At 39.7% G+C, this 60,274-nt stretch overlaps 2 protein-coding genes and 2 pseudogenes across 2 annotated transcripts; all 4 read left to right on the forward strand.

The window, feature by feature from the left end:
• Nucleotides 1–8,007: 8,007 nt before the first annotated feature.
• Nucleotides 8,008–21,781, forward strand: LOC104427565 (alpha-glucosidase). The gene is given in 5 exon segments (XM_018864896.2): nt 8,008–8,311; nt 18,116–18,831; nt 19,268–19,498; nt 19,608–20,251; nt 20,655–21,781. Coding segments are annotated over 5 exon segments (2,856 nt in total). The 5' UTR covers nt 8,008–8,075; the 3' UTR covers nt 21,684–21,781.
• Nucleotides 21,782–25,459: 3,678 nt separating this feature from the next.
• On the forward strand, nt 25,460–26,209 carry LOC120293816. Its single transcript, XM_039313573.1, has one exon. It carries the CDS (start codon nt 25,460–25,462, stop codon nt 26,207–26,209), a length of 750 nt encoding a protein of 249 aa, XP_039169507.1.
• Nucleotides 26,210–35,142: 8,933 nt separating this feature from the next.
• Nucleotides 35,143–46,251, forward strand: LOC104428963 (annotated as a pseudogene).
• Nucleotides 46,252–54,213: 7,962 nt separating this feature from the next.
• LOC104430081 lies at nt 54,214–58,560 on the forward strand (annotated as a pseudogene).
• Nucleotides 58,561–60,274: the final 1,714 nt, after the last annotated feature.

The following is a 60,274-nucleotide window of genomic DNA, read 5'->3' on the forward strand; positions in this document are numbered from 1 at the left end:
AATGAATTCAAATGTTATTTTTGTTTATTGAGAATTTTTGGAGATTAAAAAAAATAGTAATTGTATTTATTAAAAAAATAATTATACTATTTTTTTTATTATTCCGAATTTTTATTTGTGTCTTTTCAAGATAACCTTTGGAAAAGATACTCGTTCAGTTTGCAACTTTTCCCGAAGGGTTGCAATTGTTCTTTTTTCAACTTCTTCTGAATAGACGCCTTTGTTCATTTGGGCAATTTACGAAAGGATACATTTGTTTGCTTTGCAACCTTTCATGAAGAGTTGCCTACATTTTAAGACTATATATATACATGTTAATTTTCATAAGAACAAGTGTGTGATCATTTTATTATTTCGAGCCTTCTTTTTGAAAAGACTACAGCCATCATTTCAATTGGTTCCTAGAAAGACATTGGAGAAATACTAAGATTACTATCTAGTATTCTCATTTGAGACTTTATTGTATCATAAAGGAAATTTGCTGGTAACCATTAGCAACTTTGTGGGGTAATAAATTCTTAAAGAAAGTGATATTACGCCTCAAAGTCCGACTTGAGTGCTCTAAAGATCCTACTTCATTGTTCTACCAAATTCAAAACTATCAACAATTTTTGAGGAAACTCTCCTCATCACACGACAAACAATCGGTATAGAATAGAATGGAGGATATCTACTTGCTTTGGTTCCTAGTTCATTGTGATGATGGCTTGGTGGAATGAAGACGAGGCCGACGGTGGTCACAGTTCAGCTAAGGTGCACCCGATGGTTGGTTAGGACAGCTGCAATTTCTTCGGTCTTCTGCGTTTGGAGTCGGAACGACGAGCTGCTGGCCTTAAGTTCTTGGTGGTGGTGCAGCTGAGTGATTGTGGAGGAATGGGAGGGAATTCTTTGGGCGGTGAAGACAGAAAATGAGTAACAGCACCCCTCTCTCTCTCTCTCTCTCTCTTTCCTCCACCGCCACTCTAGTCTTCAATTTGGGCAGCTTTTGTTGACTTTGCTGCCTCATTTCGTGCCAGCTGGAAGCAGTAGCCACGAGGAAAATTCTAAAGTCTTTATCGGAAATTTCAAGAGTCTTTAGAGGGAGCAGACAGCTGGCCAAGCTGTTGATTTTGTGCGGTGGAAGTGACGGTGACAATAACGAAGGGGCGGCTTTCTCTCTTATGTTGCTTTTGATTCATGCCATGACCAAGGATTCGGTGAGTTTGCTAACCGCTTGAGCTAGTTGTCAAGCGGTCCTCGCGGTTGCCGGTGGTAATGCCAATCAGAGAGCGCTGTGACATGATGGAACCGGAGGTCAGAGTTGTTAATGATGAGGAGTGGCGGCGGTTGAGTGATGTAGATGCGTCCTTGGATGAGGTGAAAATGATGTCGCTCAGTGATGACATGGTGAGGATGTGAATGGCGTAGTCCAAGGACAAGCTTGTTAATGTGGTGTGGGCCATGAGGTATCTAGGGCTCGCTATTTTGTCGAGCGAAAAAATCTGAATATCACATTGGATTCTAGGTGGAACTACAAACCGAGGACTTGATGCCTGAAACCTAGAACAAGTCTTTGTATTTCTCACGTTCTATGTCTTCGCATGATCCTACGACATTTCGTAATATCCAATGATGAGTATGTAATTTGAAGCACTAGTCTAAACTTTCATTTCCTGCAATATCCATAATTGAGACTTATATTTTGTTAATATTTCATAATCTTTGTGCATCTAAATATGAGTTATGATCAATTAATTGTAGCAATGATAGTCATTAGAGGTGATGATTTACTACAATTGTTAATTAAGAATGCATGTGGAACTTGGATAGATCCTGATACCAATCTTATATCCTGTAATAGGATAAGTTCTAGGTTTCTTGACATGTAGGGTACATTCCAAGTTCCAAAAATTAAAAAACCTATTTCAATGAGTATGTTCTAGATTTGAGGTGGAATTTAGATGGGACTTGAAAGTGGTCACCCCTAATGCAGGGTAATTCAATGGAAAATTTTCCTAGAAAATCTAGAAATATTCCTACATTTGATGGATTTCTAAAGTTAGTGGTAAATTTCTAATGCCGTTGATAAAAGAAAGTATGCCCCACACCATCGGAAATTTACAAATTTTCCAATGACATTTAATTAAGTCCTCTAAAAGTTTACAACGTGGCAAGCAAATTGCAAATACTATAATAGATTTAGTAGCATTGTAATAAGTCCATAACTTACCAACTTCTTTGGATTGTTACAAGTGTATTTAGTAAAACATCAAACAAATAAAAAATTGCCGACACCCTAATAAATTTGTAAGTTGCCAACTCCTTTTAAATTATAAGGAGTTTACGAACATCGTAATAAATTGCTAAATTACCAATTTCTTTGCAATTTTATTAATACACCTATGTATTAGGAACTTACCAAAATTCTATTAAATTAGTAAGTTATTAACTTCTTTGGAATTTTACAACTTAGTAAAATACCAATAATGGGATAATTCACCATCATTTTGATCAAATTACTAAGTTATCAACTTGTTTCAAATTTTACAAGTGTGGTTAGTCATATCCCAACCCTATAATGAATAACCAACATGCCAATAAATTAGTAAGTTACCAATTTGTTTCACATTCATGTATTATTAGTAAACTACCAAAACTATAAGGAATTTACCAACATTCTAATAAATTAATAATGCTACTAAATTCGGTTAAATTTTACGAGCTTAATTAGTAAATATCATCCCTAGAAGAAATTATTCAAAATCGTTAATAAGGTTGATAATTTATTTGAAATTTGACAATGATGGTTACTGTTTTACCATGAAGAATTTAACAACGTGCAAAATAACTAGTATGGTACAACTTTACAAGTGTGGTTGGTAATCGAAAAAACATTATGATGAATTTACTAATGTTTAATAGGTAATTGATGAACCGTTTTCAGCATGTAAATTTTTATTTGCTGAATTTCGTCACCGGTGCAACTTCTTACAAGTGTCTTGAATGTACCAACTTACGTAACCAATTTATTTGAAACTGCACTAGTGAGGTTAATTACTTACAAAGAATAAAATGAACTGTTTTTAAATATGTATTCTGGTTATTCATGAATTATGCATTCTACAAAAGAATTAGTTGCAATAACTATGTTCTATAAGATATAGTTATATTTATAATAACGTATGGCATTGCGAAAATTCTCTTTTGAAGGTTGATTAATCTATGATTGTAAGAAGAGTCATTTTTTTTTCCATAATGTACACTTCTGCTATACACACTCCATGTGTGTACAAAGTTAAGTGGACATGACCAACAAAATGTCAGTTTCGATGGCAAAGGAATTTGCTCCTCTTTTTATGGTCTTGCTTCAAGCCTTGATTAGAGTACTCCAAGAATAAAATCCTGAATGTACCAGGCTGATGTGAAGGAGTCCTCTCTTTAGATCGCTCGGGGTGGTGGACTAGTTGAGATATACAAAAGCTCGCCCAAACACTATCTAATTACTAAATAAATAAATAAATAAAGTTGAATAGACATGTATAAAGATTTAAAAAAAAAAAAGGAATTAAGTTTGGAGTTAGCTCAAGAAAGAAAGTGGGAAAATTATTTGTTACATATATCTAAATTTTAGAAAGAATAAGAAGTGAGATAAAATGATGTTTTTTTATAAACGCACAAGAAGCCGGATATTGTAAAAATCTTAATTCTATATGTCACTAGTGCAAGGCTTTTCTTTCTAATTTGACAACCTATGAATAAATCTTTTCTAAAGGGAGAAAATCCGGATTGGCCTAGCTAGTTCCGACCTATTTTTGGGTTGGGATTGGTCCAGGCCCACTAAAATTTTGTTAATGATCAAGTTGATCTGGCTAGTAGACTTCAAAAGTCTCATTCCAAATAGTCTTACAGTGGCGAGAATATAAAAGATAAATATAATTTTCTGAGACTTAAGAAGGGAAATCATATAAATTCGACGGGACATTGGTAATATATTAAGTATACTTGTATACATTTGAAGTTCATAATCTATTGACTTCCTCAAGCAATGTCAAGAAAGCACTTTTTCACATCGGCTTGGTTTACTTAAGATCACCCATAAAGTGCTCTCAACAATACTTGAACTTGAGACCGAAAGGAGAGGGGTAAACTCCCTTGTCATCTAACTCAACACTTTGTGTTGATCATGTCTATTCATATGTACAACATTAATTTTCTATACGAGCTGTAGTACTTTAAATGTGTGCCCCTTCTCGAAACCTAAATTTGTGTCGATGAGTCAAACATGAATTCTTAAATAACCAATAATACAATGAAAAGGCTGCAGCCCATTTGACCATTAAAATAGGTTGAGGCTCACTACTCAGCTCAATCCAATTCGCAAGCGCAAGCCCAATACGTCAGCTTACGATTTGCCGTCGGCGACCTCGAGGGGCAGCGATCGGCAATTTCAATCCAACAGCTCTCGGGATAGATTGAAGCTCGAAGAACAGATGGAGTAGTTGTAGGGCCTGAAGAACTAATCAATGGCGGTCGGCAACAGCGACAAAACGAAACTAGCTTGATGACGATGGAAATCCATCAACCAAGAGCCACACCCACCAATGCTTTTTAGATCCGTCATCTTCCAGTCGCGCATCTGTCTTGCTGTTGCTCCGTGATCGCGATTTCATCATCAGAATATATGCCGTTAGAACTTAGCTTAATCCTCGGTTGTGACTTCTCGAACATTTTGGCTACCTATATTTTATGATATATATCATAAGTGTAGGAGTGCCGGATATACATGAGTTCATCCTAAGTTTGTTGGACGGGATTATACACATGCCGGTGTTGCTTGATGTGAGAGGGAATATGATGTCAATGCGTGTTAGATCTAGTCGAAATGAGCTTGATTTCACATCAATTTGATCTTAAATTGATTATACACATCCGCCGCAGCCGGCGGATGAAAATTGAAGCTCCTCTTCTCTCTCTCTCCTCTCCCCCCAAAAAAAAAAAAAAAAAGTGGAGAAGCAGAGACCATTGCCATCTTCTGACTCTCTTTGCGTTGTTGATCTTCTTGTACCTGCTATCGTCTCCGTCGGCCGTTCGCGCGTCCACTGGAGAAGCTGAGGGGACGCCTGGCGTTGTTGGGTATGGATACACGGTCGGGTCTGTGGCTATCGATCTGTCGGGAACGGCATTGACCACCAAGCTCCGCCTTATCAACATGAGAAAATATTGGGTGGTCCGAGACCGCCACGTCAGCGTGGTCCCGAGCCACTCACGCGGCGCCACGTGTGAGGGAGGGAACCAAAGGACCTGCCCTTGTCCCATCTCTCTGATGCTCTCTCTCCTCTTTCTCTTCTCTGCCTCCCTCCCCTCACACATGGCGTCGCGTGAGTGGTCTAGGACCACGCTGACGTAGCGGTCCCAGACCACTCAATATTTTCTCTATCAACACAACTTCCGTTTGCGACCCTGACGTTGGGAATCTGCGCCTTGTTGCGAGGTCAGAGTAGAACCTCACTCTTGTTATGATATTTTTGCTAGATTCATTTTTACAATCGACATATATGCAAAAATAAAAAATAAAAAATAAAACATGAAATCGAATATTGCAAAATTTTTAATAATTAAACAACGAAAACAATTATTAGTGATAATACATGGTAAAAATTCATAATATAAATATACAGTAAAAAAAAAAAAAAGGCAGAAAAATATTCCCTCGAATTTTCTTGAGAAGGTTACTGTTGGAAAGAAAATAATTAAATTTCAATATGGTTAATATCAGGAAAGACCATAAATTAATACATCTATGACAAGTTTATCATAAATTAATTTTTTAATAAATCATAAACCGATATATTATTAACAAAGTAACCCTTCATTAATTTTGTTAAATTTTATTATCAAATTACTGAATTAAATGACACGTGATAGTTAACGAGTGTAGCAGTTTAGATTTTTACCCTCTGTTTGTCATAGATGATTAATCCAATTTAACATAAATTAATAGAATACAAGTTTGTCACAAATGTATTAGTGTTGATTTTTTATGGTCAAAATTTAATTTTCTGTAAATTCATCACAAGTGTTTTAGTTTGGTGTTGTACGTGATTTGTCACAGATATTTCGATTTGGAATATTTCATAACAATAACCCTTTCAATATTGAGACATATGCAAGATTAATACAAATGTAAGTTTATATATTATGTTTGCAAGATAAATAATAATTATGGATATTTTAATAGCTAATTTTGGCTTACGTCATCATGGTTCTCCTTCTAGCTTCTAGCGAGCGGACGTTTGCAAGTCCAAATCACAAACGCCGACAACCGACGTTGGGAAGTCCCCGACAACCTCATCCCTCGCCTATCTCCCTCCCCTCCCGCTGAATCCCAACTCCTGACTCTGACACCGTCGACGGACGGCATGACATCCATGTAAAGCGGCCACTGATGGTGCCTTGAGACCTTGTCTAGAGAGGGCTACCCTTGCCTAGGGCGAGGTGAACCTCGTCCGTGGCCAGCAAGGGTAGCAACCCCCACTTAGTGGTTGGTGAGGGTCGTCAGGTCCATAATAGAAAGGAAATAAATAAATAAATAAATAACAATTTAAAATTAAAATTGTCTTTAGGAGAAAAATGCCATTGATCGGCCAAAATATTAGTTTGGAGGTCAAACCCTTATTTGAAATTGTCATGACAACTGCTGGTTCTTATTTGACACGAGATTTATTACAAGCTCTAAATTTTGAAAATGTTGGCATTTCAAACTCTTATTTTGAATTTTCCCAAAGATTAAAGTTTCATTCATTTCGCGAAAACGAATGATTTGGAAAATATTTTCCAAAAAATAATTGTTTATAGTACTTGATATTATCAATGAAAAATATTTTCATTACCGATAATAATTTACATTTAAGTGTTTTTGTAGATGATAAAAATATATTTCGTTGATTCTTTTTGTAGATGATACAAGCAATTATTTTTAGGAAAAATGTTTTTTAAATCATTCATCTTCTACGAAAAATCCCGAACAGGTGACATGGAGTCAGTTCACAAAAAAAATGCGATCTTATTGAAAGGGTCCTTAAATTTTAAATGCGGAAAAATGCAGCCTAGAATAAGAATGCAAAACCATGCGATATAAATATTTATGGTTAGTGTCAAATTATATCATTGTGTAAGATTAGATCTTTAACTTTCATGAAGCGCACGAGAGATCTTTGGGCAAAAATTTTTAGTGTGAATACAGATCAGCCGCATTGGTGATCGTTTGTCTAATCATGGGACTAGAGAAGGCTCGTCCCTTCACATTTTTACAAAACCTGACTAGAGATAAAAAGGTCTCTAGCATTTTTCATTATATTATTGTGATAAATAACAAATCACGTTACGTGAATCTTACGTAAGACTTATCGTGTTAGATGTCAAGACAAAAGAGCATTAAGCTTCCACGTGATTTCTCCTCCAGTCATTTATTTAATCCTCCAGTCATTTTTCTAATTGAATCTTGATTGAATTAATATAATTACTCTCAACATGTGAAAATTTTGCTGAAATTATGGTAACAACAAGTTTCATAACGCATGACCTATAATGTATACCTATGTACGAGTCATGTGCGACATTGCAAAACTCGAAATAGGGTGAATTGCAATACCCTTCTCTCTCTCTCTCTCTCTCTCTCTCCCCCCCTCCCCCAAAAAAAAAAAAAAAAAAAAGAATAAAGACTAAGAAGCAAACTAAACTTCGTAAATCATCATTTAGCGAACGTGATGAAAAAGCGACATTTCAGTTGGTTTTGCTCATCGATGACGCTCGCCCCTCTCCCGACCCACATGATACGCGAAGACGGGACGACCTGCGCACGTTCCGTGTCCTCCTCGATTAGTAAACGAGCGCGGGCACGAGTTTCCTCCACAAAAAAGGAAAAAAAAAATTAAAGAGGCAAAGAAATGAAAGCGACGAGCATCTCAGAAGCGCACGATCCGCCCCGCGAGATTGGAAATATCTTGTCTATCTTCGTTTGAAGTCCGCTGTGGCAGGCGGACGAAACTGAAGATCGCTCCACATCCTCTCTCCCTCTCTCTCTCTAACCAAAAAACATGGCGAGAAGCAGAGACCGTCCTCGTCTTCCGTCTCTCTTCCCGCTGATCCTGTGCCTGTTGTCGTGCCCGTCGGACGGAGGAGGCAGGGGGACGCCCGGCGTTGTCGGGCATGGATACACAGTCGAGTCCGTGGCCATCGATCCGCCGGGAACGACGCTGACCGTCGAGCTCCGCCTCATCAACAGGACCTCAGTCTACGGGCCTGACGTTGAGAATCTCCGTCTCGTTGCCAGGTCAGAGCAAAAAAAAAAAAAACCTGAAAAAAGCATAAAAAAAATCGAAATTGTCGATTCAATATGCTATATAAGTTTACTGTTTGGTGAATCGATTTTTATTTATTTATTAATTTATTAGAAGTATTATTATTTTTGGGAAATGAGAGCAAGACGGTACTGTTACTCATATGAAAGTAACCGTCTTTTGTACACCACATATTTTCCCAAGAAAACCGGGTGACTTGTTTACCCGGTTCCTTCGGAAAATCATTAATCCCACTGGGTGGGTTTGCTAGCCACCGAGTGGGATTTATCCTATTAGAAAAGAAACTCATTGACATTATTTGCTTGGTTTCTTGAAAAAATCGTGAATATCACTTCGTGACGATTTTTAAAATAAGAAAGAGAAAATAAATAAACTGAAACAATAATAAGGGAATGGAAAAGACACTAAAGAGAAACATCATTGACAAACAATAATTCTAATTCAATGTAAAAATAATGATTGAAACCGATTTATTACAAGGAAAATAAATGTATAATTTGTATTAGCAACATAACCAACGTAAAACATTTTTCACACCTGCAATCGCGCAAGTAAAATAAGTCCATGGAGCATTGCAAGCTAAGTGAAATAAGTCATAACCTTTGATGATACAAGTGACTTCAATTCACAATAGCTTATATATAATTAGTGAGATTTAAATAAGTGACTTTTCATCTGTGAGACAGAAATTCCTCGATACCTCAAATACATTAACGTTGGAAAAAGAGACTAATTTGTATTTTACGAGTAAATGAAATAATTTTTGTTGGTATGTATGTTAATATATTAACTTTTTAGGATTTTTTGCAGCTTTCCTTGAATAGAATATTTTGCTAAATTTACTTTTCGATGGTCACGCTGCACATTCCTCTACTTTCCAGTCACAAATTACCCATGAAAGAACACTTGTGGTCTAGAATTCACCGTCTTCCCCTAGGAATGACGGTACTGTTGGCTAAGCAGTGTCCAAAGTTGAGAGACGTTTTTAAAAAAAAAAATAAAAGATAGAAGGATGATTTTGATTCTCGGATAAAAATAAAGGAATGATGGTTATATTATCCCTTAAGTAAAACAAAAAACAAAAACCTTCATTTCATCGTATGTATTGTTTTTTATCCAGTTTCCTTGTTGAATTAATCAAGGTTAGCAAATATAATAATGTATTCTTTAGATTTCAACCGGTTACCCATTTCTTTGAAATGGAAATTGTGGCCTACAATCCACTGTCATTATCTTGGATGACAGTGGCTGTTAGACTAGTGACACAGCCTAAGGACGAGCATGATTCAAGACCGTCCAGAATGATAGGGCCTATCTCACACAAGGGCCAACCCACAAACTACCCATGAACGACCCGTGATCAATACACAAGTCGACCCATGAGTAATACGAGCCAGCCCATGCGTAACATAGGACAAGCCCACTAGCCATTCAGTTTCGTATGTTAGGCATTGTGTTAGGCGATCCCTTGAGTTTCCCATGGACTGACCCTGCTGAACCATGGCAGATGCCCCTTGAGCTTCCCCATGCCTTAGGGCCTCTTGAGCTACATGTAGCCTTGTAATGATTGTACATTTTTTAATACGACCGTTGGATTGGGAGGGGATCAATAGCTGAGATCAAACCTGCTCATGTATAAATAGGGGACCCTCCCCCTTCAGGTGTACACTCTCTTGTTCATGAGCAATACATTCGTGCTTCACTCCATTTTTCGTGCTTGTGAGCTGAGTGTGTGCAAGGTTGATTTGGGATCGTAATCCTAAGGCCGCACGGGTGTGTGATCATTTGGAATCGACCAATCCATGACAAGTGGTATCAGAGCCTTCGTTCCAAGCGCAATGGCCGATCCTCATGATGATGCCCTGATCATTCAAGGCAATGACTGAGAGGATCGTGGACGACCAGTTGAGAAGACCACATGGTCAAAGAAAAACCGTGATGTCTCAAGCTCGAGGGATCCAAAGGGTGATTTAGAGAATCGAATGACGGTCCTAGAGGAGACTGTCACGGAAGCCTAGCGATAGCAGATGACCTGAACCAGACCGTCAAAGGAGCGGAAGCCGGTAGAACGGACTTCTTGGCCGAAGTGCAAGAACTCAAGGCCGGCATGGGAGAGCTCCCTGTCAAGGTGCCAGGGTCCCTCACGCACGAGCTACAGTAGCGGGATGAGACCTAGGAGGCCGCGATGGCAGCCATGCACACAGAAATGGCCGAGTTGGAAGGCAAGCTCGTTGAGGTTGAGGCTGCATGCGTGAATGGGGTGGTCACCGTGCATGCAAATCCACGAATCGAAGCACCCAAGCCAAAAGAGTTCAAAGGATCACGGGTGGCCAAGCACGTGGATAACTTCCTGTGGTACATGAAACAATACTTCCAAGCCATGGGAAACAACAACGACGCATCTCAAGTAAACACCGCATCAATGTATTTAGTTGATAACGCTTTGTTGTGGTGGCGTCGTCGATCGTATGATAGGTGTGGCGACCCTATCAAAACATAGGCTCGATTCGTCGAGGAATATCGATGGAACTATTATCCCGCATACGCGGAGGAGGAAGCTTGCAATGAACTCAAGCGCCTATAGCAAAAGGGTGGAGTTTGCAACTATGTGAAACGATTCTCAGAGCTGCTGCTCCAAATTTTGTCCATGAGCGAGATGGAGGCGTACCACCAGTTCATGAGTTGACTCAAGCCATGAGTAAAGTAAGAGTTAATGAGATGCCATGCGATGGATCTCGTGACGGCGTCATCCGTGGCCAAGTCCCTTGTGGAGTAAAAGTTGTCATCCATGAGAAAACCCGACTCTTGTCCGAAGGACAAAGCTAACGGTGGGGGAGAACAAGGAGATTCAATCGACCGAATGGAGGCAAAACCACTAGCCACTACCCCTAAGACCCAATCGGAATCGAGTGGATGGGGACAACGAAAGGTACACACGTACAAATGTTTCTTTTGTGATGGTCCTCATATAGCCCGTGATTGTCCCAAAAGGGGTAAGTAGGCCTATTTGTTAAAAACAATTTATGTTCCCCAGAACAAAATATTCTATTCTTTTGTTTCGAGGAATGAAAAATAATATAAACGCGTTTGGTAAAACTTTTATTCCTAGGAACAATTTTTTTTTTTTTTTTTTTTTGTTATTGGGAATAGATTTGGAAAAAAAAAAAGTAGAAAAAAATAACTTCTTATTCCCGGAACAATTTCTAGAATCAATTTTTCTCTCTCTTCTTTTTCTTCTTTTTTTCTTCTTCTTCTTCCATTGGCCGGTCGCCAGCCTTGGCCATAGCTGGTGTCGGTGACCGCGGACAAAGGCCGGCGACCTTGCCGGAGTTTCGCCGGTCCCTAAACATGACGAGCCTTAGCCAGGCTTGCCATGGCTGTGCGAGGCTTAGCCTAGCCTCGAGTGGGCGGCTGAGTTAGGCGAGGTCAAGCTTGCCCAGCCACTGGCGAGGCTTGCCCTGGCCGGTGGTTGGGCAAGTTCGGCCTCGCTAGATCCGGGCCAGGTTGACCTCGCCTAGCTCAGGTGAGGCTGAGCCTCGTGCGGCCATGGCAAGGTTTGGCCTCCCTAGCTGGTGTGAGGCCAGGCCAGGGCGAGGCCAACCTCGCGTCGCCTGGGAGAGTTCGAGCCTCGCCAATGGCCTGGCGAGGCTCACTTGGCCACCGGTGAGGCTTGCCTAGCCACCAGCAAAGCTTGGCCTTGCCTAGATCTGGCGAGGCCGAGGCTCGTTGAGGCCAAGTTGGCCTCCGGCAAGCTCGTCAGGCCTTGCCTTGGCTCGGCGAGGCTCCGGCAAGTACGCTAGACATCACCTAGCCAATCGCCGGCTATGGCGGTGGCCAACGACCGGCCAAAGAGAAAAAGAAAAATTAAAAAATTAAAAGAAATAAAAATATTAGAATTTTACCAAATGTATTTCTATCCCGGGAATAAAAATTTTGGTAAGTTACAAAACGCGTTCTTTTGCTCAGAAATTGTTCCCGAAAACAAAAACAGAAAAAATCATTTATCATCAAAAATTGTTCTCATAACAAGTTGGTTACCAAACGCACCCGTAGCAACCCTATGTAAAGAGGATGAATCGCGAGAGGAGGCACGATTGGATTTGCTATGTATTCTTGGCTTGATCAAGACGAAGAAGGCGAAGGACCCCAAAGGTATGATGTTCGTGGATGTAAAGATCAGAGGTACCACAATGGGTGCGCTTGTGAATACTGGGGCATCCAACCTCTTCATATCCCAAGAGGCCATAATGAAGCTGAATCTTTCGATCGAGAAGGGGAGAGATGGTTGGCTCAAAATAATGAACTTTAAGAAAGTCTTGACTAGTAGTGTGGCTAGGGATGTAGAGCTTCACCTTGGTTCATGGACCAGCAAGGAAGACATTGAGATAATCTATGATTTCATGCTTGGTCTTGGATTCCTCGATAGGATCAATGCGAGCGTGATGCCTTTTGTAGTTGTATATACATCCTAGACAAGTGGTGCCAGTGCATGGTCCCGATCTACCGCGAGTTGGTGCACGATAGGAAGATGCTATCGGCCATGTAGTTGTTGAAGGGAGTAAAGAAGGGTGAGGTGACCTTCTTGGCAGCATTGAAGGAGGAGGGCATGAAAGAAAGGGATATACCGAAGGAGGTGACCCAAGTCCTTAATGCCTTCCAAGATTTGATGTCACCCGAGCTGCCTAAGAAGTTGCCCCTCAAAGGGAAGTAAATCATTGGGTCGAACTCGTGCCCAATGCTCGACCTCCGGCCATGGCAACCTATTGCACGGCCTCGGCTAAGTTGGAGGAATTGCAAAAACAACTTAAAGAGTTGCTCAACACGGGATATATTCAACTGTCTAAGGCTCCTTTTGATGCCCTGATCTTGTTCCAAAAGAAGCATGACGGGTCTCTTCGCATGTGCATAGATCACCAGGCACTAAAGAAGTTCACTATCAAGAACGAGTACCCAATCCTCCTCATTGCAGACATGTTCGATCAGCTCGGGGAAGCACGATGGTTCTCCAAGCTTGACCTTCAATCAGGGTACTATCAAGTTCAGATCGCCGAAGGGGATGAGCCAAAAACCGCATGCGTGACCCATTACAGATTGTACAAGTTCCTCATCGTGTCTTTCGGCTTGACAAACACGTCGGCCACGTTCTGCACCCTCATGAATAAGGTACTCTATTTGTTCCTTGATTTGTTCGTTGTGGTTTACCTTGATGACATTGTTGTGTATAATTGGACGCTCGAGGAATATGTTGAGCATTTGAGATAAGTTTGCCAGGTCCTGTGCGAAAATGACTTGTACGTGAAGCGCGAGAAATGCGCTCTTGCATAGTCAGGGGTGGACGAGTGCGGATGGGTGTGGTCAAGATCCGTGCCATTGAATGGGAGCCGCCAGACCAAGGTGGCAGAACTAAGATCCTTCCTTGGCCTCACAAATTATTATCGACACTTCATCTGAGGATACTCAAGCCTCATCATGCCACTCACGGACATGTTGAAGAAAGAAAGGCCATGGGAGTGAACGGATTAGTGTCAAAAGGTGTTTGATCGGTTAAAGCAGGCCATGATTGAAGAGCCGATGCTCGTGCTGCCTGACCATGCCAAGCTATACGAGGTAGAAGCCGATGCCTATGATTTTGCTATTGGTGGTGTGCTTTTGTAGGATGGGCACCTAATTGCCTTCGAATCTCAAAAGTTGAACGATACCGAATGGCGATACACGGTCCAAGAGAAAGAGATGATTGCGATGGTGCACCGCTTTTGTACATTGAGGCACTACCTCTTGGGATCTCAATTCATCGTAAAGACCAATAATGTGGCCACAAGCTACTTTCAAACACAAAAGAAGCTAAGTCTAAAGCAAGCTTGATGGCAAGATTTCTTGGCCAAGTTCAACTATGTGCTAGAATATAAGCCCGGAAAGTCCAATTCCATGGCCGATGCCTTGAGTCAAAAGTTGGAGCTAGCCAGCATGATGAGTTGACCCAACTGCTTGTGGATTGATCGTATCAAGGAAGGGCTCAAGCACAATTGAACAGCCCAAGCTCTCCTTCAATACGCATGAGCGAGCAAGCGATTTTGGTGAGAGGATGACCTCCTTTACACCAGAGATGACGACTATATGTGCCGTTCCACGGGAAACTCCAGAACGAAGTGTTGTATGAGTGCCACGATACCAAATGGGCAGATCATCCGAGAATCCACTACACCATGGTACTCGTCGAAGATCAATACTATTAGTCACACATGCGAAATGACATTGAAGCCTATGTGTGGACATGTCTTGTGTGCCAACAAGACAAGATAGAATAATGGTCGTCGACAGAGCTCCTTGAGCTGTTGCCTATCCCAGAATGTCCATGGAAGAGTGTCTCCATGGACTTCATAATGAACCTGCCAAAATCCGAAGGATGTTGGACCCTCATGGTCAACATGAATCATTTCTCCAAATACGCGATGTTCGTGCCAATCGCAAGGGATTGCCCAACTAAGGAAGCAGCCAAGCTATTCCTCAAGCATGTCGTCAAATATTGGGGTGTACTGCGCATGATCGTAAGTGATCGCAATACTCGATTCACCGAGTAGTTATGGACCAAGCTTTTCAAGTTGCTGGGGTTGAACCTCAACTTCTCCACGAGCTTGCATCCTTAAACCAATGGTCAGACAAAGAGGGTGAATGCGCTCCTAGAAATCTACCTTCAACACTACGTGAGCAACACACAAATGAACTGGGCATGACTAATTAACGTGGCCCAATTCTCATACAACTTGCAGCAAAGTGAGTCCGCGAATTAGAGCCCTTTCGAGATCGTGACCAGGCAACAACTGCTCACACCAAGCGCGATCACCACGGGGTATCAAGGAACTAGTCCCTTTGCATACAAGTTCACAAAATAATGGGGTGAACATGTGGACTTGGTGCGAGCATGCCTACATAGGGCCGCTAAATGCGTGAAGAAGTGGGCTAATGAGAAGTGACGGCATGTGGAGTTCCAGGTTTGAGACCAAGTGTTGGCCAAGCTACACTTGGTCCTTCAATATCGAGATGTGCACAAAGGGAAAATCCGTCACTATAAAGGTCCCTTTTGAGTGCTATAGCAGATTGGGAAGGTTGCTTACCAGCTGGACTTACCGGCCAAACTCAAGGTACACCTCTTGTTCCACGTGAGTATGCTCAAACCTTTCCATGCAGATGAGAAGGACTTGGACCGATGTGTATCACACCCGGTGCTAAAACCTCATATGATCGGGAGGTCAAATGCATCATGGCCAACCAAGTCATTTGAAAGAGGTATTGTGCCCCAAGAAAGGAATACTCGGGTCGATGGAAGGGTCTTCTAGAGAGTGAAGCGAGCTAGGAACCCTCCAAGGATTTGTGGGAGTTCAAGAAACACATTGACACATTCCATGCCACAAACGCGATGAGGGCGTCGCCCGAATAGGTGGGAGAGATTGACATGGCCTAAGGATGAGCATGATCCAAAACCATCTTGAATGATAGAGCCATGTTCACATAAGGGCCAACCCACAAGCTACCTATGAATGACCCATGATCAATATACAAGTCGACCCATGAGTAATACGTGTCGGGCCATGCACAACACAGGACAAGCCCCCTGGCCATTCAGTTGCGTGTGTCAAACATTGTGTTAGGCAACCCTTTGAGTTTCCTATGGACTAACCCTGCTGAACCATGGCAGACGCCCCTTAGGCTTCCCCACGTCTTAGGGCCTTTTGAGCTGCACGTAGCATTGTAATGATTGTACATATTTGAATACGACCGTTGGATTGGGAGGGGATCAACGACTGAGATCAAACCAGCTCATGTATAAATAGGGGACCCTCCCCCTTCAGATGTACAATCTTGTTCACAAGCAATACATTCGTGCTTCACTCCATACTTCGTTCTTATGAGCTGAGTGTGTGCAAGGCTAACTTGGGATCGTAATCCTAAAGCCGCATGGGTGTGTGATTATTCGGAATCAACCGACCAGTGACACTAGCATCTCCCATTTTTTTCCCAGACCAAATTAATCACGATTTATTTGAAACCTTATAATTAAATTGTCAATGTGAAACTTTATCCATGTTATATGATATTTATCTAAGTGCGAGTTCATTCCGTGAAAAAATGATTGATTTGAAATATATTTTCCAAAAAATAATCACTTATATTGTTTTAAAAAAAATTAGTAAACAAAAAAGTATTTTCATCATCAGCAAAATTTTTTTCCAAACTATTTTCATGGATGATATTTTTTCATTTATTAATTTTTGTAAATGATATAAGCGATCATTTTTCTAAAAATATTTTCCAAATCATTTATTTTTTTGCAAAATGAACGCATCCTACCTCTCAAGAAATGTAACTCAAATGGCGGATTCTTTCAGGAAAAAAAAAATAAGAAGAAGGAAAAAGCTAACATGGAGGAAAGCATGCTTGTAATGGTGGTAGAAGTGATCACAAGTCGAGTCGGGCCTAACGCATGGTCGAAGGCCATGCCTGTTGTGTCACCTAAACCAGTTCATAACCTAAGATTTTAAGCTCAACCTCAACTAAAGTTAGGGACTTCAAAATGGGTCATTTGTTAATTTCTAAGCTTGTCTATCTCATATGAAGGAGTGAATCAATCAATGGAAGAACTGGAGTTTAACCCCTTTTTCGTTTCCAGGCATACAAGTCACTTCTTGAAAGGATCCTTACTTTGTATTACTTCTATTTCTTTTTTCTTTTTAATTTTCATTTCATTCAGAAATTATTATTTTTTTCTTATTTTCAGTTTTAATTAATATATAAATTGAATAATGAATCCATAAAATATTTATTTTATTTTATAGAATTCAAAATAGATTTATTTATAGAATGGTGATTCGAATGAATGATTTAAGAATAAAAATGATGAATTCAAAAGTTTTATGGAATTTTGAAAGACAAAAAGATCTTTCAAGTCTTGTCAGACCATTCTATTATATCGACGATTTCAAAAAACTATTTCATACTATACCATGAGCATAATATAGTATGATGGCGGTTGGGCAAGTGTGCCCCCATCATCTAGTGGTTCGGGACATCTTTATTTCAAGGAGGCAGAGGGGATCCGAGATCTAGCATGGGTGGCCTCCTCTAAGGCAAGAGTCGCCTCACCCAACCCTCTCTAGGCATCCCCGATGGCCTACCATCGCTTATGGCTAGCCATTGACAAAGAAGAAAGAAAAAACTAGCAAAAGGAAAATGAAAAAGAAAAGAAAAAATGATCTTGACCTACTGGAAAGTCAAGCCATTCTTTAAAATTAATATAATCATTTTAGATCCTTATTTTTAAAAAAATCATTTCAAACCATTATTTAAGAAAATAAAAGCACTTCAGTTATTCTTTTGAAATTTTCCCTATCAATAATGAAACAAACAAAACAATTATTAGTAAAAGTACACAATAAAAATTCATAGTGTAAATATATGTAAAGAAGAGAAAAATATTTCGAAATTCGAATTTTTCTATTGCTAGAAATAAAATAAAAAATCAAACTTCAATATTGAAACACGTGTGAGATTAAATTAAAATGTTAGTTTATATATTATCCATGTACACGATATTCTTAAGATAAATAATTAAGGATATTTGGAGAAGAATTAAAAAAACAATTGAGAATTATTTAAATGGCATAGACATAATAGTATGGATGTAGACATATATTTTATAGATTAATTTTTAACATAATTATTTTGCGTTACCCATGCAATATATATAATTTTGGCTGACGTCATCATGGTTCCCCTTCCAGCTTCCAAGCGAGCGGACGTCTTCAAGTCGGAATCACAGACGCCGACAACCACCGATGGGAAGTCCCCGACGACCTCATCCCTCGCCGATCTCCCTCCCCTCCCCACCACTCTCTCCCCACTCCGCCACCGTCGCTCTGCTTCTCCCAATGCAGCCTCTCCGCCGCCTCCTCCGACCTCGTCTTTGTCCTCCGCAACACCACCCCCTTCTCATTCTCCATCTTCCGCCGCTCCTCCGGCGATGTCCTCTTTGACACCTCTCCCTCCGACCCCTCCACCTTCCTCGTCTTCAAGGACCAGTACCTCCAGCTCTCCTCCTCCCTCCCTCCCGGCCGCTCCTCCCTCTACGGTATCGGAGAGCACACGAAGCCGTCGCTCCGGCTCCAGCCCAACCAAACTCTTACTCTCTGGAACGCCGACATCCTCAGCTTGACCCCTGATGTCAACCTGTAAGGGTCGCATCCGTTTTACATGGACGTCAGGTCGTCCGTGGGTGGCAGTGGCGGAAGCAGAGGAGTTGGGGCGGGCACGAGCCACGGCGTTCTGTTGCTGAACAGCAATGGCATGGACGTCGTGTACACTGGCGATAGGATCACTTACAAGGTGATCGATGGTGTGTTGGATTTGTATTTCTTCCCCGGGCCATCACTAGAGGCGGTCATAGAGCAGTACACCGAGCTTATTGGCCGGCCGGCCCCAATGCCACACTGGTCCTTCGGTATGCTGGTTTTGATGAGTTGCTTTCAATTGTTGTTGCATACATTTTGATGAATTTGATTCCAACATTGTTCATCGACTTCTGTAGCTTATTTTGCAATCCCTGTGAGATTTCGAGCATGATTGTGTAGTGTTAGATAGGATTCTGAGATTTCGTGGAGATGACACTAGTCAGACTGTGCACGTTATGCTCAGTAGGGAACAATCTTACCGAAATTGCATGTTATTTTCCTTTGAAAACCACTGTTTCCCAACATCCAGGTGATCCTACCACAATGTTCACTGATGTTCAAGAAACACAGTCGCTTTCCTGGTATACAGCTAGATGTAGATCAATTGTAAAGTTTGATTCACAGTAGATGGTTATATCTGCACATTTTACTTGACAAGTATGGAATGTAGTTCTACTGATAAAGTATCTTTTATTTACGTTGTAGGATTTCATCAATGCCGGTGGGGTTACAAGAATATCGCAGACTTAGAGGGCGTGGTAGCTGGTTATGCAAAAGCTCATATTCCACTGGAAGTTATGTGGACTGACATCGATTACATGGATGCATACAAGGACTTCACTCTTGACCCCATCAATTTTCCAGTGGAAAAGATGAAAGAATTTGTCAGCAGCCTTCACAAGATCGGTCAAAAATATGTCATCATACTCGATCCAGGTACACTAGTGCAGAAATGCTTGTGCTTGAAACTTGATCTTTTAATTTCTTTCTAAATTGCCATCATAATACTACTTTCCTTTTCTTTTGAATGCGTGATCTTTCCCAGGCATTAGCGTGAACGAGACATATGGGACCTACATCAGGGGGATGCAAGCCGACATCTTCATCAAACGTGAGGGAGTGCCATATTTAGGTGTTGTTTGGCCGGGGCCAGTGTACTTCCCTGACTTCCTTCACCCATCTAGTGAGATTTACTGGGGTGGTGAGATAAAGAAGTTTCATGATGTCCTTCCTTTTGATGGCCTATGGATTGACATGAATGAGTTGTCCAACTTCATAACTTCTCCGCTTCTTCCTTCCACTCTTGACAATCCTCCCTACAAAATCGACAATTCAGGAGTTCATCGACCAATCAACAACAATACTACTCCTGCGACATCATATCATTTTGGCAATATTTCAGATTACAATGCTCATAACCTCTATGGACTCCTGGAGGCCAGAGCAACAAACAAAGCCTTAGTCAATGTTACTGGTAAAAGGCCATTCATTCTCTCGAGATCAACTTTTGTGAGCTCGGGTAGGCACACTGCACACTGCACTGGGGACAATGCCGCCACATGGGATGACTTGGCTTACTCAATTCCTGCAATTTTAAATTCTGGACTCTTTGGAATTCCAATGGTAGGAGCTGATATATGTGGTTTCATATTAAACACGACCGAAGAGCTCTGCAACCGATGGATTCAGGTAAAAGCTTTTGTGCCTAATCTTAATTTGTATTAACTGAAGGGCTCTGCGACCGAGTAGCTTTGAGCTTTTTCCAAATCTATATTCAGGGATAGCAAGCAATTGATGAATTTTCTTCTTTTTCTTTTTGTTTTTCTTTCTTTTCTTTTCTTTTTTTTTTTTTGGAGAGGGGGAGGGGGATGGTGGATTTTACCTCCTTTTGAAGACATAACATAAACTACACAAATGTTCTTTGCGGTGTGGGGAAGTTCGGGTATCTTTTGTGCTTAGATTTCATGCTATGTTATATATGTCAATTTTCTACTGGTCAGAAGAATATAAAGTAGAGACTGAATAGAGGTGTAAATCATGTTTTTCTATCATACATATTTACGCATTTATTTTGGAACTTTTACTGATGCAGCTTGGGGCCTTTTATCCCTTTGCAAGAGACCACTCTGACAAGATTACTATTCGTCAAGAGCTCTATCTCTGGGAATCGGTCGCCACATCCGCCCGGAAGGTGCTTGGTCTTCGTTATCGCTTGCTCCCATACTTGTATACCTTGATGTATGAGGCAAATAGGAAGGGAATGCCCATTGTCCGACCCCTATTTTTCTCATTCCTTGAGGATACGATGACTTACGATATCAACTCCCAGTTCTTAATTGGTAAGGGTCTGATGGTGACTCCTGTACTTAAATCAGGCGCCCAAACTGTGGATGCTTATTTTCCAAGTGGAAATTGGTTTGATCTCTTCAATTACTCAAATTCAGTGAGTACAGCTTCAGGAATGAATGTGATGCTCGATGCACCGCCTGATCATCCTCATCTTCATGTAAGGGAAGGTAATATATTGGCCCTACAAGGAGAGGCCATGACTACAAAAGCTGCTCGGAGAACGCCATTTGAGCTCTTAGTTTTGGTTGATGGGAATGGTAATAGCGCAGGACAATTGTTCTTGGACGACGGAGAGGAAGTTGAAATGGGAGGGGAAGGAAATAAGTGGACTTTGGTGAAGTTTGATTGTGAGAAAACAGGAAATGATGTTGTTGTTAAATCAGAAGTTATTAATGGGGAATTTGCTCTGATTGAGAAGTGGGTAATTGATAAGGTGACAATTCTAGGATTGAGAGAAGGAACTAGAATGACGAGACTGACGGGGCATGAGTTATCCAATGATGTAGAAGCGACGTCCAAACAGAAAACAAAGAAAACAGTGGGAAAATCGAGTAATGGTCAAGAGTTTGTGATTGTTGAAGTCTCAGGATTGTCACTTCCGTTGGGAAAGACATTCAAGTTGGAAGTGAAATTGCGCCAGTCAGGTGTAGTAGAGGAAAGCAGCATGCCTCCAATAAGTTTGTGTGTTTCTAAGAGGAAAAAGCACACCAGTATCAAGCCACTTCATTTCCATCATTGGCTCTTTGTTTTCCCTATATTGTGCTGCTTCTAAATTGGTTAAGATCCATAGAAGAAAATTTCTTCTTATAATTTGTTAAGAGAGAAAATGACACGAATGATCCTTAAATTTATGTTTGATGTGCAATGTCATCCTTAAAGTTTTAATTTGTTAGATATAGGTTCATGGCCTCATGATCGGCCTTAGCTTTTCACACATTTCAACCACCTAAATCTCCTAATTGACTAAGGTTCATTGATTAATGGTTAATGATGATTGGCTTGCATTCACATAATGATGGTCAATATCAACTAACTTTTAGATTCTGTTCTAATCATTCCACAATAGGCTACCTGTTGAGCATGCACCGGACCTATTAATTTATCTAGCAAACACATGCATAAGCATCAAATTAGGTATGCATTCAGGTCATTTGACCTTGATTCACAATCAATCACAAAAGGAAGTGAATCATGAAGGGGTCACTTATTCAGGTTTATCCTAAATTCAGATTAATTATGTCTTGACTCAGTTAACATACCAAACGAGGTCCTGTTGAAATGATTCGGGCATCAATAGAAAGCTGAGGGTGTGCAGTTCAAAGTACATGAAGACCACTTGACCCAATTCTGATCCAGAAAACCCGAAATTGAGCAAAATGACCCAGCAGTCCACATTTGACTCGGCTTTTATCCGTAAGAAAATTCAGGAAAAATATCTGAAAATTTCGAAATCCCTCCAAATTTTACAGGTAGGTAGCTCTAAATGTCCTTTACAACATTCTTATTTTGAGCTTTCACAAAAAGACCACGGACTCGTGTTAGTTTTCAAATTAAGCGCAGGGACTCATTTGCAAAACATTTTGAAAAAAGAACTGTCTTATTTCGGGATTTTGCTCCAAAAGACATTCTAGAAATACAATCAAAGTCTGAAATTTTCCTACTTACTAAGTAAGACCCTAATGAACAACTTTTGGGTCTTAAGCTTTTGTAAAAGAAAAGACCTCAAATACCTCAAAATTGCAAAACTCGTTTATCCTAGAAACAGTTTTTCCAAATCTGAGTGCGGAATTTAACTGGCACATTGATCAGATCTTTGGCTGACCAAACGAGACGAATATAATATCAATGAAAAGCTGAAGATTCTGGCTATGACTTTCACGAAGAAATTTTTTCCAAATTATGAATGTAGAAAATCAGAAAAATCAGGGAACATGAAAATGGAATCACTTAACATAGGTCAATTTTTAGATTCTAGCCTCAGATTTCGTGACCTATTTGACATAGCAAACGATCTTCAATGTGTAGACATGAAACTCATTAGCTCAATCTATCAAATTAAACAGGTTGGGGTTTTTCTCTCATTTCCCTTGAAGTCGCCGCCGCCTCTTTGCAATGTTGTCCCTCTGAGAGAGAGAGACACTCCCTCTCTCTCTCCCCCCTCTCTCCCTGTTCCCTCTTTTAAAGCTCTTTGTCTTTCTTTTCTCTCCCAATCTGTTTTGGGTGTTTGTATGTGTAAACAAATTTCTGCAGCTGATCTTGTACGAACGTAGAGACTAGTTCCGCCATTCGTTCAATCAACAGCCATCGAGAGGATATTCATAATGTGGCTCTATAACTAGAGTGTCAAAACCAAATCGCAAAATGAAACAAAATTGAAACCAATCCAAACCGAACCAAATTTCCATGCATTTTTGGTTGGTTCGGGTTTTGATTCGGATAATAAAAATAACCATTTTTTTTTTTTTTTAGGTTGGGTAATTTCGATTTGGTTAACTAAGGGTGCGTTTGGTAACGATTCTGTTCCCCTAACAAATTCGATCGAAATGATTATTTTTTATTCTGTTCTAGGGAACTAATTTTAAGTAAAAAAAAAATACGTTTGGTAACCGTACAAAAACTGATTTTGGAATAGAATTGCGTTTGGTACTGTGTTAATTGATTATGTTCCAAATCAATTTCTTTTAATTTTTAAATAATTTTTATAATTTTTTCCTTTTTTTCTTTTTTTTTTCCTTTTTTTTTTTTTTTTTTTCCTTTTCTTATTCTTCTTCAAGCCGGTCGCCAAACCGGCAATCGGCCGACGAGAGTCGGCGACCTCACCAGAGCGTCACCCTCGGCGAGGTTGGCCCTTGTTGGCCGAGCCTCACTAGTGGCCAAGCCAACCTCGCGAGGGTTGGGCGAGGTCTACCTAGCCACCGGCGGGGCTGGGCGTCGCGAGGCTAGGTGAGCCTCCCGGGCTAGGCGGGCCTCGCCCTAGCACGGCGAGCCTCCGACGAGCTCACCGGACTGGTTGCCGGCGACCAGCGGCGGCGAGCAATGGCAAGCGGTGGCGGGCGTGGTCGCGGGATGGCGGTCGATGAAGAAGAAGAAAAGAGAAGAATAAGAGTTTTGATTCTCAATTTTGATTCTAGAACAAAATCACATTTTTTTTTTCTTCTTGATTCTACTCCCAATCTATTCTCGGAAACAAAAATTTTACCAAACACAATTCTCGGCTCAAACCGATTCTCGGGAACAAAAAATCATAATTTGGCCCTGTTTAGATGATTACCAAACATGGCCTAAAGCAAACTGAAAATTGATCTATTTAATAGTACAATTCACACTCTTCCTCTCCTTTTCCACTAAATATCTTTCTAATATTTCCAAAGAGAAAACTGAAAACTGATCAGATCCTAACTGAACCAAGTCTTCAATTTGAGTTACTTTTGGTTCGAGATGCAGTTCGATTCAAATTTTATGCACATGCAAATAGTTTGGTTCGGTTTTCCAGAATATTCGAATAGAATTGAACCATTTAACCCCATCTATAAACTCTCTAAGACTAGGCCACTCTTCTCTCCTAATTTAGATTTAGGTCAAGTTTTGGGGGTTTTACTCTCTCGAACTAGATTTGGATATAGATCTAAGAGTCGCTTACATATTTGATTTGTGTTCTTTTAACATTTTGATGCCAGTGTCTCGTCATGACGATGGCGATAAGGACGTTGAACCTAGACACACACTGCAAGCCATTGCAAATGGAGTAGGAGATCTCGATATATGCTCATCACTGAACCTGGTGATTAGTCACCAAACATTTACAATAGCATATATATTCTTGAGGGATGAGAGTGTGCTTCCAATGCATACTGTGCCTTGTTATTTGTTTTCTGGCTTTTACTTTATTCTACAATTATTTGAGATCTACTAGGCTTGCAAACCTCATATGTACTTCTCAAGTGTTATTCCAATATATAAATGACGTCTTTCTTTCAAAACACAAAAAATCTTCAATTTTGAGATACGACCTATCAAATCAAAGCTTAGAAAGTCAGGATCATTTCTCTAGTTAGTCATTTTTCCATATTTTGAAGTCTACCTGATCAATTCTATAAGTTTTTCCAACAATAGAGATTCCTCTCTACCGTCTGAGTAGCATCCTCCTACCGTTTGGGTAGGTCTCAAATCTGCAGCTTTGAAACCCTACCTCCCCTTAATCCTTCAATCATCTTCTCTTCCGTCCCAGTACCATCAATTCAGAATACATTGTTGGTGAAAATCCCTAACCCCATCCCTCTTCTTTCTCGAACACAATAGAACCCTAAAATCCATCATCTCACCATCACCCCCGTGGCGAGTTCACTATCCCAATCTTTAGCGAATACCATTTCCAATTCGCCTCACCCACTATCTTCATTCATCTGGCGCCGACACCCTTCTGTCTTCACTTGCAGAACTAGAGCTCCCTTCAACCACATTCAGCTTCTTTCCCCATCTTAGTTGGTTCCAAAAGAATTAGGCCAGCTCACTCTCACTGTTCCCGTTATTGCTTCTAAAGACAGGAAGATGGCAAATCAGCATGACGAAGAGTGGAGGTTGGCGGCTCTTTGCAAAAGTCTGGGCAATCTATGGTCCGAGGAAAATGTGTTGCATATTCCAGGTGAAATTTCTGAAGAAAATCTGCTAGCATGCCGGAAAACGTTGTATGGAAAGTTCTTTAATAAGCCTAATGTGAACTTTAATGCATTTATCAGTACGATGAAAAAAGTTTGGCGGAATGAAAATTTTACTTGTGCTGTGATAGAGCCTGGATATTTCTCCTTTTCTTTCCAATCGGAGGCTGAAAAACAGCGAATATTAGATTCTGGGCTGTGGTCATTTTCAAGTAATTTATTAGTTCTAAAGCAGTGCGACCCCGACACCCCTAATATTTGTTATGAATTTAACCACTATGATTTCCGGGTGAATCTCTTTGGCCTGCCTTTTGGGAGAGTTACATATGAAGTTGTTAAGGAAATTGCATCAAAAATTGGAGATGTAGTGGAGGTTAAATTAGAAGCAAAAGGGAACAGTAATTACAAGGTTGGCAGGGCTAGAGTTAAGTTGAATTTAGAAAACCCTCTCAAAATTGGAGTTCTTGTGAATCTTCATAACAAAAGTTTGTGGGTAGAGTTCAAGTACGAAAGGCTTTTGCACTATTGTTATTCATGTGGAAGAATTGGGCATTATGCTACTTTCTGCAAAGAAATACCATATGAGGAGTCAGGGCTAACAGAGAACTTACCAGGTCGATTTGGACATTGGCTAAGAGCATAAGCGCAGGAGCTTAGTCCTTATGGGAAAATATTTTATGGAAAACAAAAGTTACAACCAGAAGGAGAGGAGAGTGTGCCCGAAACCCCCATTTCATCGATCCCTGAAACAGAACAACAGCAACATGATCAACCTATGCGAAAAACCCAACAACTTGGCGAGCTGGATAATGCAGAAAATTCACGCTCTAAGGAATGCAACCATACCTATCCTTCTCAAGCACTAGTAATCTTGGAAGAGAAGGGCCCTAAAAAACGAAGAAGCAGCTGCCTTGATGAGGAATCTATCATGGTGCTATATGGGGAACAGCTGAAAGAGTTTGAAGCAGAAATGGTCGACAATTTTGCAAGGAAAGGACTAAACAGAGATAAATCTAAAAGTGCCAAACTTTCATCCTAAAAAAAAAAAAAAAGGAAAACGATTCTGCCCTTATGGTGCTCAAACATCTAAGACAGCAGTGGTTGATACCACTCAGCTAGTGGAAACCCCCATTCGTGTGGCAAACAAATCTGATCAATGGGCTTTGGTGGCTAGCCCTAATAAGCCACCGACTCATCCATGAAGATTTTAAGCTGGAATTGTCAAGGGTTGGGCACTCCCATGACAATTCAAGCTTTGAGAGTCCTAGTGACTCAGGAAATGCTCAATATTATCTTTCTTATGGAAACTAAAAATCAGGAGCAAAAGGTGTTAAGATTATGGTGGAGACTTAATTTTTAGCACAGTTTCTTAGTGAATCCAGAAGGTACAGCAGGGGGTTTAACAATTTTTTGGGATGACTAGGTACTCCTTTCCATTGATTCTTGTACGGAAAATGTTATATTCACTCAATGCCAACTACAAGCAAACAACCAGCGAATGCACATCACATTTATACATGCTCCGAATGAATTTTAGGAGAGAATTATGTTATGGGAGAATATTCATAGAGAAAGTCTACGCTATCATTTACCTTGGTTGTGTATGGGCGATTTTAACGAAATCCTATATCACTAGGAAAAAGTGGGAAAGAAAAGAGCAGAAACTTACCGGTTTACGGTATTCAGAGACTTCCTGCATCAATGCTCTCTGCTGGATTTGGAATGTAAGGGGTGTGCTTTTACCTGGACAAATAATAGAGAATGAGAAAATCTGGTCAAGAATTGTCTAGACAGAGTGTTATGCAGTTCAGAATGGCATATTACCTATCCCACTGTAGAATGCATAGCCTTATTAGCCGTTGGTTCTAATCACACCCCAATCATTCTTTCGATAAGCCCACCGAAAAAAAAAGGAAGGGGAAGAGCTTTAAATACAAAGCCTTCTAGTCGGAGGAGGAGGAATGTGTGAATCTTGTTAGGGGCACCTGGGCATAATCTGCCTTCCAACATCTTAATGTGGTGGAGAAATTGCAGATTGTGTCAAAAAAGTTGTTAAAATGGAGTCATAACAGATTTACCAATGCTAAAAAGAGGATTATTTGGCTGAATAGTGAACTGCAACATTTAAGGAACAGCACAAGAGTACCTCAAGAATGCAAGGCAGCAAAGGAGTTAATAAAAGAGATTGACCAGTTGTGGAGACAAGAAGAAATGTACTGGGGAATGCGGTCAAGAATTAATTGGTTAAAATGAGGGGATAAAAACACCAAATTCTTCCATGCCACAACCATTCAAAGGAGAATCAGAAACCAGATTTCATTGCTGAAAAATACATAAGATGTTTGGGTGCATGAGGAACAACAGTTAAAAGAGATGACGGGTACATATTTTAAAAAGCTATATGAGTCGTCGGGCCTCGAGATTTTCAGCCCCTTCTACAACAAATTCTAGCTTCGGTGGATGCGAGAATGAATCAACGCCTGGTAGAATCTGTTAGTATGGAGGAGATCATGACAGCTATGCAACAATTAGAAGCCAATAAAGAACCTGGACCAGATGGCATGCATGGACTTTTTTTCATAAAGCATTGGCCAGATATTTGTCGGGACATATTTACAGAAATACAAAATTTCTTCACTACTAGTTACCTTAATCCTGACATGAACAGAACACTTATAACCCTTATTCCCAAAATCCCAAATCCAAAAAAGTTAGAACAGTTCCGCCCCATCAGCCTTTGTAATTTTATTTATAAAATCATCTCAAAAGTGCTGACTAACACATTAAAACCTTTGCTACCACACCTCATTGCAGAATAACAGAGTGTTTTTGTGGGGGGAAAGCAAATACAAGACAATATATTGATTGTACGGGAGGTTCTCCACAGATTACGAACTTGGGAGAGGAAAAAGAAGTTTCAAGCAATCTTAAAGTTAGATATGTATAAGGTGTATGATTGGATTAAATTGGATTTCCTTAGAGCGTGCTTAACTAAAATGGGATTCTACGAACAATGGGCACAATGGGTGATGCTGTGTGTTTCAATAGTTACATTCAGTGTAAATTTTAATGGGGAGTTCCTACCTTCTTTCAAGCCAACAAGAGGGATTCAACAAGGTGACCCATTATCCCCATATCTTTTTATATTAGTGGCCAATGTTCTATCTTCCATGATGAAAAAAGCAATAGATGATGGCACACTTAGAGGAATTAAGATGAACAACAGCTGCCCTACTCTCTCACATTTGTTATTTGCGGATGACTCTATTTTCTTCGTCAATGGCACAACCTTAGAATGTCAAAATCTGGCGGCTATCCTACATTAATATTGCTTCACTTCTGGTCAAGCCATTAATCTCAATAAATCTGGCATATATTTCAGCAAATTCTGCCCTACTACTTTGAGGAGGAACATGGCCACTGAATTGAGAGTCCTAGAGATTGAGAAAATGGGGAAATACTTAGGAATTCCCTCGGATTGGGGCACCTCGAAGAAAGAAATGTTCGCTTGGATCCTAGTGAGAGTTAACAAGAAGCTAGAAAGCTGGAAGGAAAGTTTGTTATCAAAAGCAGGGAAGGAGATTTTAATAAAATCAGTGGTATAGGCTATCCCTCAATATGCCATGTCCATCTTCAAGATCCCAATTTCTATTAGCAAAGCTATTGAGATGAGGATCGCTAATTTCAGGTGGAAAACGAATAGTAGACATGCTGGAATACATTGGAATAAATGGGAATCCTTGAAACTCATAAAGGAATAGGGGGGCCTAGGCTTTAAAGATCTAATAGCTTTCAATACAGCTGTACTGGGAAAACAAGCGTGGCGCATCTCACAAAATCCTCAGTCCCTACTGAGTAAAGTAATGAAGGGTTTGTATTATCCACAAGGTGAATTCTGGAAAGCTGAAAAAGGCTCTCGTCCTTCATGGGGTTGGCAAAGTATAACTCGGGGAAGAGATTCTATCATTCCACGTATTATGTACTTAGATGGGAATGGAAAAGAACTCTCAATAAGAGAGGATACATGGTTAAAGAATGGCCCTATGGGTGGCCCAACAACTAGAAATGAACCAATTCAAGTGGTAGATCTAATAGAACAAGGGACTGGAAAGTGGAATGAAGAGAAGGTGGAGTCGATGTTTGATGAAAGAACCGTGAGGGAAATACTCGCTACCCCTATTGGTTTGACTAATTCAAAAGACAAGCTGGTCTGGATGAACACTAAATTTGGTACTTATTCAGTGAAAAGTGGCTATTTTACAACAAGAGAGAACCCATCTAGTACATGCACTACAGCAGCAACCTCATCGCATCAAACAAATCCAGCTCTCTAGAAATACATTTGGCATTCTCAAATCCTACCCAAAATCAAACTATTTCTCTGGCAAGCATGTCACAATGCGCTACCTACAAGGGAGAATTTATATAGGAGGAAGATAGTACGTGATCCCTTATGCTCCATTTGCAATAAGGAAGCTGAAACCACTGAACATATCCTACTACTTTGCCCATGGACAGCTCAAATATGGAGAGCCGCACCCCTGAAATTACAATATCTAGATTTGGGTTAACACGGTTTGATGACTAGCTATATAAGCTTAAAACCAATCCCACACATACCAAGTTTGACCAAGTTGCTGCTATTCTCTGGAGTATCTGGAAGGACCAGAACCAGCACATCTTCAGCCACCGTCCCCTGTACCTGCAGCACACATTATTCCAAGCGTATGCTTTGTTTGACAACCTCATATTTTCAAGCCATCTACAAGCAATTGAATAGAAGAATGAAACTACACATGCTAGATGGCAACCTCCTCCTTCTAACACGCTAAAAATCAACATAGATGCATCTTTCACCCAACACAGCGAAGTGGAAGCGGCGATCAAAGAAGAACTGCGACTGGGCAAAAGCAGAGCAGTAATCGCGTGTATTCGTAGGGATTCTAGAGGCTATCTTGTTGATGGCTTCGCGAAAATCGTGGACGCTTCTTCGGCTACACAGGCGGAAGCTCTTGCTCTCCTCGAAACCCTAGATCTTCTTTCCAACCAAGCGAAACTCCCTCTGTAAGTACATTCTAACTGCCTCCCACTCGTGCAAGCCATAAGGTCTTCAACAGAACTGAACTGGCAAGTGAAGCCTCTTCTGGACCAGGCCCAAGACAAGCTGAAGAAGTTCTAGAATATTTCCTTGGCCCATTGCAACAGAAACGCAAACCGGTCAGCAGATTGGCTTGTAAAAGCATGTCGTTTAAATTATCTTCCCTATAATTGGTTGTCTAATCCCCCGCCCGGTCTACTAGACTTATTATGGACCGATGCTTTTGATGTATTTCCTCAAAAATTGGCTAAGTAAATCTATAGTAATCACATTTCAGATTAAAAAAAAAAAAAAAAAGTCTACCTGATCAATTTAGTCAATTAAGCCCATTGACTCACTAAACTTTGAATTTCTAGAACACAATATCATGTAACAACCTATCATCAAACAATCACTTACCAATTTCTACACATGATTCTCAGAACATGCATCATTCTAAGTCTATATTCAACATGTCAGCAACATTATTAGCCATTATTAACTCAACATATGCAATTGGCCATAAACATCCATCCTCCATCATCATAAAACTAAGTTCAATAGAGACTAACCTTGTTATTGGACTTTGCAATGCTCGATCGAGCTGATTGGTCGTTGTATCCCCTCAATAAATTTCACGAATCAGCCAATAATAGTCCGGCCACTCTATGAATCAATGAAGTAAAGGATAGTAGGAGAAATAAACTCAATGAAATTAACTAAGCAATTAAATGAAATCAATTGATTAAAGAGAATCCGTTGGACGAATCGATGAACTTCGGCTACCGAGACTTCAAGGAAAATATGAAGATGAGTGTCGCAAGTTGAGGGAGGCCAATGCACGCTAGTGCAAATTAGCCAAAACCGGATACAGTTGATTTAACACTATCCAACTCCAATATAAATTTTGACAAAACCACAATCATTTAGTTTAATTTGACCAAATTAGTGAGCATACGGTATCAAATTCAAAGACGAAATTCCCTAATTGACCCAATTACGCTTGACCTATTCTAGACTAGCATTCAATTTGATCAATGGAGGTTCAATTTGCAATCTTCTACATTATTCAAACTAGTAAGTACTCCACTTGCTCCTCATTTTAGATTATTGGCTAATTTATGTCCACAAATAAATGAGGATATAAAATATGTCACATATTCCATACTCTAACGTAGTTGGTAGTTTTATATATGATATGGTTTGTACTTGACTTGACATTTCACATGTTATCAGTGTGGTAATTAGATATTAAACATGCATAGGAAAAATTTATGGGGAAGCTATGAAGTGGATTTTGACGTAGTTGAAGGGTAATTTTGATTTTAGTTTAGAGTTTGAGAAAACTAATGACACTCTTACAAGATATGTTGATTTCGATTATACTAGTGGCATTGACAAGAGATCTTTGATTGGGTACATCTTTACTATTGGAGATTGTGTAGTATGTTGGAAATTTACTTTATAACATATGATTGCTCTGTCTACTATAGAGGCGAAGTATATGGCTATTATAGAGGCCGTTAAAGATGAGACATGGTTAAGAGACTTATTTGGAGAGCACAATGTGGATCTTGGCATGACTATTTCCATAGTGATGGTCAAACATCTTGCTAAAGATCAATGGTATCATGAGAGGACATAGCACATTAATGTGTGGTATCACTTTATTCAAGACATTCTTATTGATGGCTATATCAAGGTATTGAAGATTGGTACAAAAAACAATCCAGTTGATATGTTGACGAAGCCCTTGCCTATTGCCTAATTCAATTATTACTTGGAATTTTTTAAAGTTTGTTGTACCTGAATTTTACTCTAGAGAAAGGAGAAGATTGTTCATTGCTTATGTAGAATTTAAGCCAAGGTGGAAATTTATTGAATATGTCTTGAATTATGTGTAGGCTTGAGCTAATGTTAGGGCTTGAGAGCAATGTAAATATTTTTTTCCTCGAATGATTAGATTAAGATATTGAGATAGAAAAAGTCTTAGGTTTTTGAGCCATTTTTTGTAATTCTTGAAATTTTATAATGGATTTTGCTTTTCCACTTTCCCTAGTTTTTGCCGCAAGGATTTCCATGTAAATTTGCTTGTTCTTTTTCTTCTTCTCAGCTTTAATTTCGTTGTAATTTTCGTATCAGTCGTTACAAATTCTAAATGAGATACAAAAAAACTATTAAGAAAACTAAACCAACCATATCAAGAAGTGCGAGAGGCACCTTAATGCGTCATGAATTAGTAAACTCTACACGAGGAAGCAATGTCATAGAAAATTGACATTTATTTATTCTTTGTTTTTCTAAATTTAGGTAAAAATAAAGTCTTAACCTTATGGAAAAAATGCCTAATTGAGTATAAATCTCGCACGTGAAAAATCACAAGACTTTCTTAATTATACGTCTATTGACAAAAGATTAAGGAAAAATTTAAATAAGAGCTTGAAGTGGACCTTATTTCAAATAATAGTTCAAAGTGCACTTATTTTTTCAAATAAAGATATGAAGTGAATCATGTTTCAAATAAAAGCTTGAAGTAGCTATGTTAATTTCAAAGAAGAGCCTTCTTTTCGTTCTTTACCTTTTTTTTAAAAAAAAAATTTCCTTTTCTTCTTTTTCCCTTTTTATTATTGTTTTCTTTCTTCTTCATTGGTGATCGATCTCAAGTGGTGGCTAAAGCTTGGAGAGGGCTAGGCAAGGGATAGCCTCGCTAGATCTAAGCGAGGCAACCCTCGCTCGCAACAGGTGAGGGTTGTAGCCCTTGCTTAGTGGCTGGTGAGAGTCATCAGGCCCTCGTCGGAAAGTAAAGAAAAAAAGAAAAAAATTAAAATTAACATTGTCTTTAGAGGAAAAATGCCCTTGATCGGCAGAAACATTTAGCTATAGCCAAGTCTTTATTTGAAACAATCATGACCACTTTAGGCTCTCATTTGACATAAGAATAAAAATATACGTTGTTGATTTATTTTTGTAATCAGTACAAGCAATCAGTTTTAGGAAAAATATTTTTAAATTATTCATCTTCCACGAAAGATCTGGAACAAGTGACATCAAGTCGGTTCACAAAATAATAATAATAATAATAAATGATGTTATTTATATTAAATGCGGAAAAATGCAGCCTAGCATAAGAATGCAAGACCGTGCAATAAAAATATTCATGATTAGGTGTCAAATTATGTCATTGTCAATAGATTTGATCTTTAATTTTCATGAAACGCACGAGAGTTTTTTGGGCAAAAATTTAGGTGTAAACACAAACCGGTCGCCTTGGTGATCGTATGTCTAATCATAGGGCTACTGAAGGATCATCCCTTCATATTCCTACACCCCCAACTTGAGATAAAAACGCCACTAGTAGCGTGAGTAATCGCATTTTTCATCAAATTATTGTGATGGAATGAATCAGGTTACGTAAATTTCATATAGGACTCATCATGTAAATCTTAAGACAAAAGTGCATTAAGCTTCCACATGATTTCTCCTCAAGTCATTCTTTAACTAAATCTTGATTGAAAAAAGTACAATTACTTTGTACTTTTAGCGAAGATTTTCCTATAATCAAGATCACAAGAAGTTTTATAATTTATAATCCATCATGTATAATCATGCATGCATCATATTTGACATTATGAAACTTGAAATATCAAGAGGTGAATTGTGACTGCTCAAATGAGGAAAGAAGAAAACATTGAAAAGAAAACTAAAACTCTGTAAATCTTTTTTTTTTTTTTGCTTCTTTTTTGGTATCCAGGATCCGGTCTAGCACAACCTTGCGGGTGCTCACAGCCTTCGAGGGCCCGACAGGCCCAATGGCGACCACCGACTATACCTAAAGGGGAGCTGGCCCAGAAATCCACCATCAAGGCTCCCCACTTAAGACGTTAGCGACTGAAGATTCGAACTCGTTCCCTCGGCGATGAAGTAGTAAAGTGCAAATCATCACGGCCACCCACCGGTGGGTAAAAAGCGACATTTCCGTCGGTTTTGCTCGTCGATCACACTCATGCCTCTCCCGACCCCACGCGATATACGGATGAGGGACGGCCCGGGCCGCGCGCACATCGTGATTCTTGCTCGACCGGTACACGAGTGCGGGCAAGAGTTTCCCTCCGATGAGCACGTGAGAAGAGCGTGAGCCGGCCCCGACAAATTGGAATTTCCCCAATCTCGCGGGCCCCGTAATCCACCCCCGTAAAGAGAGTTACCTTATCGTTATCTCCTTTATCCCCGTAAAGAAAATCACCCTGATGAGGGACGGGAATGGCAGACACATCGTGGGAAGTCCACCGCGGGCGGCGGATGGTAATCGAAGCTCCTCTCTCTCTCTCTCTCTCTCTCTCTCTCTCTCTAGCCGAAAACATGAGGAGTAGCGAGACCATCATCGCTGTCTTCCGCCTCTCTTTGCGTTGTTGGTCTTCTTGTACTTGCTGTCGTCTCCGTCCTTGTACTTGTTGTCGTCTCCGTCAGACGTCCGCGCGTCGGTCGGAGAAGGAGAGAGGATGCCCGACGTCGTCGGGTACGGATACACAGTCGGGTCCATGGCCGCCGATGCGTCGGGAACAGCGTTGACCGCCGAGCTCAGCCTCATCAACGCGACCACCGTCTACGGGCCTGACGCCGAGAGCCTCCACCTTGTTGCCAGGTCTTATTTTAGCAATGTTTTAAGTATATTTGCTAGATTCATTTATACAATCGACATATATGCGCAAAAAATAAAAATTGTTAGTTATATGTATATGAATTTGAAATCATTCTATTGTAAAAATTTTTAATTAAACAATGAAAGCAAATATTAGTAATAATACACAATAAGAATTCATAGTATGAATATACGTAAAACAAGGAGAAAAATATTTCGATTTTTCAAATTATCCTAAGAAGGTTGTTGCTGGAAAGAAAATAATCAAATTTCGATATTGAAAAATCTGCAAGGTTAAATGAAAATGTTAATTTATATATATATATTATTTGCAAGATATATAGTTAAGTATATTTTAATGGGTAATTTTTGTTGATGTCATCATGGTTCTCCTTCCAGCTTCGAGCGAGCGGTCGTCTTCGGGTCCGGATCACAGACGCTGACCGCCGTCAATGGGAAGTCCCCGACGACCTCATCCCTCGCCGACCTCCCTCCCATCCATACCAAACCCCGACTCCGCCGCCGTCCCCCTCCGGCTCTCACCACTACTTCTCCGGCGCCTCCTCCGACCTAGTCTTCAACCTCCGCAACACCACCCCCTTCTCCTTCCCCGTCTCCCGCTGCTCCTCCGGCGACGTCCTCTTCGACACCTCCGCCTCCGACCCCTCCGCCTTCCTCGTCTTCAAGGACCAGTACCTCCAGCTCTCCTCCTCCCTCCCTCCCGGCTGCTCCTCCCTTGTTGGGAATATCGGATTCCCAAAAATCGGATTCAACACTAAATCGAACCCCTAAAACGAATGCGGAAGACGAGCCCATGAATAACATGTATCACCGATCAAAAGTTACACTACATAATCGAGCGTACCTTATTATCCACAGATTAAACACCAACGTTGAAGTTCGAGGAAGGATCTGATCCCGGTCTACCAAGGAGCCTACTATTGGTTCAAAGGGGGGGACGAGTTACGTTGGTTTTTGGGAGAGGGAGAAAAGAAAAGCGTACGTTTTTTCCAAAAGGTACATTCTCTTTTTCTTTTCTCCCCTTAAATACGTCTTCTCCAAAAGACGTGTCCCTTCAGCAAAAGACGTCCCTCCAAAAGTTACAACTATTCAACGTATCCCTCCATCCATGAGCCCTATTTTTGTGGGCCAGGCTTTTAAGCCCAACATGGGCAGGCGGGCCAACTTTGGCCCATAACATTAATAATTAAAATCATCATCTCCCACTCGCACATGGTGGGCCGAACAGGATCCTTTTTACCTCTCTTCAACATTCATACCGGTGAATAATTCGTGCGACCCGCATACTTTGAGAGCTCGTTACCATACATCTGTTAGAAATATATAGTAGCTCATAATGGGCATTACACTCTGAGTAGATTTAGTATGCAGTACCCTAGATCGATCGATCACATTTATATCTCTATTGATCTCTTTTAAACAATGATATATATATTGTATTCACAACTATGATTATCCCAAAGACAGTCATAATTGGTTGACCAGTGAATACAAAACTACAATGTGATTCTCCAAATTCGATATTTTCCTTCAAACTCTTAATTTTCAGTTCAGCTTGCTTTTCTAGAAATGTCCCATTAGATTGAATCAACTCATGACCATTGGCAACATCCTAAAATAGCAACACTAAGAATAAGTAAAAGTCATGAGGGCACTAAAATTGAGGAACTCTTTTCCTCAAGAGTCTCACACGGCATAAAAGTTAAGATCAAACTTTTGACACTCTTATTGGTCGTCTCATGCATACGTAGTATGAAATACGTATTACGGTATTAACTCATTTCCCATGGAGCGTATGTCTACACCTTTAATACCATACAAATGATAGTTCAGACATACCCAATGTCTAACTTGAGTTCACATATCTACTCATTCACAAAATTCATCAGAACTCACATCTGGCATCATAGACAGATAAAGTAAAATATGTGGGTTATTTTACTTTCGGACATAGTAAATATTATGTCCTCATCTTAACACCCAGTTAAGGCGACAAATATATTTTAAGCTTGAGCTCTCGATTATCACCTAGATAATAAGCTTAAAAACAGTCTCATCTATATTTATCACACAGTAAATAGAGGCGATTACTCGTGTGAGTGAGCTAATCTTTTATCTGTCCGACATACGTTCTCAACTTAATGTAATGCACTGAATATTAAGATGCATAAAGATCAAACAAAGATTCATAGGCATTAATAATGAAAAACACAAGTTCATTAATATGAACAACTCAGGGAAATTACAATATCCAATACATCAGACTCTACGCAATCCTAGAGATTTTACATGACCACAAAACATATCTCTAGGTATTGGCTTTGTTATAGGATCTGCTACCATTCTGTGCGTAGATATGTACTGTAAGTTCACATCCTTTCGTGCAACTATATATTTGAAAAAGTTATACTTGCTATCTATATGTTTGGTCTTGCCATGATATTTTGAATCTTTGGTGTATGCTATAACTGCTCGGCTATCACAGTTAACCAATAATGGATTCACGGCATACCCAATAACACCTAAATGATCCAAAAATCTCTTAAGCCAAACACCTTCTTGTACTATTGCTAATAATGCCACGAACTCAGCTTCCATTGTGGACAAGGCTATACACGTTTGTTTCTTACTGCTCCAACATATGGCGCCATTATTTAGTAAGAAAACAAATTCAAAGGTAGATTTCATTTCATCTAAATCTCCTCCCCAATCAGCATCTAAATAGCCTTCAAGTCGCAGATCCTTTCCTTGATAACTCAGCGTATAATCAGCAGTTCCCTTTAGATACATTAGTATTCTTTTAATGGTTTTCCAATGTACTTGACCTGGATTAGATTGGTATCTACTTACCATTCCAACTGCAAAACATATGTCAGGTCTTGTACACATCATAGCGTACATCAAGCTCTCAATAGCACTAGCATAAGGAACATGTTTCATTTGTTCCTTCTCTTGTGGAGTCCTTGGACACAGTCTATAGCTCAATCCTTCACCTTTTGCAATAGGAGTGTCTATGGGTTTACAATCTTGCATACGAAATCGCTCGAAAACCTTATTTATATATGTTTCTTGCGAAAGAGATAACAATCTCTTCGAACGATCTCTTGAAATCTTAACTTCAAGAATGTATGCAGCATCATCCATATCTTTCATCTCAAAGTTGGAAGATAACCAACTCTTCACAGTATTTACAAACTCCATATTGCTTCCGGTAATTAGTATATCATCAACATATAATGATATGATCACAAATTGATCTTTGGATCTTTTGATGTATACACAATGATCCTCATCTATCATTGTAAAATCATATGCCATTATGGCATTATGAAAACATATATACAATTGTCTTGACGACTGCTTAAGGCCATATATCGACCTCAAAAGTCGACATACATTTTCTTCTTGGCCCTTCATTATGAAACCAGCAGGTTGTTCCATATATATTTCTTCCTCTAATTCTCCATTGAGGAAAGCAGTCTTTACATGCATTTGATGTAACTCAAGATCCATACTAGCCACTATTGCCAGAATAATGCAAATCGAGGTAAATCTCACTACAGGAGAAAATGTTTCTTCATAATCAATTCCTTCCTGTTGATTATACATCTTCGCCACAAGGCGAGCCTTATGCCTTTCTATCAAGCCATCAACTTTTCGCTTTTTTTTTAGAACCCACTTGTTCCCAATAACTTTGCGTCCTTTTGGAAGATCAACCAGTTCCCAAACTTGGTTTGACTTCATTAACTCAATCTCCTCTTCCATTGCATGAATCCATTTTTCCTTACTATGGCAATTTAGAGCCTCATTAATATTTCTTGACTCATCCTCATCCTGCGGAGCAATCATAAAAGTTTCCCCTTAATGTCAAAACGTCGACGAGGAATACTTTTGCGACTTGTTCGCTGTATGGGAGATTGTACACTTTACACATCATTCCTCATTATGCTCCCACTAGGATTAGATAATAATGATGTTGTCTCATCATGTGGTTGTAATTGAGAATGAGTTGAGTTCAATTCATCACTTCTCATATTACTCCCACTTGGACGAACTCCATTAATATCATTATCTTGATCCAAGGTTTCAAATAGGGAGTAATATTCACCTATTTCGCTCTTCTTAGGAAATTCATTCTCTAAGAATGTGACATCCCGTGATTCAAATTTAGTTATACTCCCATTTTCTTGCTCACCTATGAACACATACCATTTCGAGTGTTCGGAGTATCTTATGAAAATACTCTTCTTTCCTCTGGGACCCAATTTCCCAAACTTGTGAGAGGGCTCATGAGTATAGGCAGCACAACCCCATGGCTTAAGAAAACTTAAGTCCGGTTTTCTACCTGTTCATAACTCATATGGAGTGGAAATAACTGATTTGGAAGGCACTCGGTTAAGTATATAGGCAGCAGTTAACAACGCATCACTCCAAAAAGTAATAAATAAGTTAGCATGCGCCATCATGAACCTAACCATTTCCAATAGAGTTCTGTTTCTTCTTTCCGCAACACCATTCTGTTGATGAGTATATGGAATAGACAACTGTCTTTCTATTCCTTTTTTATCACATAATTTTCTGAACTCATCAGATAAATATTCTCGACCTCGATCGGATCTTAATACTTTTATTTTCTTGTCTAATTGATTTTCTACCAAGTTCATAAACTTTTTGAAACAACTTAATACTTCAGATTTATGAGAAATCAAATAGACATGTCTGAATCGAGTATAATCATCTATAAAAGTGATGAAATAAACAGCCCCATGCCTTCCTCTCACATTCATTAGACCACAGACGTCAGAATGGATTAAATGCAGAGGAAATTCAGCTCTTTTACCTTTTCCAAATGGTTTCCTTGTCGTTTTCCCTACTAGGCAATAACTCACATATGGGCAAATCGACCTTTTCAATGTTGCCCAACTAGCCCTCTTTGGCTAGTCTATTCATACGTTGTTGGCCAATATGACCAAGTCTAGCATGCCACACATTCACATCATTATCATATGAAGTGGAAGACGTGAAAAGGGAATAACAAACATTGACATCACCACAGTCAATATTCAGTACAATAAAACCATCCGGAAAATGACCACTACCATAGTAGTTTGTATCCAAATATAAATCTATACCGCTATTATGGAAGTTCACACTAAAACCAAGCTTAACCAATACCAAAACAGACACTAAATTCCGACGAATCTCTGAAGCATACAATACATCATGTAGGAATAAAGTGCGTCCACCACGCATATTTAGTTGGTAGGTGCCAATTCCTTTTACTTCAGCTCTGGAGTTGTTTCTCACATAGATTCACTTAGTTCTAGTTGGTACTCGTCGGAATTCCATGAATGATTCTCTATCCTTTGCTACATGGTCTGTCGCTCCTGAATCTACAGTCCACAAAGGATTAGATTCAGTTAAGAACACATAACTTGACACATTAGCAAAGCTCTTAAGAGTACAAGGGGTGAGTACCTTCTTTGACTCGCGATAGTCGCGAGCGTAGTGACCCTTCTGGTCATAGTTGTAACACTTCACCCTTGAAATACTCTTCACTTGAGGACGTTTTTCTCTCTTATGTTGGTCAACTCTTGGTTTCTTGCAAGGACTTGATCCCCTGCATTTCCACATATTGAACGAATCAATGCGCTTGCGCTTAGAGCTTGAAGCTCCTTCTGAGCTGGAAGCAATATAGCAAATATGTGTTTCCTTCTCAAATGCCTTGAGGCAGTCCTCTGCTAGCTCAAGGTGGCGCACAACATTCTCAATTTCTTCCATAACATGGTCAAGAGCTTCTAGTGCTTCTTGCTATTCAAGCACATATTGAATTTTCATATTTAATATTTCATAGTTATTGCCATTGAGTTTTTCACCTTTGTTCAGCTCGGCAACTATGCTCTTTGTGGCTGAAGCCATTGATCTGAACACATCAGACATATATGCACGAATTATTAATGCCTATCATTTATGCATCCATTTTGCACAGACCCATCATATTAATGAACAATTTCAAGTAAGGTTTCAGAATCTAAGGGTTACTATGTTTCCAATCATCCTCCAAAAATCCTAACTTAAAACTATCATTAATATAATTGTCTTATGCAAAATAAATTCTATGAAGTTACAAAAACTTCTATGAACTACCCACATCAGTCAATAATAACATAAAGCAAATAATATTTGACATCCAATAGAATAATAATGCTTTCACATAATACAACTATCAACTACACTAAGTAATATATACAGAGGAAAATATCAACATAGAAAGAGATATTTACACCAAAAACATCTCAAACTAATCTAGAAAATAAATAGGGAAAATCATTGCTAATTTATTAGTCAAAACATCTAAGAAATCTGAAGGCACATTTGCCAACCATGGAAAAACTTTTGGAGAGCTTTCATGTTGCCTCCAAGGCGCATTTACTCTGCGCCATGTGGCACTCAATCTAAGGGTTGAAGTTTTGGTTAACTCAATCTTATAGTACTCTCTTACAAAAGCTACTACTAGCCTCCTATAACTCGGGACTACGTTGACCTCCCATAGGCGATCTAACACTGCTTGCCATTCCAGATGATTTCCTGTATCATCTGATTGAGCCTGACCACATGTGATACTAAATCACCGGCATGCCACCGATAATTAGCTAACTCTGTCATCAGTCTTTTAAGTCTTGCACTTCCTTCGTCCGTTCTCGAGAATGCAAGTATCCGTGCATAACGCATCATAGTTCCTGCAATAAATGCAGAACTAAAAATGGATCACTTATAATCAATAATGAACATAAGGGAAAATATATAATTTTCCATGATTCATGCAACAAATGCATAATAAAAAATGGATTACTTATAACCCACATAGACATAATTGAAAAAGAAACATACTTTTTTTCCTTTTTTTTTTGGGTCAACGGTCAACGGTTGGAGTCAACGGGCGGCGAGTCGGGCCGGATCGCCCGGTCAGGCCGGTCGGGCAAACCGACCAGCACGTGCCGCGCGCGTGCGTAGGCTGACGTCACGCAAACGTCAGCCGACGAGTGCGCGGCGCGCGCTAGCCTTCCACGCGTGTGTCACACGCGCCTTCGGCCGAAACGGCGCGTGCGTCGCACGTGCCTACGGGGGACTGAATCGGCGCGTGCCCGGCGGCGATTCACCACTCATTTTTCTAGTCTCGACGAGGGCTTCGATTCTACGCTTTTAGAAAAAAAAATTTGACTTACACAGAAAAAAAAAAAAAAAAAAAAAAAAAAACGGGGTGAACATAATCGGGTGTCGGGATTTTTCCACCCCTTATCGGTGTCGGTCGATTTTTCACGAAAATTCAATCAAAAATCATTCATAAACATGAAATGGGTCAGGAAAACATGAACTAGGGCTCTGATATCAATGTTGGGAATATCGGATTCCCGAAAACCGGATTCAACACTAAATCGAACCCCTAAAACGAATGCGGAAGACGAGCCCAGGAATAACATGTATCACCGATCGAAAGTTACACTACATAATCGAGCGTACCTTATTGTCCACAGTTAAACACCAACGTTGAAGTTCGAGGAAGGACTGATCCCGCTACCGTGGAGCCTACTATTGGTTCAAAAGGGGGACAAGTTACGTTGGTTTTGGGAGAGGGAGAAAAGAAAAGCATACTTTTTTTCCAAAAGGTACGTTCTCTTTTCCTTTTCTCCCCTTAAACACGTCTTCTCCAAAAGATGTGTCCCTTCAGCAAAAGACGTCCCCCCAAAAGTTACAACTCTTCAACGTATCCCTCCATCCATGGGCCCTAATTTTGTGGGCCAGGCTTTTAGGCCCAATATGGGCAGACGGGCCAACTTAGGCCCATTACATTAATAATTAAAACCATCATCCCTCTACGGGATGGGAGAGCACACGAAGCCATCGCTCCGACTCCTGCCCAACCAAACCCTTACTCTCTGGAACGCTGACATCCGTAGTTTGAACCTCGATGTCAACTTGTACAGGTCGCATCCGTTTTAGATGGACATCAAGTCGTCCGTTGGCGACGGGAGCAGAGGAGTTGGGGTGGGCATGAGCCATGGCGTTCTGTTGCTGAACAGCAATGGCATGGACGTGGTGTACACTGGCGATAGGATCACTTACAAGGTGATCGGTGGTGTGTTGGATTTGTATTTCTTCCCCGGGCCATCACCGGAGGCGATCATGGAGCAGTACACCAAGCTCATTGGCCGGCCGACCCCGATGCCATACTGGTCCTTCAGTATATGGTTTTGATGAGTTTCTTTCAAATGTTGCTGCTTACATTTTGATGAATTTGGTTCCACTATTGCTCATTGACTTCCGTAGCTTATTTTGCAATCACTGTGAGATTTCGAGCATGATTATGTAGTGGGGTAGTATCTAGCATAATGAAGATGGAATTGAAGATTTTATTGCCATTGACTTGCTTTATGAGCTTTTTTAATTTTCTCACGGAGATGACACTAGTCAGACTGTGCATGTTATGCTCAATAGGGAACAAATCTTAAAGGCGTGTTATTATCCTTTGAAAACCACTGTTTCCTGACCCCCGGCTGATCCTACCATAGTTTTCACGGATGTTCAAGAAATGTGGTCGCTTTCCTGGTATATATTGCTAGGCGTAGATCAGTTGTAATGTTTGATTCACGGTAGATGGCTTCTTCTGCATGTGTTACTTGACTAGTTTGAAATGTTAGTTCTACTGATAAAGTATCATTGATTTACTTTCAAGGATTTCATCAATGCCGGTGGGGTTACATGAATGTCTCAGACTTAGAGGGCGTGGTAGTTGGTTATGAAAAAGCTAATATTCCACTGGAAGTCATGTGGACCGACATTGATTATATGGATGCAAACAAGGACTTCACTCTTGACCCTATCAATTTTCCGATGGAAAAGATGAAAGAATTTGTCAGCAGCCTTCACAAGAACGATCAAAAGTATGTCCCAATACTTGATCCAGGTATGCTGGTGCCGAAATGCTTGTGTTTGAAACTTGGTCTTTTTATTTCTTGCAAATTGCCATCTTAATAATACTTTCCTTTTCTTTTGAATGGGTGATCTTTAACAGGCATTAGTGTGAACGAGACATATGGGACCTACATCAGGGGGATGCAAGCCAACATCTTCATCAAGCGTGAGGGAGTGCCATATTTAGGTGTTGTTTGGCCAGGGCCAGTGTACTTCCCTGACTTCCTTCACCCATCTAGTGAGAGTTATTAGGGTGGGGAGATAAAGAGGTTTCACGATGTTCTTCCATTTGATGGCCTATGGATCGACATGAACGAGTTGTCCAACTTCAATGATTCTCCGCCTCTTCCTTCCACTCTTGACAATCCTCCCTACAAAATGAACAATGCAGGAGTTCATCGGCCTATCAACAACAAAACTATTCCAGCAATATCACTTCATTTTGGCAATATTTCATATTACAATGCTCATAACCTCTATGGACTTTTGGAAGCCAGAGCAACAAACAAGGCCTTAGTCAATGTTACTGGTAAAAGGCCATTCATTCTCTCAAGATCGACTTTTCTAAGCTCTGGCAAGCACACTGCACACTGGACTGGAGACAATGCCGCCACATGGGATGACTTGGCTTACTCAGTTCCTGCAATTTTAAATTTTGGGCTCTTTGGAATTCCAATAGTAGGAGCTGATATATGCAGTTTCTTTGGTGACACAACCGAAGAGCTCTGCAACCGATGGATTCAGGTAAATATCTTTCATGCCTTTTCTTAATTTATATTAACTGAACTACTTGCAAGCCTTTCTTGATTTGTATTTAGACATAGGAGTTGATCAATTTTCTTCTCTTTTTTCTTAGGGGGGCGGGGAATTTTACTCCCTTTTAAAGGCATAAATAAACTACATAAATTTTCTTTAGGGTGAGGGGAAGTTAGGGTATCTTCTATGCTTGTAATTCATGTTATTTTGAATATGTCAAGTAGCGACTGAATAGAGGTGTAAATCATGTTTTTTTGTCGTACAACTTTAAGCACTTATTTTAGAGCTTTTACTGATGCAGCTAGGGGCCTTTTATTCCTTTGCAAGAGACCACTCTGAAAAGTATATTGTTCGTCAAGAGCTCTATGTCTGGGATTCTGTTGCTGCATCTACCAGCAAGGTGCTTGAGCTTCGTTATCGCTTGCTCCCGTACTTGTATACCTTGATGTATAAGGCATACAAAAAGGGGATACCCATTGCTCGGCCCCTATTTTTCTCATTCCCTGAGGATACAATGACTTACTATATCAATTTCCAGTTCTTAATTGGTAAGGGTATGATGGTGACTCCTGTGCTACAATCTGGTGTGCTACAATTTGGTGCCAATACAGTGGATGCTTATTTTCCAAGTGGAAACTGGTTCGATCTCTTCAATTACTCAAATTCAATGAGTACAGCTTCAGGAATGAATGTGATGCTTGATGCACCGCCCGATCATCCTCATGTGCATGTAAGGGAAGGTAATATATTAACCATGCAAGGAGAGGCCATGATTACAGAAGCAGCTCGGAGAACACCGTTTGAGCTGTTAGTTGTGGTTGATGGGAATGGGAATAGCTCAGGACAAGTGTTCTTGGATGACGGAGAGGATGTTAAAATGGGAGGGGAAGGAAATAAGTGGAGTCTAGCGTGGTTTTATTGTGAGAAAACTGGGAATGATCTTGTTGACAGATCAGAAGTTGATAATGGGGAATTCGCTCTCATTAAGAAGTGGGCAATTAATAAGATGACAATTTTAGGATTGAGAAAAGGAACTAGGATGTTGAGACTAAGGGGGCATGAGTCATACAATGATGTAGAAGCAAAATCTGGACAGAGAACAGTGAAAACAGTGGGAAAATGGAGTGATGGTGGAGAGTTTGCGATTGTTGAAGTCTCAGGATTGTCACTTTTGTTGGGAAAGGATTTCAAGTTGGACGTCATATTGAGCCAATCTTAAAACATCAGCAGGAGAAACCAGTCAGTGTGTAATAAAGAACAAAAGCATGTCTTCAATAAGTAGTTCCTTTCCAAAAGGACAAAGCAAACCAATATCAAGCCACTCTGCATCAGTCGTTATATCTGTTCCCCATTCGAATGGGAGCGTGCAGCTTCTGAATTGCTTGAGTTCCCTAGATAAAATTTCTTCTTATCTTTTCTAAGAAGAGAATTTTTTTTTTTTTTTAAAAGAAGAAAAAAATTGGGTAAAGCATGTGGTAATATTTTTGTGGCAACAGGACTGATCGACTTGACTCCAAAATTATAAGAAATTATTCAATCGAGTCTTAGACATATTGTACATGTGTGACTTTTATCTTAAAATTTTAAATTGTATCAATCTAGTCTTAAATCTTTTCGTAAAATTCAATTGTGGCTTTTTGGTCGATTTTCACTAGAAATCTCTAACGTGGCAATGTGCCATGGATCGTCGCATCAACAATTTCTATCTAAAATTAATTAGAAGGACTATACTGAAATATCATGCAAAAATTTATGACTAAATTGGTGAAATTGAAAATTTTAAAACTGAATTGATATCCGCACAATGAGTTTAGAATTGACTGGGTAATTGTCCTCTAAAAAGTTACAATAGTGAATAATATACTATTTTTCTCTCTCCTTATTTTCACTGTTATCACACCCGGGCGACCAAATGCAATTTAAAATACAGCATAAGTTCTAAGGTTTAAGATATCTTCACTTTTCACTGGAATCTATATATATATATATATGCACGTGTATTGATCTATTTATAATTTTCTTTTTTCTTTGTAAGATTTTTCAAGTTCAAATATGAGAAATGGTGGAAGGAATATTTATTATTTGCATTTAACATTTCTTAATGTCTTAAAGTTATGTTCACATTAAATATGAACTTTATTATTATTATTATTATTATTATTATTATTATTATTATGTAATATACTACTGTTTTTTGTTTCAAAGTTGATGACACGAAAGCATGGAAGAAACGAATTGAAGAAGAGAATTTCTTTGTATTCTCTCTTGATGATTTAATTACATTATTTACATGTATTTGTAGTGCGATATATGAACAATAAAAGGAAATAATGAAAGATAAAGTATTAATTGTAATCACAAATTGATTTAATTGTATCTTCGATATCAAGGCATATCTCCAACAGGTGTGTTAATAATTACAATTGTGGGAACTTTTATTTATTTTCCTTAAAAAAAAGTGAGAGATCACAATATCCGTGAAATTGACAGAATCCAGGTTTCAAGATAGTTGTGTAGCTCTAAACACACTTACTTACATGCAAAAAATTTAAATTTAACGAGATTGTCAATCTGATCAAGCACACTTGTAAGTTTGGGAATAATCAACTAATAGTTGATTTTAACTGGGCACTTTGAGAAGATTTCAAATTTAGATGTGAGCAAAGTAATTAATTTTTTGTTGAAAAATTATATTCTAGCTTTTCACTGAAACAAAGTGTGGGAACTGAATTTGTTCATTCTTGTAAGTATAGAGAGGGGTGATGAGTTCTTAACCTAGCCGAGAACTAGCCTGAAGCACTGATCTGGCTTGAGTCTGGCACTTCCCGTTCACCATTCTTGCCTTCCTCCCCCAATATATCCTCCAAGTATCAAAATCGTATATCTTTACTATTTTTGTCGATAAGTTCTCAATTATGAGAAATCCTCCAACTTACCCCCAATCAGACACCAGCGAAAGATAACACGGAAAGTGAGAAGTCGACTGGGATAAGAAATTACCTTCTCGTCCCGGAGGTATGAGGGATTGAGGATCAACTTTTTCTAGCAAAATTGAGATCTTGGCGACGACATGGCGCACAAGGCACTCATGTAGGATCAAGCGAAGATGGTGAAGTAGATGAGGGAGCAGAGTAGTTGAGAGAGGCAGTGCTCTAAATATTAAATATGACCTCCAAATAATAGGGGCTTCAGCATGACCAGTTTCCATAATGTGACGGGTGGTGCAACCTACTTGCCTAGGTTGGGGCACTCGAACTTGAACAACTCTGCCTCGTCCACTGCTGAGCAAACTCGCTCCACCGGCAAGAACAAGTGCAACATCTACTTGATTCACTTCTCCTCTGGAGTACTAATTATTAGAGATCATAACGGGGATTCAGTACCGCGACAGGGGAGAATAATAAACATAAGGCATTCTGTTGAGGATGCTTGTCTCTATGCATGAGTGTCTTAGTGCTTATGTTTTGGGATAAAATACCAATGCGACCCGGTTCCTAAATAGAATTAGTGGTTCTGATCTTAGAACCGAAAATCAAATCAATCGTTAATTTTAGGTTTTCAAAGTCAGGAACTAAGCCAGTTCTCTCTAGAACCGGCTTTGACAACTCGGTTCTAGCCGATTTAGTTAGGTTTATGAGTGGAACCGAACTCGGTGTTCACCGCTAGTAAAGGACCAAAAATGTAATTTACCTAAAAAGGATTGTATACATGAGTGCCACCTTTCACCAGCCGGTGCAGACAATCTTCCATAAGTTTTAATTGGAAGTTTGGTGGAAGGACTTAAGTTATTACCGGAGATCTTCATCTCTATTTTGAGGACGAGCGCCGTCAATTCCTCGAACTTTCTCGAGATTTTCATCTCTCTTCTATTACAATTTCTTTTCTTCTTTCTCCCTCTCTGTCCGGATTCTTTCTTTGTGTTTTCACCGATGCACCAAGCTTCTTTCTTATCCCCATTGTGGATCCATGCCGCCTCTGCTTTTCCCCATGCTTGCACCCATGCCTCTCTGTTCTCTCTGCTCTCTCGGTTTTCTCACGCTCACATTCCATCACTTCCTCAATCTCAGCTGATCTTCACTGTCATTTTCCCTCTAGTTTCTGATCTAGACTCGCTGAAAATGGCCTAAAGTGACCTAAACATCATAGTCAAATATGATTTGAGACAATGACATAAATGGTCCCTCTATTTTGACTTAGTGTGTAATATGGTCCATGAACTTTAAATTTGCTTAGTTTGGTCCATAAAACTACAACCCAATGTCTAATATTTGTTCAATATGATCCCTAAATTCTTTGTATGCATTCAATTTTAATCTGTAAATTATATGAAAATGTTCAATGTTTTCTTTCCATTAATTCAAATTCAAAATCAACATTAAATATATTCAAACAATTTAGGGACTAAATTGAATATGTACCCAAAGTTCATGAATCACATTGAACAAATTATATATTTAGGGATGACATTACATATTAAACTAAAGTTCAAAGACTATATTAATAAAACTTAAAGTTTGGGGATCACATGGTATACTGCAATGACTGCTTGCGTCATTTACCCATGCAATTTCAGTCAACAAGTAGGAGGGGAAGGTAAGGTAAGGCTAAGGACTTGAATTTTGAGACAAGGAGAGAGAGAGAGAGAGAGAGAGAGAGAGAGAGAAACAAGCTCGTATGATGGACCTTAATTGACGGAATGGGCATGGCGGACACGTTGTTCCCAAACAAAAATGTCCGTAATTTTTAAGTGCGATGAAGAGCGAGAATGAAAGATTATGCGATATGAATTTCTTGTTCGGGATCGAATTCTGATGATTCGGAACGTCGAATGCACGAAAAAAATTAAGTATCAACGGTCTCTTTCCACCTCTTTCTTTCTATGCCTTCCTGCTTTCCCTTTTGACCTAATGTACACACAATCCTTGTTCATGTCACCTCACTGGGGATCTAAAGGCCTTCATTAAAAAGTTACTTTAGTCGGCAATCACAAAATCCTAAGCAGCCACGTAAAATATGATTAGGCACACCCATTGTTTTTTTTTAAAACTATCCCAACCTCTTTTAAGCAAGGAAATTATCTTAGTTACATCCGGTTCATATGAGACTTAGACCGAGACGCACTATTAGACAAATGGTATATGCAATATGGTGCAATGGCGCGATTTGCAGATGGTTGGCGGTGGCGGTACACATTTAACAACAAAATTCTAGTAGAGTGAACCTTGCCAAAAATGGTGAGAAGGGGCATTAGCTCTAGCGATTTTCTTTGAGCATTACCAAAGGTCTTACAAAATATGCGATTTAAGTCATAACTATTATGTACCACCAACTACCGAAAAATCCAAGATTGACAAATCTGTCACGATAATTTTACCAAGATTCTAGCAGTCAAGAAGCCTCTCAATATGTAGTAATTAGGCAACAAGACACAAATTCGTTCAAAAGATTGCTCAACACATGAATCAAACGCATGATATCATGGAATACATGGTGTTGTAATTATGAGTTAATAGCTCAATAAAGTGTCTTTAAAGTTATGTCTCTTTGGCTCATGTCTGTTCAATTTTCTACATAAGTTATGTCTCTTCAGATAATGTACTTTCCGTATTTTGCAACGGCTGTGTCTCTTCAGGTCATGTCTATTAGTTTTCTACAGCATTGTACAACGTCTCAACAATCTTTAAGGCAATTTATTTACTGATTGTTTGTTGGGTTTATAAAAAATCGGGATGGCCGATAACAATCAAGTATCCAATAATGTCCAAGACATTCTAGAGACATTCTTATGGTCCATTCGACTATTGTTGTTGGAGAGATTCAAACCTTGGGGCCTGGTTTTGTGGCAATACATGCTGCGGGCTTTCACGTCAAGACCATCTATGATGATATGGGTACAACTCACGTGGTACAAGTCACGTGGTTGATCTACCCAAGGATTATTTTTCATAACAGTAGAAGTCAAATGACATATGATTCTATTTTTGGAGGGATGGTTCGGTGAACTTTGCTACCAAGCCCAACAACATGAGCTTATAACCCAAGTGGGGTCACTAAGGTGATAGGACATAGGCTCAGATCCGTTGGGCCAACCTTGCCATGGCTCTTTGCTGGCCTGCCCATTCCAAGCCGAGAGGTTGCTCATGTGAATCAGGTGAAGGCTTGGACCTTGTGTGCACTAGAGCGGAGGGTTCAAGGGCAAAAACCTCCCGCTCTAGGCAGTTGAGGACAGCAGGTCGATGCCACTTAGTCCCACCATGGCCAATGGGCTAAGTCCTACCGAATCAATAAGGTTACCATCCCACGAATTTTGAAAGTATGGAGGTGCCTTACCAAGGTGGTAATTCCTCTCCCTAAACAAATTTAGTTAGAACCTAAAACATTTGATTGCATATTCATCGGTTATGCTCAAAATAGCAAGCATACAAATTTTCGATTCACAAATTTGTAAATTTGAAAATCCATGCCAACAATATCCTAGAATTAAGAGATTCTGAATTTTGTGAGGATATATATCTTGGGAAAAAAATCAAGATGAACCTTCTCAAAAGAGACTTTAGAAAATCAAAATTTGAGAAGGATGAAGTTGAGGCCGAAGAGCCAAACTTCGAAGGAGCAAAAGGTCGCAGATTGAAAAATGTTTTGAACCTAATTTTTTGACATAGATGTTGAAGCCTCAAATGTTGTAATACGTATGATGCAATAACATCAATTAGGATATCTATTGTTATAACTTTTCTATACAATTTGCACAGATTCTAATGAACCGAAATTGACTAGTGAATATGTGTTCACGTTAGGATGTGTCTCGGTAATGTGAAAATCCTCAAAGAAAACTTCAATAGTGCACTCCACAATGGAATTTAAGTTTACTGGTTAATGTGCTAAAGAAGCAAAGTGGCTTCGAAATGTTTTAGAGGATGTTCCGTTGTGGCCAAAACCTATGCTTGTGTTATGCATTCACTGTGACAATCAAGCAACAATTGCAATGGCTAAAAATGTGATATATAACAGTAAATTTACACACATTCGTCAAAGATATAATAGTAAGGCAGTTGCTCTTAAATGGAATAATTTCTTTAGACTTTGTAAGGTCAACATAAATCATTGCGTATCTGTTAACAAAAGGTTTGTTAAAACCACGGGGATTCGCTCCAATGGCCACCCTTCTAACATGGAAGGGGGAGGTGAGGGGTTCAAATCCCCACCTTCTCAGGGGGGATGGGGTGGGGACGTGTAAGTTTTAAGAGTGGGTTTCGACTCCCACGCCCTGCAAGAGGCAGGGCAAAAGTCTGAGAGTGAGTGTAGAGTAGGAACAAAGTAGGACTGACAAAAAAAAAAACCAAAAGGTTTGTTAAGAGAGCAAGTAAATTGCATATCAAGGGGAGTAGGGTTAAAAGTCTAAACTTAATAAAGAGACTCCCACGTGGAAATCTAACCCAACAATTGGAGATCCCATGGACTAGGTTCAGTTGGGCAATGTAAATTTTGGAAACTTTAGTATGAGCATTGTCTCACATATGTATGATGCAATAGTGTTTCCAACAATGTTTTAAGAGTACATTTATATGTTTAATGATTCATATAGCTTGGACTACAATATCCTAGTAAGGTATGGATGGATATCTTTGATAAAAATATACCTATATGTGTAGAGCCAGCCGACTCTATGAAAAATCATAAAGAAAAGAAAAAGAAAAATAATTTAAAATTAACATTTTCTTTAGAGGAAAAATGCCCTTGACCGGTCTAAATATTTAGCTATAGTCAAGTGCTTATTTAAAATAGTCATGACCACTTCGGGCCCTTATTTGATATAAAATCTACTTCAAACTATTATTTGAGAACGTGATGGCACTTTAGACCCTTATCTAGAATTTTCCTAAAGATTAAAGCTTCATTTATTTCACGGAAAATAAATGGTTTGGAAAATATTTTTCAAAAAAATATCATTGCTTGAAATAATTAGTAAATGAAAAATGTTTTCATTAGTGATAAAAATTTATATCTAAGTATTTTTGTAAATGATAAAAATATATATCGTTGATTCATTTTTGTAGTCGATACAAGCAGTCAATTTTAGAAAAATATTTTTCAAATTATTCATCTTCTATGAAAGATCCGAAACGAGTGACATCAAGTCGGTTCACAAAAAAAAAGAAAATAATGAATGATATTATTAAAAGGGTCCTCAAAGATTAAATGCGGAAAAATGCAGCCTAGCATAAGAATGCAAGACCGTGCAATAAAGATATTCATGATTAGGTGTCAAATTATGTCATCAACATATTCGATCTTTACTTTTCATGAAGCGCACAAGGGTTTTCTGGACAAAAAATTTAGGTGTAAACACAGGCCAACCGCCTTGGTGATCATGTGTCTAATCATAGGGCTAGCGACGGTTCATCCCTTCACATTCCTACACAACCTGACTTGAGATGAAAAGGTCACTATTGGCGTGAGTAGCCACATTTTTCATCAAATTATTGTGATGGATAACGAATCACATTATGTAAATTTCATGTAGGAGTCATAATGTTAGATCTTAAGACAAAAGAGCATTAAGCTTCTGCATGATTTCTCCTCAAGTCATTCTTTAACTAAATCTTGATTGAAAAAAGTACAATTACCTTGTACCTTTAGTGAAAGTTTTCCAGTAATCATGGTCACAAAAAGTTTCACAATTTATAACCCATAATGTATGATCATGTATGTATCGTGTTTGACGTTAGGAAACTCGAAATATCAAGAGGTGAATTGCAATTATCCAAATAAAAAAGATAAACACTAAAAAGAAAACGAAAATTTCGTAAATCATCATTCAGCAAACAACATAAAAAAGCGACATTTCCGTTGGTTTCGCTCGTCGATCACACTCGCGCCTCTCCCGACCCTCGCGCACGTGGCGAATCTTGCTCGATCGGCACACGAGCGCGGACCGGACCAGAATTTCTCTCCGAGAAAGGCGGAGAAACGAAAGGATGAGCACGTGAGAAGCGCGTGAGCCGGCCCCGCCAAGTTGGAATTTCCCCAGTCTCGCGGGCACCTAATTTACTCCACACCCAAAAAGAAAAAGAAGGCTACCTTCTCGTCGTCTTCGTCTTTCTGAGGAATCAGACAGGGATGGGATTGGAAGACCAGACGTGGGAAGTCCTCTGCCTCTCTTTGCGTTGTTGATCCTTCCGCTCTCTCTCTCTCTCTCTCTCTCTCTCTCTCTCTCTCTCTCTAGCCGAAAACATGCGGAGTAGCAGAGACCATCATCGCCGTCTCCCGCCTCTTTTTGCGTTGTTGATCTTCTTGTACCTGCTGTCATCGCAGTCGGCCGTTCGCGCGTCGATCGGAGAAGGCGAGGGGACGCCTGGCGTGGTTGGGTACGGATACACAGTCGGGTCCGTGGCCGTCGACGCGTCCAGAACGGCGTTAACAGCCGGGCTCCGCCTCGTCAATGCGACCTCCGTATACGGGCCTGACGTCGAGAACCTCCGCCTCGTTGCCAGGTCCAGAGCAAAACTTCACTCTTATTTTAGTATTTTTGCTAGATTCATTTTTACAATCGACATATATGCGCAAAAAAAAAAAAAAAAAAAAAACGTTAGTTTATATATATATATATATATATATATATATATATATATATATATATATAGTTGAAATCATTCTATTGTACAAAATTTAATTAAACAATGAAAATAAATATTAGTAATAATACACGATAAAAATTCATAGTATAAATATGCTTAAAAAAAAGGAGAAAAATATTTCGATTTTTCAAATTATCCTAAGAAGGTTGTTGCTGGAAAGAAAATAATCAAATTTCGATATTGAAACACCTGCAAGATTAAATTAAAGTGATAGTTTATATATATGTTATATTTGCAAGATAAATAATTAAGTATATTTTAATGGGTAATTTTTGCTGACGTCATCACGGTTCTCCTTCCAGCTTCGAAGCGAGCGGACGTCTTCGAGTCCGTATCACAGACGCCGACCGCCGCCGATGGGAAGTCCCCGACGACCTCATCCCTCGCCGATCTCCCTCCTCCCCGCCGAACCCCGACTCCACCACCACCGCCGTCCCCCTCCAGATCCCACCGCCGCCTCTCTGCCGCCTCCTCCGACCTGGTCTTCGACCTCCGCAACGCCACCCCCTTCTCCTTTGCCGTCTCCCGCCGCTCCTCCGGCGACATCCTCTTCGACACCTCCACCTTCGACCCCTCGGCCTTCCTCGTCTTCAAGGACCAGTACCTCCAGCTCTCCTCCTCCCTCCCTCCCGACCGCTCCTCCCTCTACGGGATCGGAGAGCACACGAAGCCGTCACTCCGGCTCCAGCCCAACCAAACTCTTACTCTCTGGAACGCCGACACATTCAGCTTGACCCCGATGTCAACCTGCAGGGGTCGCATCCGTTTTACATGGACGTCAGGTCGTCCGTGGGTGGTGGTGGCGGAGGCAGAGGAGTTGGGGCGGGCACGAGCCACGGCGTTCTGTTGCTGAACAGCAATGGCATGGACGTCGTGTACACTGGCGATAGGATCACTTACAAGGTTATCGGTGGGGTGTTGGATTTGTATTTCTTCCAGGGGCCATCGCCAGAGGCAGTCATGGAGCAGTACACCGAGCTCATTGGCCGGCCGACCCCAATGCCATACTGGTCCTTCGGTATCTGGTTTTGATGAGTTTCTTTATTGTTGTTGCTTACGTTTTGATGAATTTGATTCCACCATTGTTCATCGGCTTCCAGCTTATTTTGCAATCCCTTTGAGATTTTGAGCTTGACTGTGTGGTGGTAGTATCTAACATAATGATTTTGAATTCGGTATGCTGGTTTTTATGTATTGCTTGATGCTGACATTTTGATGAATTTGATTCCAATGTTGTGCTTCGGCTTCTGTAGCTTATTCTGCAGTAAATATGAGATTTTGAGCATAACTATGCGGTGGTCGTATATAATATAAAGACGATAGAATTGAAGATTCTGAGTTCATTGCCCTTGAATTGCATTATGAGTTTATTCTCTCACGGAGATGACACTAGTCAGACTTTGCATGTTATGCTCAATAGGGAACAAATCTTAAAGGCGTGTTATTATCCATTGAAAACCACTGTTTCCCGATCCCCAGCTGATCCTACCACAGTGCTCACTGATGTTCAAGAAATGTGGTCGCTTTACTTGTATATATTGCTAGGCGTAGATCAGTTGTAAAGTTTGATTCACGGTAGATGGCTTCTTCTGCATGTGTTACTTAACTAGTTTGAAATGTTAGTTCTATTGATAAAGTATCATTGATTTACTTTCAAGGATTTCATCAATGCCGGTGGGGTTACAAGAATGTCTCAGACTTAGAGGGCGTGGTAGCTGGTTATGCAAAAGCTAATATTCCACTGGAAGTTATGTGGACCGACATTGATTATATGGATGCAAACAAGGACTTCACTCTTGACCCTATCAATTTTCCAGTGGAAAAGATGAAAGAATTTGTCAGCAGCCTTCACGAGAACGGTCAAAAGTATGTCCTGATACTTGATCCAGGTATGCTGGTGCCGAAATGCTTGTGGTCAAAACTTGGTCCTTTTATTTCTTACAAATTGCCATCTTAATAATACTTTCCTTTTCTTTTGAATGGGTGATCTTTAACAGGCATTAGTGTTAACGAGACATATGGGACCTACATCAGGGGGATGCAAGCCGACATCTTCATCAAGCGTGAGGGAGTGCCATATTTAGGTGTTGTTTGGCCAGGGCCAGTGTACTTCCCTGACTTTCTTCACCCATCTAGTGAGAGTTATTGGGGTGGGGAGATAAAGTGATTTCACGATGTTCTTCCATTTGATGGCCTATGGCTCGACATGAACGAGTTGTCCAACTTCAATGATTCTCTGCCTCTTCCTTCCAGTCTTGACAATCCTCCCTACAAAATGAACAATGCAGGAGTTCATCGGCCCATCAACAACAGAACTATCCCTACAACGTCACTTCATTTTGGAAATATTTCAGAATACAATGCTCATAACCTCTATGGACTCTTGGAAGCCAGAGCAACAAACAAGGCCTTAGTCAATGTTACTGGTAAAAGGCCATTCATTCTCTCGAGATCGACTTTTCTAAGCTCTGGCAAACACACTGCACACTGGACTGGAGACAATGCCGCCACATGGGATGACTTGGCTTACTCAGTTCCTACAATTTTAAATTTTGGGCTCTTCGGAATTCCAATGGTAGGAGCTGATATATGCGGTTTCTTCAGGGACACAACCGAAGAGCTCTGCAACCGATGGATTCAAGTAAATATCTTCCATGCCTTTTCTTAATTTATATTAACTGAAGTGCTATCCAACCGAGTAGCTTTAAGCCTTTCTTGATTTGTATTTAGACATAGGAGTTGATCAATTTTCTTCTCTTTTTTCTTAGGGGGGCGGGGAATTTTACTCCCTTTTAAAGGCATAAATAAACTACATAAATTTTCTTTAGGGTGAGGGGAAGTTTGGGTATCTTTTATGCTAGTAATTCATGTTATGTTGAATATGTCAAGTAGCGACAGAATAGAGGTGTAAATCATGTTTTTTTGTGGTACACCTTTAAGCATTTATTTTAGAGCATTTATTGATGCAGCTAGGGGCCTTTTATCCCTTTTCAAGGGACCACTCTGAAAAGTATGCTATTCATCAAGAGCTCTATCTCTGGGATTCTGTCGCTGCATCCGCCAGGAAGGTGCTCGGGCTTCGTTATCGCTTGCTCCCATACTTGTATACCTTGATGTATGAGGCATCTAGAAAGGGATGCCCATTGCCCGGCCCCCTGTTTTTCTCATTCCCTGAGGATAAGATGACTTACCATATCAATTCCCAGTTCTTAATTGGTAAGGGTGTGATGGTGACTCTGACAATAACGGTGCCAATACAGTGGATGCTTATATCCCAAGTGGAAACTGGTTCGATCTCTTCAATTACTCAAATTCAGTGAGTACAACTTCAGGAATGAATGTGATGCTCAATGCACCACCCGATCATCCTCATGTGCATGTAAGGGAAGGTAATATATTGGCCATGCAAGGAGAGGCCATGACTACGGAAGCAGCTCGGAGAACACCATTCGAGCTGTTAGTTGTGGTTGATGAGAATGGGAATAGCTCAGGACAAGTGTTCTTGGACGATGGAGAGGATGTTGAAATGGGAGGGAAGGAAATAAGTGGACTTTGGTGAAGTTTTATTGTGAGAAAACAGGGAATGATGTTGTTGTCAGATCAGAAGTTGTTAATGGGGAATTTGCTCTAATTGAGAAGTGGGCAATTGACAAGGTGACCATTCTAGGATTGAAAAAAGGAATTAGGATGACGAAACTGAGAGGGCATGAGTTATACAATGAAGTAGAAGCAAGCTCCGTGCAGAGAACAGTGACAATAGCGGGAAAATCGAGTGGTGGTGAAGAGTTTGTGATTGTTGAAGTCTCACGATTATCACTTCCTTTAGGAAAGACATTCAAGTTGGAAGTTAAATTGCACCAATCCTAAGATGAAACATTATTAGAAGAAACCGGTCAAAATGAAGAACGAAAGCAAGTCTTTAATAAGTTTGTGTTTCTAAAAGGATAAAGCCCCCCAGTATCTAGCCACTACTTGCCATCACTGGCTCTTTCTTTTCATCATTTTGATGGGATTGTGCGGATTGTGAACTGCTTAAGATCCCTAGATAAAATTTCCTCATTTTTATTTTCTCTTTTAAAGAATATTTTGAAAAAAAGAAAGAAATTGGGTATTCTTAGAAAATCATGTAAAGAAACTCTAAAATCATGACAAATTGTTCAATTAGTCCCAAACTTGCTATGCGGATGTTAATTTTATTGTAACTTTTTCAATTTTTTCAATTTAATCTTAAAATCATTGCATGAGATTCTGGTGTGGTCCATCAGAGAATTATCATAAAAGGCCTAAATCAATAGCCAGTGTATCAATTCTATCAAGAATTTTCTATTTTTGCCAATTCAATCTTAATTTTTGTTTTTGTTTACAATTGTGCTAATTTAATCCATATCATATATTTTGGCTAGCCGACGTCGGTGTGGATACCCGCCGGCCAATTGACATTAACATGGATAATTTTTAATAATATTTTTAAACTTTAAAAAAGAAATTCCTTTTCTTTTCCCTTTCTTTTTTTTTCTTTTCTTCCTTCTTTACCTTTTCTCCACGGCTTGCTAGTGAGCCTCTAACGAGGGTTAGGAAGCCCTCACCAACTGCGACGGAGTCGCCGCTCTCACCCGATTTGGGCAAAATCGCCTCACCTACAGCCCCTAGGTCTTACTATGCAGAAAAATAGAAAAAGAAGGAAGAAAGTGATAAGGATAAAGATAAAGATAAAGATTATAAAATTAATTAAAAATCGAAAAATAAAATAAATTATTATTACAAATTGTCCACATTAGTGTTGGTGATTTAAAATTTGCAGGATGGACTGAATTAACATACTTACAAAAATTTAGGATTGAATTACAAATTACAATAGGCTTAGGATTTTTTTTTGTAATTTTTCATGGTCCATTTGGCCAACTTTCGCCAATGTGGTAGTGGGGCTGCCAATGACTAGACCATCACGCTAGTAATTTCTTCCGAAAATTAATCGAAAGGATTATAGTGGAGTTTCGCTCAAATGTTCAAGACTAAATTGATAAATTAAAAAATTTATAAATGAAATGGTACCCGTAAAACAAGTTTAGGATCAATTGAGTAATTTTCTTTCCAGATAAGACTTAAATGACGTTGGTTATCTTTAATACATAATATATGTTTGTACAAATCTTTGGAATTAATGTGAACTAGTTCGCTAAGAATAATCGAAATAACTTTTCTAAGCCATCTAATTTTCTTAGAGCAGAGACCAACATTCGATACGAAGTTTCCCCACAACAGAAACGAGTCCTAACAATTAATGTCATGCTGCCTTGTGCATATTACTAAAATAGGACGAATTCCCATGAATTATCTAAAACATTTCGCCGGTTACATTAGTGAGTCAAAGCTATAGTCAGAAAAGTTTACAGTTATCCACGTTTTTACTAAAAGTAATCCTTATGTCTATATGAATCTGAATTGAAACTGTCTATGCGATTGGTGCTAGGGGGTTTGCAAGAGAGTAGGTGCAAGCTATGGATCCGACATGGCTAGATAGGTAGGGCTGCATTTGGTTGTCCAGATTTGAGTCCGAATAGAATTATCTTGTCCCGTGCATGGCGACGACCTCTAGACTGAATA

This window comes from Eucalyptus grandis, chromosome 5 (genome assembly GCF_016545825.1).
Source record: "Eucalyptus grandis isolate ANBG69807.140 chromosome 5, ASM1654582v1, whole genome shotgun sequence".
NCBI classification, from domain to species: domain Eukaryota; kingdom Viridiplantae; phylum Streptophyta; class Magnoliopsida; order Myrtales; family Myrtaceae; genus Eucalyptus; species Eucalyptus grandis.

Bases quoted from the DNA above. Each gene is read 5' to 3' on its own strand.
- LOC120293816 (XM_039313573.1), top strand. From the start codon at position 25,460: ATGGCAAATCAGCATGACGAAGAGTGGAGGTTGGCGGCTCTTTGCAAA.